Here is a 60948-nt window from a genome sequence, read left to right on the forward strand (position 1 = left end):
ACCTTAATCTAGGCTTCTCGCCAATCCATCATAGGACAACTCCGAAAATCTGATAATTCTTATTCAACACAACATCCCCAGCCATTCGGCTTCTACATATATTTATACTATAACTGACACCAACTTGCATTAAAGACTCTTTAGAACTAAAACTTCTGAAACTGAAACATAAAAAAAAACCTCATAAAAGAAATTTTTTAACTCCTAACTGAAACAGCAATCTGAAGAGACAACTGAGAGACCTGATAGGACACAAAGGTCAGAGACTTTTGAAATCAGGCTCAGCTTTCCCTCCAAAGAAATTAATCCGGCCCTATGGAAAGGGAATGATTAGGTGCTATCTCTTTCGCTCATCAACCTTAAAAGGTTTGGCTGTGATGTCCCCCCATCATCAATCTGCTGTATTTTATTATCTAATCAGTAATATGCTATTACTTGCATTTTCCCACACTTAGATGTGTATGGACTTGAAGTAAAAAAATTGATCTAAACCCTATTCAGACTTTTTCTATTCTCATGCATGGTGGCTAAAGAAGCTGCTGATTAGCTCCCTAGAACTGTTGGTCTCAAGCCAAGTATGATTTGCTTTCATTCACATTCTTCAGTTTCTTTGGATGAAGTTTGAGTGAAGTAGGTGGAGGTTGACTAGCACAATATCTTGGTTCTTGAGTAATCAATCAGATTAACCCAAATCTAAGCCTTCCAAACTTGGTAAAGAAAAGGATCATCATCCGAATATATGTGCATCAGTGCATGTGCATTGTACATGTACGCATTTTTAGATGTTATTAGGTGTTGTACAGTAGACTTATATTCTGTTTTGTTCAATGCTATTACAGAACCGTCAATTGGTGCGGATGCTGTTGGTCTTGTGTCCCCTGACACATTCGGAGTGAAAAAGGAATCAAGTCCAAGCACTGTAAGTGCTGTCACTCTGTATGACTTACAAAATATGGCTGTTTCCGTGGTGTCAAAGTGCAAGGGAGGGTAATTTACTTGTTGGTTTTCTTTACCTGGAATCTTCAAAGGAAATGCTTATTAACACTCATGGTATTGTTGATTTTTTCTTCTGTTCCAATTATGAGACCTTTTCCCTTCTTTTCATGGCCATGCAGAGATATGATTTATATAATTCCAAATTAAGTTCCGCGGGTATGTATACGTACCCGGAAAGTCGTGGTTTGATGCATGGGGTTGATATGGTGGATAGGAAATCTCGCAAGAAATTGAGGCAAAAGTCCACTTATCTTAAAGATTTCAATTCTTCTGCTGGACAAAACTCTTCCTTGGATATGTATGATAAATTCCCTGGAGGAATGTCAGGTTATAATGGCAATAGGAAGAACAGAATGAGCTCTAAGCATGGCCACCGTGGTAGGAAAATCACTAGTGAAATAACAGAGCCATGGCCAAAGGAGTCCGATAAAGTTTGTAGCCCCAACGTTAGAGCCAAGTCAAAGGCCTCAAATTCTATAGCTAAGCATTCCGAAACTCATGACACAGAGAGAGGACTCTTTACAATGATCCCACGGGTACTACTCTATGCCTTACGAGTCTATAGTCCTCGGGTTTTGATGAATTGTGGCTATTTTTCTAATCTCGATATATGCTAGGAGGAGAAAGTTGATGGAGAATGTAAGGCGGTAAAAGACTACCACAATCCACTTAGAGTAACGAAGATAAATGAAATGGCGGTGAGTTTGAATTTGATGGGACAATGTTTATTTCTTAATGTGTATGCATGGCATATCTACATACTTTTCACTAATACGTCTGTAAATACATGGATGCCGACCATTACGTGTGTGTGTGGTGGTTTTGCTTTTTACTGACAGCCTTTTATTTTGATGGAAGGTTTCAAGACAAGGCAGAGTTAATTTTCCTCAACAAGACTATGTGACAAATGTGTCGTATTCTCAAATTCCAGAGCGTCAAAATTATATTAAAGGGTGGGTAAATACATATGTCATCCTATGGATTACATGTTTGCAATTTGAATATATTTGCTGTTCTTTTTTTTTTTAGAAATCAATAGTGACTTTATGTTTTTTCTATTTAATTGTTCAGTGGTCTGCAAAATGGCCATACTTTCCCACAACACATATAAAATATGTCACCTGTTATTTGTCTTGCTACTGATTTTGACTCTCGGATGTCAAAGTTATAGAAAGATGTCATAGATGGACAGACTAATAATAAGAATAAAATCACGGTATTTCATACTTAAAACATGAAAGAAACTCTTTACAAGGTTTTGACCTTGCTGACTTGATCTTATTCCCCTTGGTTTCTCTATAAAGGAATCTGTCACATATTAGAATATTCATCATTGAGTTTTTGAAAGCTGCTACAGCATTTAGATTTTTGGTTTCTGTTATTTTTTTGGGACTATTACACAAAGATGCTAGAGAGGATGGTGTCCTACGTCCTCAATACTATCCCAGTTTTAATAACTTGTATTGTCTTTTGATTCTCTTTCCTTTTGAGATCAAGCAGAAATTTATTCTGTGGTGTGAGCATCTTTTTTTTTTGTTCTTTTCGGTGTCAACTGTTGAATAGTTAATATTATATCCAGCATTAATATGTATTATTCAATTTGGCTATTCGCTTTCTGACGCGTTGTGCATATTAGAATCATGGATATGCCATCTAGCTTCAGTGAGGATGAAACTGCAGAAACAAACTCTTCAGTTGATTGAGGATCCCACAATTGAAGGATGACTGGCTTGAAGGGCTCACAGGTCTATAGAGATGTACAGTTGAGTAGATGTATTAAATTAAAATTTTAAATACATCGGAAATGCTATATGTGGCAGTATTCATTATGATATGTGTAGCAATATATATTTTTTCTACTTCAATTTATACTTCATTCAAGAGAAGATAAATGGTGACAGTACAATTGTAATTCTGATCAGTCTGGATCTGCTAAGAGTAGGGTATTAAAATTAAAGCGGATCCAAGTTTCAACAATGCTATTCTTTTTGCTGTTAAAAACTAAGATTTTGAGCTTTTGATTTTGTGATTGGAATTTGGAAGCAAGTACTTCGTTTTGGTTTTGTTTGGTTTTCGTCTAAGAAAGAGAACGGAACAGGCTACAGCTACCTTATTCTAGGAAGTCGAAGTACATGGTATAATAAGCGCTTTCAAAAGCCGAGGAATTAGGCCAAGGGGACATGTCTTGATCGAGGCCTGTCAATGAGTTTGCGGACCTCCAAATGTGCTTGGATCAATTAAAGAACAAATTTTTTAACGTGAACTATAAGCAGAATTTTTAATGGCAGAAAGTTGAGCAGTATGAGGATTTGTTTCTCTTCTTTTGTCAGTGTCATGAACCTGCAGCAGTCCATGGATTTGAGTCTCCTGATTCTGGCTTTTGTTGTTGTTGTAAACTTCCGACCTGCCTATGTGAAAATATGTCGACAAACTTGGCAAAAATTGCCACATTACACACCATCTCAAATTAGATCTCTCTTCCAAATTTCACGTCCCTTGCACATTTCATTTCTATTAATAACAAATATATATACTGTACACAAGAAAAATTATTCAGGGGCCTCAATATTATGAACCTTATGGTCAAAGCTTTGTATGTAAATCCGGGATTATTGAACGATCAAACATGGAATTTTGTTTGGATAGGACCAAGGCTAAAACATATTCAAGGAACGTGGGATGTCTTGCTTCAATATCTTTCTATTCTCCCCCCTTTCTCTTTTCTCTTTTCCTAACCAGAAAAGAATATCATGCTTCACATATCTGCCACAAACCTAGTATGTCCAAGAAAAAAGATCAAGGGCTTAGCGAATTTCATTGTCCAAAAACAAAATTAATTTCGTAGCTAAAAAAATTATTAATTTCGATAGTTTTGGTCATTTGGTTTTTCCTTCACCAATGTGCGCGTTTACCTCTGAATCTCTGATAATTTCACATTTTCACTTTAGGAATATATGTCATTTACAGTGCCCTGTCTTGAACTTGAACTCATAAAGATTGAAGCTGATGCCGGAATAGGAGACTTCATGCTTTTACAGCTTAGTGAAAACTTGCATTTAGCTATGAATGAAGTTGGTTAGTTTGAGGAGATAGCGAGTTAAAGTCGGGACATATGAAAAATTGAAAATTGAGTAACATGATTCAATGGCTTGGTGTCGATCGAGGCCCACCATATTTAGATATGGATTCGCAAAAGCTTAAAAAAGCATAACGACTTGTGTGTTTGGTGCTGCTAGAATGATCGAGGTCCTAAATTAGCTAGGGGTGGAGCTATGGATTTTTATAAGGAACCATGATGCAACCCTTGATAACGACAGCATCCCACTAATGCAATGCATGAGACTATCTCCATACAAAGGTGAAGTTAGGACCAGTGGTGACTTTTGTTAAAGCTCACAAATCTCATGGTCATGCTGGCATCAATCAATAAGCAAGCGTGGAATTGACAAGGGCATCATGAATCAGACATCCCTTGAAATCTTACACAAATAATACATGAAACCTAATCTAGAAGGTGAACGAACTAATACACTGTTATGGCTAACTCACAATTATTCATATTCGTTCTTATTAATGGCCATCTTTAAGCTGTTTTTCACACAATAATCTGTTGTTGAGCCTTCTGGAATAAAGCACTATCGATACTGTTTTTGTTTAAATAAAATTTTAGTCAAAATAAGACGCTATCGCAGTTGTCATAGAGGCAGAGAAAGGTCAGTTGGTGCACATCATGTAAGTCCTCAATACATATTGTAAGCGCTTAATAGTAGCCATTGCGAGACCATTTAGGTATGTCCATGGACATGATGCTGATTGCTGAACATTGATTCCCACAAACATGTAGTGTTCATCAAATTACTTTATGTAAACTCTCCAGCATTACTAAGCTAGCTTGATATAGATTTAATGGGATGTTCTTGGTGGTAAGCCTGCATGCGAATTATTTAGGCGAGAAGTTTAGGATAGTAGCGCGATATGTGATGAATGTATCGGCGTTGTAGACACATGAAATTTAATGAAGTAAATTATTTTCGTTAAATGATTAAATCGACCAAGAACCCGAAAAAATCGCATACGTGGCCCAAAAGTCAACAAAGTTGGTGTGGATCCGAATAAAACTCGTGTCAGCACATAAATGGATGATCGTAATCAAAGTTACGTAATTCCGACTTAAATCGAAAATTAAATGTCGTTGACGATTCGAAATGGTAATCGGACATTTGATTAAATTAATAAATTTTGTAACGGCTATAATTAAATCAATTATTTTCTGTTTAATTTGGTTATGAGAATAACTAATTTTAAATTAATCAGAAAATATATATTGATTTAATTATACAATTAAAGAAATTTATTATTTTAGTGTCATTAAAATATTCTATAAAATAGAAGGCTTGACACTATAAATACCCCTTCCAACATGAAGAGAAGGAGACTGGAGAATAAGAGAGAAAATCACTTGAGCAAAATCACTCTCGAGAAATCCCGAAGTCTCTCAAGTCCACGAAGATCATCAAGTCCACGAAGAATCATCAAGCCACCAAATCGCTTGTTCTTCATCAAATCCAAATCCAAACTCAAGTCCACGAAGAATCATCAAGTTACCAAATCGCTCGTTCTTCATCAAATCCAAATCCAAACTCAAGTCCACGAAGAATCATCAAGCTGCCAAATTGCTCGTGCTTCATTAAATCCAAACTCAAATTCTCAAGATCAAGTGCACGTCACCCTTGAGCCAAGTCATATACGGAGATAGAATTAGAGGAGTTCACAAAGATTGTAACCCCGCGCTTGATTATAAATAAATCACATTTTTATTTGTACATGTGTCTGCACTCTTGTTTGTTTTCAGATTCTCGTTCTACAAATTGGCACGCCCAGTGGGACATTTTTGGCCTCTCATCTCCTTCTCCGAAGAAACCTTCAAATTCGTTTGTGCGATGACTTCCAAGAACAACCAAGTCGTTCCATCGACGAAATCCAAGTCAATAACCGCAAGGTTAAGCGGAGAGGCCGAGCCGGTCAAGAAATCCAAACAAGCATTCTCCAAATCAAAGAGTGAACCGCTTGCCCTTGTCACCCGGAGCGTGGCTAGAGCTCAACCCATGACATTTATGGCACTTGTTAGTAAGCCTCGTCAACCAATCATCACCTTGGAGAGCTTGGGAGCAATAGAGCACGCCTCTCAAAGTGGAAAGAAGCAAGTGTCAAAAGAGAAGGAGCCAAAAGAGCAATATCCTCTATCCGTTCATGGTGATGGCCCTATTCTGGAAGATGTTTTTTCTGATGACGAATCAAGCATGGCATCATACCATGGAAGTCCCAAAGATGGCGATAACTTTCATCCTATGCTGCATGAATCCTCTTCTGACAATGTGCAGATCTTGGTGACGGGGGCATCTACAATCGAGGAGCAACTCTCCAATCTGTTGGAGATGGTTGAAAAGCTCAACCGAACGGTTGAAGAAAAGGATGTGCAAATCGTTGAGCTCTATAGCAAGTTGGAAGATCACAATAATGAGAACTCCACCAAAGGGTCGCCTGGCAGGAGCAAAGTAAATGAAAAGAGAGAAACATCCAAGAACAATGGCGACTCGCTTGGTCCTTATCACTCCAGCAATTGCAGGACATTATCACCAACTCAATTCGGGCTCAATATGGAGGTCCTTTTCGTGACTCCCTCACTTACTCAAACCTTACACGAAGAGGATCGACAGCTTAAGGATGTCGCTAGGGTATCAGCCACCAAATTTCTAACAATTTGAAGGTAAAGTGAACCCAAAGCAACACGTCGCCCACTTTGTGGAGACTTGCAGTAATGCCGGGACAGAAGGCGATCACCTTGTCAAGCAGTTTGTTCGCTCGTTGAAAGGAAATGCCTTAGAGTGGTATACAGACTTAGAGCCGGAGTATGTTGACAGTTGGGTCCAAATGGAGCGCGAGTTCCTTAATCGATTCTATAGTACAAGGCGGACGGTGAGCATGATGGAGCTAACTAACATGAAGCAACGGAAGGATGAACCCGCGATCGGCTACATCGATAGATGGCGCTCACTTTGCCTTGATTACAAGGACCGACTGTCAGAAGTGTCAGCCGTTGAAATGTGCATCCAAGGCATGCACTTTGATTTGCTATACATATTGCAAGGAATCAAGCCTCATTCTTTCGAAGAGTTGGCTACTCGAGCCCACGACATTGAGCTAAGCTTGGCAAGTCACAAGGAAAAGAATGACTCCCTGGTTAACCAACGAAAAGACAAAGTCTTTGGAAGCAGGTTTGACAAAGTTGTGAAGAAGCCTTCCAAAGAATCAATGGTCATCAATACTGCACCGGTTAAGATCTCTACGCGGAATAAGAAATAGTTCAATAAGGTGGAACCTCCTCGAACCTACGATATGAGTAAACGCACGTTGAAGGAGATGGAGCGAAAGACGTACCATTTCCCAGACTCTGATGTGGCGGGCATGTTAGAGAATCTGCTCGAAAATAAGATAATAGATCTTTCGGAGTGCAAGCGTCCAGAAGAAATGCATCGTGTCAATGATCCGAAGTATTGCAAATATCATCGCCTCGTTAGTCACTCTATAGAGAAGTGCTTTGATCTCAAGGATTTGATAATGAACCTCGCCAAGCAAGGGAAGATTGAGTTGGACATCGACGATGTTGCTGAAGTCAATGCACTACCGTATGATAGGAACACAAAGTGTGACGTTCTTAATGTATATATGCCATATTCTTATGCTTTGTTACTTCTTATTTAGTTGTTTTAGGTTCATATTTGTCATTTCTATGTTTTTAGTAGAGCTATGCCGAAATTGAATGACTTGATGATGAAATTGTGCTAAGTGTTAGAACTCCTTATTGAGCTAGGATTCCTTACTCGATTAGGACTCTACTTTCCTATTTTCATTCTTTCCTATTCCTTAATCGTCGAATTCTTTTCAAGAAAGACAAATCATACTTGAAAAGGAAGTAGTGATGTCGTGATGCATTCCTAGCGAGACAAGGAAATCATATCCGAGTTGAAGAAGGAGAAGAAGAGGCCGGCCTAGCTATTCCTAGTTGAACATGGAGAGATGCCGTGCAGCCATATATGTTCTCCCTATTGGATTTGGTTTCCTACATCAAATTGGATTTGGAGTACATGAATCAAATTCCATAACAAAGAAGATTTTCAGCTTCCCAATTGGATTCTATCTCCTACAAGGGACGGAAAAGAGGGTTTATTTTCTCCTATAAATAAAGGCTCGGCCTACCCATTCATTCATCATCAACCTTGCACACAAGCACAAGCCTAGCTCTGCCGAATCAATCCTTCAACCTTCCAAGAAATCCTAAAACTGATTCCACCATTCTCCACCAATCTATAGCCTTCAAGCACGCTTGTGAAGATGTTCCATCCCCTTAGAAGTCACGGCTACACCTTGTAGAATTGCTTGATTGATAAAGTGTAACCATGATTCTCTCTTTGATTAATTCGGTTTTGGTTTTCTTGTTCTTGGATTGAGCATGCGATTTGTGTAGTGTAATCATGTTTCGATTTTGTCTATGAAATAGCTACTTGATTCAATTTATATAAAGATTCGAATTCATGTTTTGGTTTTATGAATTTTCTGTTTTGGTTTCTTCCGTGTACTATCTATGAACAAATTCGATTCCTAACTGTTATGATTATGATTGTAGCATGATATTTAGGTTGTTGGATTAAAGACTTATGCTAAGAACATATTTACTCTTTTATATGTGATTTTTGAATTGCATGGTTGTTGGTTAAGTACGGGACATGCTTAATGAATTCAATGTGCATGGCTTTGGAATTACATGCTGAAGATGAACATGTTTAGATTTCGATTATGATGCTTGGTATTAATCGAATGTGTTAAGTGTCTATGTGTTTAGGTTACTGCTTAGAACTCTAATTGCATGATCCAACCTTAAGTGTTCATAATGAGTCTCGGCATGATTCTAAAAGGAGACATAGAACTTGTTTCGATTTCTTTATGTGAATTGTTTTGGTGATTGCTTATATGTTAGTTGGTTGATCACATGTATATATTAGTTTAGGTTTTATTTTCTGTTTTCATATCTCAATCTGATCCTATATATCAAACTATTTTATATCTTTATGAATTTGTGTTAAGTGTTGTAATCCTAAGCCCTGGCTGGATCTCCGGTTTGTGAACGATACCCTCTTGCTTTATTCTACTAATGATGCGTACAAAGTTAAATATTGATGTCGAGTAATCGAGTAACCTTCACCGTAACATTCGGGTCGTTCGAGCCAGTTCCATTCCATTTTCACCCGATGAAAACACCGTTCTATTTCACAAAGGAAGCACGCGAACATAAGAAGACCAAAGAAGTTAAGGAATGTTATGGTTCCACGCCTATCCCCAAGTTTCCTCTAACGCCGATGATGAAGGATGGATATTGGTCACCCGGAGAAGAACTCGCAAAGGTATGATGTCAAATTCACCGATTGCCCGACCAAGCCATAAGAAATCACCTCCACGACGGGAGGAGAACGGACGAGGACGTTTTGAGACGAAAGTCGTTCTATATTTGTGGAAGCCTCTTCGCCGGAACTTGTCAAAAGAACACTTACCTACAAAACAACCGAATGTCACTTCAATGGCCACAAGTTGTGAAGTCAACCTCAAAGAAGACGAGAAGCCTGAAGCATGAGAAATAGGTGATATTCAAGTGTTAAAGAAAAATGAGGTGTTGAAACAATTGGAGAGTCTACCTTTCCAACTTAGCCTCTCTGACTTGATGCAATTGTCAAAATCAACGAGATGCGCACTTGTGGAGTTGCTCATTGACATAAGAAAACACTCCACAAGCATGAAAGAATGTGGCGCCTGTGATGCATATTGTGATACCATTCACTTCACAGATGATGACCTCCAATTGGGCTCTAAGCCACATAATCGGCCTCTTTTTGTGACAGGGTACATGCGAGAACGGAAGTTGAATCGCATGCTCATAGATGGAGGGTCAGCAGTAAATATCATGCCCAAGTCAACTATGTCTCAACTCGGCATCAACGTTGTTGAGTTATCAAGGAGTCATCTCATGATCCAAGGTTTCAACCAAGGAGGACAAAGAGCGATAGGGATTATCAGACTAGACATGGACATTGGAGAGCTAAAATCAAACAACTTGTTCCATGTCATCGATGCGAAGACCTCGTACAACTTTTTGTTGGGACGACCATGGGTACATGAAAATGGCATCGTGCCATCCACTTTGCACCAATGCTTCAAGTTCTATCGCGGAGGTGTGAAAACCGTGGTAGGAGATACCAAACCATTCACATAAGTTACATTTTCAAGTAAGACAACTAGAATATTATTGGCCCGCCATGGTCAAGGATTGTATGGAGTACACAAAAAAATGCCAAGCTTGTCAGTTTCATGTCAACTTCGTTTATCAGCCACCTGGGCCGTTGCATCCGACAATTGCTTCGCACCCATTCGGCGTTTGGGGAATGGATGCAATCGGACCCATCACTCCAAAATCATCGGCTGGTCATATGTATATTCTGGCAACCACAGATTCCTTCTCAACGTGGGCAGAGGCGATACCACTCAAAGAAATAAAGAAAGAAAATATTGTGGACTTCATTACGGGAAGCATTATACAACGCTATGGTATACCGCGATGCATCATCACAGACAATGCCAAGTATTTCTCGAATACCGTAACAGAAAAGTTGAGCAAGAAATTCCACTTTAAGCTTCATTTCTCTTCGATGTACAACACCCCGGCAAATGGTTTGGCAGAAGCATTTAATAAAACGCTTTGTAACATTCTGAAGAAAACTGTCAGCAAGAAGCAGAGGGATTGGCATGAGAAACTGGACGAAGCTCTCTGGGCTTATAGAACGACCTATCGGACAACCACAAATGCTACACCTTATTCTCTCGTCTATGGTGTCGAAGCTGTGTTACCATTAGAGAAAGAAATTCCGTCATTGAGAATCGCTTTGCAAGAAGGTCTCACAAATGAGGAAAATGTCAAGTTGCGCCTTCAAGAGTTAGAAGCTTTGGACGAGAAGAGGCTTGATACACAACAACACCTGGAATGCTACCAAGCTCGGATGTCACACGCCTTCAACAAAGGTGTTCGAGCACGGTCATTTCAAGTTTATGATTTAGTTCTTGTTGTTCGAAGACCCATCATTATGACGCACAAGACTGGCCCCAAATTCAAGTCAAAGTGGGATGGTCCTTACATCGTCAGAGATGTATATACCAATGGAGCTTACAAAATTGTGGCAGAAGACGGTTTGAGGATCAGTCCCATCAATGGAAAATTCTTGAAGAAGTACCATGGTTGAAAACGTCAAAGTATGCTCCAAGTCTACACGAGCCTAAACTGCATAAGACAAGAAAAAAACAAAAAAAAACGCTCCACGCCTGCATGAGCTTAAACTGCACAAAGCACATAAAAACAAAAAAAAACCCTTGAACTACGTGATGACTTGATTCCTTCTTTAAAAGGATACGTAGACAGCTTGAGAATAACAATGTTAAGTTCAGTCACACCAAAATAAAAATAAGGGTTTGTCCATCAAATAATAAAGCATATTCTTATTTCACTGATAGTAAGTTGAATTTCAAAATCAACTTATTACAAGATGATTGAAAAAAACATAACAAAAAAACAGAGAGCAAGTCTTGATCATTCAAGTCAGCTATCATATCCAGGTCAAACCCTTGAAGCTACTACGATGTTCTTCAAAACTAGCTCGCAACTTCTTTGCCTCTTCAATCTCTACTGCAGTCAATTCTGGAATCTCTCGAATTTGGCATTTCTTCTGTTTGAGATCAACAAGTCTAACATCATGAAGAAAAAGGTCTGCACCTAGCGATTCCAATGTCTGCTCTAGCTTATATCGTTCTTCCTTCAAGTTCTCAAGGGACTCAAGCATAGACTAACGCTAATCAAAAGTATTTTGTCGAATTTCTTGGGCTGTCGTGATCAAGCGAAGTTCTACAAACGTCCGAACTTAGCACCTCGTTGCCTAACCTGGGCATTTGGAAGCTGGCTACTTGGCAATTCATTGTACTGCAAGACGGGAGTTCAGCTGCTATAGAATGGAGCTTTAAAAACGAATGGCCGGTAAGAGAGGGATATACGGTTAAGGTGGTGCCATCATTTTGCTAATCTTCAACATCGTTGAGGATAGGTCGTTTACGTTCTTCAAACTCTTGAAAGCCGCCATGGTGAACGTGATATGTAAAGCCTAACACGCTTTTGTTGACTGATGTCACGTCTATGAAATGAAAGCAGTCAAGCGATTAGGTCGTTTACGTTCTTCAAACTCTTGAAAGCCTCCATGGTGAACGTGATGCGTAAAGCCTAACACGCTTTTGTTGACTGCTGTCAAGTCTATGAAATGAAAACAGTCAAGCGATTAGGTCGTTTACGTTATTCAAACTCTTAAAAAGCTGTCATGCTGAATGTGATGCGTAAAGCCTAAAACACTTTTATTGAGTGATGTCAAGTCTTCGAAATAAAAGCAGTCAAGCGATTAGGACATTTAAGTTCTTCAAATCCGCCAAAAATCAACATGTTCCCCTCTCTCACAATTATCCACCACATATTCCCTTTCTCTCTCTCCCTCGGCATCTTCTTCTTCTTCTCTCTTTCTCCCTCAGCATCTTCTTCTTTTTTTCTCTTTCTCTCTCTCCCTCGGCAAAATCCATCATTTTGTTTTCAAAATCTATGAATGCTTCCAAAAGCAGAGACGATGTTCTTTGGTCCGCCCATTTTTGTCACACCAATCACTCTTCTTAATACTACAAAACCCAGCACCTGGAATCCATACCTCCTCTCTCTCCTCCATAACCAAACAAAGCTAGCTTCACTCTTCTTCTACCTCTCTCGGTGTTGATTGCTTTGTTTTGCTTGTACTGACTGGGCTGAAATGGAGAGAAGCTTCGGGAAGGTTGTCAATGCCAACGACAGAGACGAAGAGCTTGCTCTGTTTCTGGAGATGTGACGCCGCGACAAGGACAAGGAGAAAGAATGGCAATTTTCTGCTCCTTCCGACCAAGACCGCCGGCGACGAGTTTGATGCTGCTCCTCGTAGATCTGCAACACCAATTGGACAGTCCTCAACTCCTTCTAGACGCACTGTGCATTCTTCTACACCAACTGGCAGAGCTGATGTCCCGGCTTCTAAGACAACATCAAGATCGGCAACACCAACCCGGCTGCCAAGTTCATCAAGTATACCTACACCTGCTGCTCCAGAAGAAGGTCTGGTAGTTACACCAGCTAGTGAAGAAACCAGTGAAGTCAGTCCTACTGTTGCTGAAACAGAAACAACACCTGCCTCTGAAAACAGCAGTGAAGCAGCTCCCAAAGAAACAAGTGATAATATTGAAACCTCAGAGGTGCAAGAGGCAATTGAAGAGACACCTAAAAACAACAACAACACCAGAGACGTTAGTACGTGGCTGCGGAATAGAAGTTTCAAGTCACGGGAGGCTACCTTTTTTTCTTCTGTGTGTTGAATTAGTAGATTGTAGGAGATTAAATAGGAGATTACAAAGAACTTTATAGGACATAATGAAGGAAAATAGCCCTGTTCGCACTTACAATATGTTGATGAGTGGTCTTTACCAGAAATGGAAGATTTGTGCTGCCAGACTGTTGTTTGGTGAGATGCTTGGCTGCATTTGTTTATGCTTGGCCAAAATAGAAACTAAAAAGATGATGGGCATGTGATGATGCATTTGTTTATGCTTGGCCAAAACAGGAACAGAAAAGATGATGGACATGTGATTTTGTTCATGGGCATCAATGATAACATTGGCCTCATTCTATGTACCATCATGAACAAGATGAGTATTACTGTGGACCATGAATTCCGGTACTTTTCAGTATTATTGTCGCGAGGGCATAGACGTTTTCGGTGGTGGATGGAAAGATTTTCAAAATTAAATTCATCTGACTAAAATATATGATGGAAAGATTACCACAAATTTTTCAAATTTTTCAAATCAAAGTGCATACTTCAAGCTGCGCTTTCGGCACGTGATGACGACATGCCTGCAGCACGACTTGAAGTGAGGGCATTTGTAGACACATGAAATTTAATGAAGTAAATTATCTTCGTTAAATGATAAAATCGACCAAGAACCCGAAAAAATCGCACAAGTGGCCCAAAAGTCAACAAAGTTGGTGCGGATCCGAATAAAACTCGTGTCAGCACATAAATGGATGATCGTAATCAAAGTTACGTAATTCCGACTTAAATCGAAAATTAAATGTCGTTGACGATTCGAAATAGTAATCGGACATTTGATTAAATTAATAAATTCTTTCACGGCTATAATTAAATTAATTATTTTCTGTTTAATTTGGTTATGAGAATAACTAATTTTAAATTAATCAGAAAATATATATTGATTTAATTATACAATTAAAGAAATTTATTATTTTAGTGTCATTAAAATATTCTATAAATAGAAGGCTTGACACTATAAATACCCCTTCCAACATGAAGAGAAGGGGACTGGAGAAGAATAGAGAAAATCACTTGAGCAAAATCACTCTCGAGAAATCCTGAAGTCTCTGAAGTCCACGAAGAATCATCAAGCCACCAAATCGCTGGTTCTTCATCAAATTAAAATCCAAACTCAAGTCTACGAAGAATCATCAAGTTACCAAATCGCTCGTTCTTCATCAAATCTAAATCCAAACTCAAGTCCACGAAGAATCATCAAGCTGCCAAATTTCTCGTTCTTCATCAAATCCAAACTCAAATTCTCAAGATCAAGTGCACGTCACCCATGAGCCAAGTCATATACAAAGAATCATCAAGTCCAGAATAATCATCAAGCCACCAAATTACTTGTTCTTCATCAAATCCAAATTCAAACTCAAGTCCACGAAGAATCATTAAGTTACCAAATCGCTCGTTCTTCATCAAATCCAAATCCAAACTCAAGTCCACGAAGAATCATCAAGCTGCCAAATTGCTCGTTCTTCATCAAATCCAAACTCAAATTCTCAAGATCAAGTGCACGTCACCCTTGAGGCAAGTCATATACAGAGATAGAATCAGAGGAGTTCACAAAGATTGTAACCCCGCGTTTGATTATAAATAAATTATATTTTTATTTGTACACGTGTCTGCACTATTGTTTGTTTTCAGATTCTCATTCTACAGGTGTGTCAACCAAAACCAAAAAAATACTTATATGGCTGCTACTCACTACCGGTCCTGGGGCAAGAGCAAGTAGGCCCAAGTCTAGGGCCCAACAAATAGGGTTTTTTGTTTTTTAAATTTACATATAAAGTTTCAATAAAAACTAATAAAAAATAATATATAATTAATTATTAGGTCCAAAATTATGATTTTTTCCTTCTTTGTAAATCTAATATGATATTTAACTTTTAAAACCATAAATTTAGTATGAACATTTTACATTACATTGCATTATAAATATGAGAGTCTTAAATTTTATTTAATTAGTTAATAAATGTTTTTAAATTAATAAATTTTTTATTTTTTGTCTAGGGCCTTGATAAATACAGGGCCGCCCTACTGCATGGTTGCATAGGTCGACATATATCCTCTAGGATTCTATGTAAAAGTATGAGCAATACTTTCAAATATTTTCATATGACAATCTCAACCTTACTTGAAAAATACTCAGCATAGGAGATAACCTTGCTACTTCACCATGATGATGACTTGATTGTCTTTGGGGAATTATATATGGGGCCGTGATGATGCACTTGAGCTCTAATTTTCCTAGAGCAATGGACGCACTTGTATGAAGCTGCATGCGTTCTTTGCTCCCTAATTTGGCATCGGTGTGGCCTTGCCTTGTGGCAATTCAACAGCATCTAGTGGCGGCGGAGGCTACACATTATGAATCATGCCTACAACACTCTTTTCATCTCTTTTAAATTAGTCCATGATTCTTGCTTTTATTCACTCGAATTAATGGATGATCATGTGAGGTTTTCAAGAGACGCATCATCATACTACAGTAAGTATGGATGACCCAAATGGTCAAGCCAAAGACCTACCCATTCGGCTGCCACACTTGGTCCATGCGGCGCTTCATTCTCATGGAACCAGCCTTATCCAACGGGGCAATGCATTGGTTTCGCCATGCCTTGGACTTATCAGGGGATCGGCTCCGGACCCCGACCAGTGTGTAGGGCAGCCTACTCCCTTCTTCGACGTTAACTCCCCGACTAGCAACAAGCTTCCCGAACTTAATCGGGTTGGCCTGCCTGAACCCTTAGGAAGGAGCAGCCATATATCTCCCACACTTCTGATCTTGGAGCAATCCCACATGTGCATGAAGCTCATATAACCAGTGACGCCCACGATAGACACTCCCAACAACGGGGCGTGACATCCTCCCCCACCAAACTTGGTGTACGTCCTTGTAGACGGCATCCCCACTGCGGCACGCGTAACCCTTGTACGCGCGCGATGCCTGAGCGACGAAAAGAGTTCCCAAATATCGCCCAACAATGCTTCGCGTTGGATCTCTCGTCTGGTCCTCCCCTGGAGGCGATCCTGCCAACTCGACTACCCTGCAGAGCCCTCCGTATCTTGGGGACACGGCGACACGTGTGAGTGCTTGGCGACACAACGACAGCGATGTCAAGGCGGCTCTGATACCACTTGTGACGAACCTAGCCATTCGGCTGCCACACTTTGTCCATGCGGCGCTCCATTCCCATGGAGCCAGCCTTATCTAATGGGGTAATGCACTGGTTTCGCTCTGCCTTGGGCTCATCAGGGAATTGGCTCCAAAAACCAACCAGTGTGTAGGGTAGCCTACTCTGTTCTTTGACATTAAGTCTCCAACTAGCGAGAAACTCCTCAAACTTAACTGGGTCGGCCTGCCTGAACCCATAGGAAGGAGCAGCCATATATTTCTCACACTTTTGATCTTGAAGCAATCCCACATGTGCATGAAGCTCATATAACCAGCGACGCCCACGATAAACACTCCCGAAAACGGGACGTGACACAAACCTAACATAGGTCTATGTTAATAAGATCCTCCCTTAAGGCCTTGTTGCTTTCAACCGCTTGGATAGTACGTGGCGATGTACAATCTAGTTGACAGCCCCATAAGTTTGCCTAGGATGCACTGCACGCTGTAATCACTAGTTATATGTACTATCAATATATTCTCCACCATTCTTTTCATCATGCATTTTAGCATGGAACTTATTGGCTCTTATATCTTTCAAGTTCATAAGATTTTAATTAGATCTTGTAGCATAGAGAGCATTATATTGATGACATCTAGTTTCGCGCATTCCATTGGGCAAGATGAATTGATTAGGTCTTCTTCCATGAGCTATATTCAATGGTTCTCCTATGTTGGATGGCATTAGATTTGAACTCATAGACCAACTTTTGTCTATTAGCAAAGGTCGTACAGATTAGCCAAGACGTTGAGGTTGACACTATTCAGTAGAGGATGGAAGATCTCCTACTTAAGCCCAAGTTGGCGAGGAAACTGATTCTTGGATTATACCTCATAACTAGACTATATTGTTAGTTGCATCACTTAAGTATGATTATGTGTATTTGTGTGTGAAGCTATATACTTCCAAGTATAGGAGGTCAAGTTTTAGTAAGGGAAAGTGTAGAGTATCGTACCCAAGGGATTAGGGGAAACTCAATTCTAACTAGATTTCCACAAAAAAAAACTAGAAAAACATGCATTCTAACTTTTTACAAGTTCACAACCTTAGCCCTTTGGAAGCTAAGAGTCATGGAGATGGTATTAACAAGTGGTAGTGAATCGACTTGGTTGATTTTAGAATTAAGCTAAGCAAACTAATTCTTGCACACAAAAAAAAAGTAAATATAAAGATAAAATCAAAAGAGGAGTAGAGACTTAAGCATTGGACCTAGCCTTACTCATGCACAAATGTAACTCAAGATTAATGCATAAACATGTTTCACAAACTTCTCCCTAGTGTTTCAGTGAAGCTACCAAGAAACCAACTAATCATGCAATTTAACAAAGTCTTTTGGAGCTAAATTAAATCACACAACCTTAGTCCCAATTATATTAACTTATAATACAAGTGGGCTATGTACCACAAGCATAACACCCCTTAGAGTAATTACACTCATGACACAAACATTAAGTTCAAGGTAAGAAATTCAAACAACTTAATATTTCCCGTAAGAAACACTAAGACACCACCTAAAGGCAACACATGCTCACGGATTCAAGAAGTTGTCAAGTTCAAGTTCCGATTCATTAATTACCTAAACATTTTTCTAGGTGACAAAACTAGCAACACTTTTAGTAAACATTTTTAAGCGTAGAAGCCCATAGATTCAACATGCATCAACATCAATTAAGAGTAAAATGAATTAATTAGCACATGAGTTTGGCTAGGGCTAGCCTAGCCTCAATCCAACTACGCACAACTCATTAAATACAACAAACCCTTAAAAATGAAATACATCAAAATAGAAGTAGAGTAAAGAGAGAAGAGATTACCAAGGGTTTGGTACAAATGATATCAAACCGTACCTCTAAAGGTTCACTACCCACAAAAGATGTAATAAGAAAAAAAAATGCTTCTAAGTATAGTATTAATGGGTTCTAACAAAGGAAGAACTCCATGAACACCATACTTTATCCACACAATCTAGGAACAAAGAACAATGGTTGAGGATGACTATGAGTAGAGGATGAAGAGAGTGAAGTGAGTACAACTTTGGTAAAACCCCCCACACTATCACAACTCTTTACTCCAACCCAAATCTATGAAACAAGTTTGTGATTGATCAAAGGTGTAAAAGATTTTTAGTTTTTGGTGAAAACCCAAGACACTTTACACTTCTCTCTACACAACTTGATATCTATGACTTAGGCCTAAGAAAACTATGTTAAAACTATGAAAAAGATGAAGTTTTGATGGAGTTTTGGTGTGGTAAAGGAGGTTGCACGAATTTAGGAAGAAGTATGGTATTTAAAGACCTTAGGGTCACAAATGAATGGTGGAGATGTAAGAGGATGAATGGCTAGATATAGTGGACAAATGTAGAAGCAAAAATTGTGGATCTTGTTCTTGAAATGGTCTCCTTCATTTGTCTTCTTCTATTTTGAATTTTTAAATTTAAATCCTCAATTCATGGAGCACAAATTGTAGATCTTGTTATTGAAATGGTCCATTTAATTTGTGTTCTTCTATTTTGAATTTGAATTGTAAATTAAAATCAACAATTCATGATTCACCAATATGCTTCATTGACTTATTGACTTTAGTCCCACCATTTCTGACAACCAGCTTCTCTTCGCCGGAGTTTAACCAGCATTTTCCGGCGTTGACTTTTGTTTTCTTGTGAAATCTCCACATTTGCTCTTTTTGGCTTGAAACTTTACTTAAATCCAGAATGCGCTAAATCCACTCCTTTTAACATGTTTCCGAGCATTTACACATTTTCCTAGCATGAGTATGAAAAGTAATAAGAAATAGATAAATATACAAAAAGATAAAGCAAAAGAATAAGAATAAGGCAGACATTACTAGGTTAATATTAACCTAACATCTACATCTAAAACACATAATTCAGTACATGAGATGTATTCGATGTATAAATGCTTATCGTAAAATAGTGTTGAGGGAAACCGTCTAAGCCCTTCATTTATGTGAGGAGGGAGATTACTTTCCGAGATTACATCTGATCCAGATAAATTAAGGCAAAAGCATATGGATTGAGAAATCTTCGAGGCATTCAATTTATGAAGGGTACTCAAAAGATTTGAAGCATATGCAACTCGTTTCTTGACAACTTTTTCCTACAGTTGTTGGCCATATAGGCTAGGTTTCATCATGTACATTTTGGCGGATATTGAGGCAGAGATAGGATTTCAAATGTATCTTAGAATAAGAAGCACATATGTACACGATTGTCCACACTGGACATAATACAATACGTGGACATGTCAAAAATGTAAAAACATAATCTATACTCTTATAACGAGAACTCACTTTGTCAACTAAAATGAGTGTGAAATTACAATCTAACCCTTACACCATAGACTATATTAAAATAAATTTTAATAAACAAAGGATAATGTAGTAATAAACAAAAAAAATGTAAAAATCAATTTTAAATTTTTTTCCCTGAAATCTCGCCATACCTTCTCACTCCCACCCAATGGTCTAAATATCGCTTATTGGAATTGTATCGGTCAAGGGGTAAAAAGATATATTTGGGATATATCCGATTATATCAAATTTATCGTATTTGTTATATTATATCGGATATATCGGATTATGAATTTTGCTACAACCAAATACCAAATAAAAATACACAAAAAATTTCAAATAATAAAAAGAATCGTCTAAATAAGGATTTGTTGAATTTGAGGCAGATAGGCAGTGGTTTGGCTTCACATATGAAGTTGGAGGTTTCGCCTGATAATGTTTTCGGCCTCCCTGATTAAGATATTGGTGTTCAAAATAACTTTAAATATAAATATGAAGTTTTTGCGTTCGAAAAATATGAAAATTCACTTATTTGAGGCGCATCACATTTCAATTGTAGATTTAGTCTTTTTTTCTTTTTTTCGTAAAAGTAAAACAATGAGATTTTATTTGAAATAAAAAAAAGTCCGATATATCAGATTTTCACCATGAAGTTAGTCCTAATATCAAAGATATATCAGAATATTTAGAACAAATGCTCCCACCTTTCCCTTTAATACCCATGTTCTTTCTCCAATAATATTTGTTCAAAAACTTTAGGCATAAATGCCGATTTGCACCCTAAATTTGGCTGAAATTGTCAATTTGCACCCTGAACTTGCATTTGAGTCAATTTACCTCCTAAACTTGGTAAAAATTACTGATTTACACCCCGAACTTGTATTTGAGTCAATTTACCTCCTAAACTTGGTAAAAATTACCGATTTGCACCACATCCGTTAAATTTAATTGTTTTTATCCAATTTTGCGTCACATGTCATGCACATGAGGGGTAATATTGTCATTTTCTATTTATATTTTTCTTAACAACAAATAAAAATATTTTTTTAAATGAGGATTATTTTGTTAATCAAATTATTTATTTACATCTTTTTTTCTACCTACTTAACCCTACTTTGAATTATATATTCAATATACCCACCCATTCAAATATAATGTGTTGTGTATAAATATATTTTTATATGTACACATTGTTGGAGGATGAACAAAACGAGAATAATAACGACGTAATAGAACAGAACGTAACCGTTTATTAATTGATAATGAGGCCAATATATAGGCATTACATAATCACAATCCCGTAGGATTCAGAGTCCTAATCTATTACAGAGATGCGAATCTATCTCTAACAGGAAACCTAATAAGGCTAAGACACACACAATGGTAGAATAGTAATTCTCTCGGAACACACATTTATTTTTAATTTTCAATGTATTTATTTATTTATATTTTTTCTAATATCTTTTAACATACCATATCACATAAAATAATAAATATATAAATCAATAACATGTTTCGACAAAACAAACATTGTAGCAAGTGTTCCTCTTAAGTAATTTTATTAATTTATTTCATTATTCAATACGAATAAATATATAATGACAATATTACCCTTTAAATGCATGACATGTGACGCAAAATTGGATAGAAACAGTTAAATTTAACGGATGGCGTGCAAATCGGCAATTTTTACCAAGTTTAGGAGGTAAATTGACTCAAATTCAAGTTCGGGGTGTAAATCGGCAATTTTTACCAAGTTTAGGAGGAAAATTGACTCAAATGCAAGTTCGGAGTGCAAATTGACAATTTCAGCCAAATTTGGGGTGCAAATCGGCATTTATGCCAAAACTTTATTACACACATCGTGTGTGTTTTGTTTATAGTTTATATCATGATAAAACTCGGCAACACCACCTTCCTCATCACCCTAGGTCCCTACACTCAAAATATACAATCCTCACAACCAAACAAGACGCGAATACCTAGAATCACAAAGCCTCTAAACTCTAGCCTACACAAGTCCTTAAAACCCAGCAACTTAAATTACATTCCATAGCAAGATTCAGTTCCATGAGATCGAAGAAGAAGAATGTATAAGTACAATATTGAAGAACATAGAAGAATAAGAGTAGAGAAGAATATATCATATCCAAGCTTTGAAGCCAACTTTCCACCCAATTGAAATAAAGAGGAGAAAAGAGAACTAGCAAATTGTTTCCCTTTCTTTATTTTTTATTTTTAAGTTTTAGAGATATAGATTTTATTGTGTAGGGTATAAATGAGCCAAGCGAGCCGAATACTAGGTTGTTCATGTTTGAGTCGTTTTCATTCGATCGAGCTCGAGCCGGACAAAAATTTAATTTTTGTGCTTCATGTTCAAGCTCGGCTCGGCTTGAAAAATCTCGAGCTGGGCTCGGGCCAACTCATTTTATTAGATGAGGTCGAACTTGAATTAAGTCACCTTAAATCATATGAAAAAAAAATTTAAATATTAGAAATTCAAAAGAAAATTTAAAATCTAATGTCATAGCATCACACAAATTCTCTTTTATTTGTAATAAACTAAAATAATAAATCAAACTCGTTATTAAACTTAAAGTCTTTAACTAATTACTCTAGAAAGAAGTCTTTCAGCTATTTCAAACTAATATTATATTTTATATAAAAATTATACTTTATATATACTATAAAAGCTAATAAGTCAAACTTAATTAATAAACGAGCCGAGCTTTCCACATGTCTGAGCTAGCTCGTGAGCTAAACGAGTCGAACGAGCTGAATACTTATTGTTCAAGCTTGACTCATTTTCAAGGTTGGGCTTAATATTGAGCTCAAACTCGGCTCATTTAACTTTACGAGCTCGAGTCGAACTGACTAAAAATGAGCTAAACACGAGTGACTTAAGCATACTTACAACCATAATATTGTGTATCCAAGATATTTGTGTGTCTGTGTAGAACACGTGTCCAAGCCGTGTCTTAAAAAAATACGCATGTGCACACGTGTCCATGTCGTGTCCGACACAAGACACGCGACCAAAGCTTCATAGATATTAGAGGAATTTTCTTATCCTTCTTATATTTTAAAAACTCTAAAATACTGAAAATAATTCAAATACAATAATTAATTGATCATGAGTCGAACTCACAAACTCTAAGCGGACCGTGGCGTATGATTTGTAAGTTCCACAGTAAACCCATACGTACAAATTTGCCTTGTGTTTTGCATTGATTTCTTGTGCTTTGGTTGTAGGCTTGTAGGTTCTCTAAATAAGTAGACTGTACCAGAATGCTTTGGTTAAAAATAAATAAATTGCTCGCATAAAAACCAGAAAGCAGAAAAAGAAAAAAATTTCCACCACTCTCTCTCTCTCTCTCTCTCCTGCAACTCATAATTAGATCGTACTAATTCACCTGGATTTCTCTCACCTTTTTCTTCGCCAGATTCTCCTTCACTGAGTCGACTCGCTAACTCGGTGCTCGCCAACTCACCCCCTTCCGCAGTTGCCGGAATATCACTAAATTCTGGTTCACACTGTGACAGTCTTAGACTGCAAGACTCTTAACGCCCTCAAGAAACTTGAGGCAGCAGCTGAAGAAGAAGAAGAAGCTCAAGTAAGGTGGCGGCAATGATAGATTCAAGCGGTGGTGGTGGAGATTCGAAGCGGTTTGGCACCGGCTATATGTGGCTGGATTTGGAGGCGGAGTCAAGAATCGGCAATGCGAATTAGGGTTTCGTAATGTCGCGGACGGATAGGATGGCTTCTGATCTTAGCAGGAGCGGCCCGGTTGAAAGAGACATCGAGCAGGTACAGTATTCTACTCCGGTTTAGGTTTAATCGAGCTGTTGTTTAGCTGAAAGTGCTGGGTTAATAGTTGCTGTGATTAATTAGCTGCAAAAAGTGTTGTTTGTTGTAACTTGTAATGTTCTATTGTGGTGATTAGCAACAATCATACTTACATTTTTGCTGCTTTGGTGGAAATGTTGTGAGGCTTAGTTATTGAAATTAGCTACTATTAGTTTAGGGAAACTGACACTCACTGTGTGGTTTCTGTTACTTTGATCAGCGGGCCTAGTTACTCATTATTGTCTTTTCGCCGTGATTGTTTATGTGCTGATTTTATTTTGTAAGTAACAATGGATATCAGTTTGCGGTTTAATTGTGGAAAGAGTGAGATAGAACAATAATTGGGGGTGGTAGAATAAGATAACTCATATCATTCTCCATGGCAGTACTTGGATATAAGAGTTTTTTCCCTTTTCAGCACCTTCCGTTGCCAATACTGTTTTACTAATCTTGTAGGGTAACTTACATCTCCGCTGACAAAAACAATTGTCTGCCTGATTTGTGAAATCACCTAATCACCTGATAAGCTGCTAGCTACTTCAGATAAGTAGCTGAAATCGCACTTACAAATGTGCTGAAAGTGCTTATGTGATTCTTGGTTAATCTTAACAACAGGCCATTACTGCTTTGAAGAAAGGAGCATACTTGCTCAAGTACGGAAGAAGGGGAAAGCCCAAGTTCTGCCCTTTCCGCCTTTCTAATGTAAGTTTACTCCTAATCATCTTGTTACAGTATTACAATATTGTATTTGTGTCTGTCCAGTTTTCTTTTCTTTTTCCTTTTTTTTTATTACACAGGAAGCATCCTTCATGTCTGCCTATTTCATCATTTTATCATATAAAGCAAGAATGGAATATTTACAGATAGTGAGTGAAAATTCTTGAGCCTTGAAATTTTACCTGGAACCAACATCAGAACCACCTGTCTAGGCCATTACAACTCAACAGCTGTCCAGTCCAACTAAATTAAGAAACAGATTATTTCAAAGTAGATAATTATAAGGATATTGAAAAGAACCCTTTCCCATTAGTGCAGCCATTATTTACACACTTACACCTATGCCACATTCCTCTGCAACAGTTTCATTAAATCACTTTTATTACACACACACACACACACACACTCACACAAATATATATGGTTTTCACAAGGCATGAACTGCGATCACCAATTGTGCAATCTTCACAACAGTAGTTTTATATCAATCCAGCTACTCTTCCAACAAATGTTTTGCTAGTAGATATTAATTGTAATTGAATTCTTACCTCAGGATGAGTCCGTTCTGATATGGTTCTCAGGGAAGGAAGAAAAACACCTAAAACTAAGCCATGTTTCCAGAATTATTTCCGGGCAGCGCACTGTAAGTCTCTTTGTAAATGCAACGTCTACATTATCTATACTGTACTTGCATTGTTGTCACCATATTGTTCTGTGGTCATTGCATGACGAATAAAATTTGTTGTTTTATTCATTGCTCTTGCTCCTCAAGTTTGTTTGAGCTTCTTACAAACAGTGCATTACGTTTTCAAGTATCTTGATTGTAGTGGTAGTTGTATCTCTGACAATTTCATCACTATCATACATGTCAATGTCAGTTGCCATGCTTTTAATTTCTTTTCTTTTTTTGTATTATCTGCAAACGCTTCATGTCTTTTTGAACCTGCAAAAACCAGCTTGTATGTCCTTTGCTGTTGTATTATGTCCTGATCAACCATTTGCTTTTCTTCCAGCCAATCTTTCAGCGATATCCTTGGCCTGAGAAGGAGTATCAGTCATTTTCTCTTATATATAATGACAGATCACTGGATTTGGTAAGGAACTGCTCTGTTGTTTTATATAAGGTTTATCCTGTGGCATATTAAATTTTCTTACAATAGGTGTCTTCAAGTTCAATCTAATCTAATCACTTTCTTATTTACTAGATTTGCAAGGATAAAGATGAAGCTGAGGTATGGTTTAGTGGTTTAAAAGCATTGATATCTCGCAGCCATCATCGAAAATGGAGAACAGAGTCAAGGAGTGATGGCATTCCATCTGAAGCAAACAGTCCGAGAACATATACAGGGAGAAGTTCTCCTCTGAATTCTCCATTTGGGAGTAATGATAGTTTACAAAAGGTACAGTTCATTTGTATATATTTATTACTTATGTGAAGAAACAGATGTTTTATTCTTCTTTTTGGTAAATTCAGGATGGTGCAGATCACCTTCGCCTTCATAGTCCGTTTGAAAGTCCTCCTAAAAATGGTCTTGATAAGGCACTATCAGATGTGATACTATATGCTGTCCCTCCCAAGGGTTTTTTCCCTTCAGAGTCAGCTAGTGGTTCAGTACATTCTGTCTCATCAGGAGGGTCGGAGAGTATACATGGTCAGATGAAGGCAATGGCAATGGATGCATATAGAGTTAGCCTATCCAGTGCCGTTAGCTCATCAAGTCAAGGGTCTGGTCATGATGATGGTGATGCCATGGGAGATGTTTTCATTTGGGGGGAGGGCACAGGAGATGGTGTTGTTGGTGGTGGTTCTAATAGAGTTGGAAGTAATTCTGCTGCCAAAATGGATTCTTTGTTGCCTAAACCCTTAGAATCTGCAGTAGTACTTGATGTCCAAAACATTGCCTGTGGTGGACGACATGCAGCTCTAGTAACCAAGCAGGGAGAGATTTTTTCCTGGGGAGAGGAATCTGGGGGCAGGCTTGGGCATGGTGTAGATGTTGATGTTTTGCATCCAAAGCTTCTCGATTCCCTTAGTAATGTGAACATTGATTTTGTTGCCTGTGGTGAGTACCATACTAGTGCTGTTACCCTTTCCGGTGATCTATATACATGGGGTGATGGCACTTACAATTTTGGTCTACTTGGGCACGGAAATGAAGTGAGTCATTGGGTTCCCAAAAGAGTAAATGGGCCCTTGGAGGGTATACATGTCTCATCTATATCTTGTGGGCCCTGGCACACAGCTGTTGTAACCTCTGCCGGACAATTGTTTACATTTGGTGATGGGACATTTGGTGTTCTGGGACATGGAGATAGGAAAAGTAATTCAATTCCCAGAGAAGTGGAATCCCTTAAGGGTCTTCGCACTGTGCGAGCAGCTTGTGGGGTATGGCATACTGCTGCTGTTGTAGAAGTCATGGTTGGCAATTCAAGTTCGAGCAACTGTTCTTTAGGGAAGTTGTTCACCTGGGGAGATGGCGATAAAGGCCGGCTTGGGCATGGTGACAAGGAAGCAAAACTTGTGCCTACCTGTGTTGCAGCTCTTGTTGATCCCAACTTTTGTCAAGTTGCTTGTGGACATAGTATGACAGTTGCACTTACTACATGTGGCCATGTATATACAATGGGAAGTCCTGTTTACGGCCAATTAGGAAACCCTCAAGCTGATGGAAAGCTCCCCAGTCGGGTTGAGGGAAAGCTCTTGAAGAGTTTAGTAGAAGAAATTGCTTGTGGTGCGTATCATGTTGCAGTATTAACTTCAAGAACCGAGGTTTATACATGGGGAAAAGGAGCAAATGGTCGTTTAGGTCATGGGAACATTGATGATCGTAACTCTCCCACATTAGTCGAAGCTCTGAAAGATAAGCAAGTCAAAAGTATTGCTTGTGGTGCTAATTTTACTGCAGCTATCTGCCTCCATAAATGGGTTTCAGGACTTGATCAATCAATGTGTTCAGGCTGCCGTCTTCCATTCAATTTTAAAAGAAAGCGCCATAATTGTTATAATTGTGGTCTTGTTTTCTGCCATTCTTGCAGCAGTAAGAAGTCACTCAAGGCTTCTATGGCACCAAATCCCAATAAACCGTATCGTGTCTGTGACAATTGTTTTAGTAAACTGAGAAAAGCTATTGAAACTAACTATGCATCTCAGTCTTCTGTGAGCAGAAGAGGAAGTATCAATCAGGGGTCAAGTGACAGCATTGATAAAGACGAAAAATTGGATTCCAGATCCCGTGTCCAACTTGCTAGATTTTCTTCTATGGAATCTCTGAAGAATGTGGAAACACGTTCATCAAAGAAAAATAAGAAACTAGAATTTAACAGTAGCCGAGTCTCGCCTGTTCCAAATGGAGGTTCGCAGTGGGGGGCACTTAATATTTCCAAATCATTTAATCCAGTATTTGGGTCATCCAAGAAGTTCTTCTCAGCTTCTGTTCCTGGATCGAGGATTGTCTCTAGAGCAACATCCCCCATTTCAAGGCGCGCTAGCCCACCTCGCTCTACAACACCCACTCCAACTCTGGGAGGACTTACATCACCAAAGATTGCTGTAGATGATAGTGCTAAAAGGACCAATGAAGGCCTTAGCCAGGAGGTCATCAAGCTAAGGGCACAGGTAACCGTCCATTGTTTTTTTTTTTTTTTTATATTCCTTTAACAATTACAGCACTGATGTAGGGTCTATTGTAAATTACTTGTTTATCTTGTCTGATTCCCTTCACCGGTTGATTTGATGAAGTAAAGTTTAATTTGTGCGCCTAAATATAGAAATCAAATACATTTGCTATTTATTTTTGGAAAATTATTTCTGTTTTGGCATTTGAACTAATTATCCAAAATTTGAGCGTATTGGTCTCATGGAATTGATACGTACATATCCTTAGCCAAAGCTTACAGGTTCTCAGTGACATGCTATTTGACTTTTAAGATTGACTATTAGAAATAACATGGCATAATCGACCCTCTTAGTCCTGCAACAATAGAAACAAACCAATCAAGTGGTTGATTTATTGTTGTGAATTTCTGATCTGTAAATACGTACAATGCATGTTATTTAATATAAGAGAAGGACCATGGCAGTGAAGACTTCGTTTTAGGTTCATTATGGGTTAGCCATGGTGTTCTTGGAGGTTACATGGTGCATCCAAAATTGCCATTGATCCACAGCTACTTCCATTGTAATATGTATTTCGTAAGCTTGACTAATTTCTGAGTCGATAGGAATTTTGAACAGTTTGTGTTGGCTTTTGGTCAACTTGAGAACTGTGAATACCTGTTGTTCAGCTTACTATTGCATTGGCTTGGTTTATTGCATGTTCTTGTAATCTCTCAAGTCACAATAGTAATGAACTATTTAATATTATGCCTCCCACGCTATATTTTCACATGGAAAAATAAAAATTTCAACGTTGTTTTGACTATAATAAATTCAAGTGAAGCGAGTGTTTGCAGATGATGAAGAAAACAACTAGGCATAATGTTTTGGATAATTCTTAGATTGTGGTAGAATAAAGTTCATTGTATACAAAAGAGTGCCAGTAACTCCATGAGTTCATTTCTTTTGTAACAGGTATTATAAACATTAAAACAGCCATGTTGCTTTCTCAATATTTAGCCAGATGAGTGTTTCGATATATGCTTTTTTTTTTCTTTTGAGGTGTGGATTACACTGTTACACCCTTTACTTTCCGTTTCCAGCAAGGACTTTTATATTAGACATCTCTATTTTTTTTTCTTTCTGCATATAAATTGACAAATTTTAACCTTAGGTTGAAAGTCTTGCTCGAAAAGCCCAACTACAAGAATTAGAGCTGGAAAGAACAAATAAACAGCTGAAAGAAGCAATAGCAATTGCTGGTGCAGAGACTGCAAAATGCAAAGCTGCAAAGGAAGTAATCCAGTCACTGACTGCACAAGTAAGATGATATTATTTGCCTGTTATTCTGATTGATTGGATACCCTGTGAACTTGACAAGCTTGTTTAATCAATGACAACCTTTTTGCCCTAGTTATGTGTCTTCAGAGATATTCCTGTCTTCTCCAGAGAAGAGAAATCCTCGGAAACAAACTTCAAAATGAAAAATGAAATTTGAAAATAATAAATAAACAACACAGTTTCAAAATTTTATTTTTATGCTTTCAATTGTGAAAACACTTTCTTAATTCATAATAGCTAATTTTATCACTGTTGTTTTGGCTCCATTAGTACATAGGTGGAATGAGACTAATTTAGTTTTCTTGGAGTGAAATACTGCCATACCAGTTTAATCCTAAGTCTGACTTCAAGTTCATCAGTAAACATCAACAACTGTGACAAACCTTAGTTCAGATTGATATTAGTTGGGTCTGTTTGCTGCAAATTCTATTAGCCCTTGAAAAATTGTAACTTTATTGTATCTAGATTCTAGAATGTTGAGTAAATGTGCATCTCAATCAGATTCATAATTTGCATTTACATTGGATGTTACTCTTTGTGATGGGGACATCACAGCCAAACCTTTTTTAAGCTGATGAGCAGAAGAGATATCACCCAATCATTCTCTTTCCAAAGAGCGTGGTTAATTTCTTTGGAGGAAAGTTGAGCCCGATTCTAGAAGTCACTAAACCTTTGTATCCTTTCAAGTTTATGCGTGGTGTCTTTTCAAATTCTTGTTTCAGTTTAGGAGTTATAGTGTTCCCTTAGTATGTCTTTAATGTTTCAGTTTCAGTTTAGTGCTAGTTAATGTCAGTTATAAACTCTAGTATAAATATATGTAAGAGCCGAATGGCTGAGGGGGTGATGTTGAATAAGAATTATCAGATTTTCTGAGTTGTCCTGTGATGGGATTGGTGAGAAGCCTAGATCAAGGCGAGAAGCCTGGGAGAGATTCCTAAATTTATAGTGTTTTGGGTGTGAAGCCTATATAAGGGTGAGAAACCTGGGAGAGATTCCTAAATTATAGTGTTTTGGGTGTGAAGCCTAGACTAGGGTGTGAATCCTAAAATCAGTGTGTTTAACCTACAGTACTTAGAGCTTGTGATCCAGGTTCCTAAGCAGCTACTGTGCTGCATCACTTTGCTAAAGATCAAACTCTTGCTGTGACTTGCACCAAGTGGTATTACAGTTACTATAAAACGTAGTAGCCTATTACTTGTGAGCTGCTTGACCGTACTAGTTGTAATTGTACCTTTGAAGGAAACTTTAGTTTCTTATCAAATATAAGTCAAGCTCACCATGTATGTTGCACGTGCTCTATTTCTCTCATGTGTGATTGTTTGTGTCTTGTATTTGTTTATCAGTTGAAGGACATGGCTGAAAGGCTGCCTGTGGGAGCAGTGCGGAATATCAAATCACCCTCTCTTGCTTCTTTGGGTTCCGAACCTTTCAATGAAGTTTCTGGTGCTTCAATTGACCAACTGAATGGTCAAGGAACATTCCAAGGACCAGATTCCAATGGATCTAACAGCCAGTTGCTTTCTAATGGGCCCAGTATAGCCAATAACCGCAGTCACAACAAACAAGGGAATTCGGACGTAGCGAGTAGAAATGGGAACAGAACCAAAGAAAGTGAATCTTCTAATGAGACTGAATGGGTTGAGCAAGATGAGCCTGGTGTATATATTACACTTACTTCCCTACAAGGAGGTGTCAAGGATCTCAAGAGAGTTCGGTTCAGGTATGTCATGCATGCCTGCAGTAGGGAATTGTTGTGCACACACATATGTGTATGTATATGTATGTGTCTGGGCGTGCACGTGTATCAAACAATCATAAACAAAAGTAACATGCATTTTAAAAGGAGAGGATTATATCTTAGGACATGGATCAGATTATGTTTGTCTTAATGAACCTTGTCTTATTTTGCACACGACCTTGGTAAATAAATGTCCTAATCTGTAAATTTCACGTATTCTTTGTCTGTTTGCATGCATGGAATGTCTGTTGACTAATATAAAGATGGATTATGTATAATATACATTTGAAATTTATATCATAGGGTTTATAAAGAATTTGAAAAAGTGTGGTGACTTGAGGTTTGTAGTTGTAGCAACAGCTAAAAAAATCATGAGTATTTACTTGCATTATAGAAATTGAGCTTTCCTCATTAAATGGAACAATGTATTGTTGATGAATGCAGTCGCAAGCGATTTAGTGAGAAACAGGCAGAACAATGGTGGGCGGAAAACCGGGCAAGAGTATATGAACAATACAATGTGCGTATGGGAGACAAGTCTAGTGTAGGTGTTGGCAGTGTAGACTTGGCTCACTGACATGTGGATACATACAATCATCTGTACATGATATTGTATTTCAGATCTAGCTTGGGTTATCGAGGTTGAATTGGTTATTTAGAATTTCCTTTCATTCCTAAAGAGGAGTGAGGAGCCAAGGCTTGTTATAGGAGAGAATTTAGAAGGCTTTGATTGTTTGCTTTTTCAATTTTTCACTGTCTTATAATTTTTCTTTCTTGTTGAGTTTGTATTCCATTTTTTCCCATATGCTACATGAGTGGGGGTTTGAGGGTGAGAAATGTAAATTTGTAGTAGGTCGCCGGTTCTTGTGGAAAGCAGCTGCCATGTAAATTCGACAAGTGAATGCATTTGCAGATTTTTTTTGTCTTCTCCTTTTCTGCACCAGTTATAAATGTGTTCAGGCAACTAGAGTTTGAAGATCATGCTAGTCTTGATTAGTCTTATGTTTTCGACATAAGCTCTCTGCACTGTATGTCAAATAGTAGATGAGAAAACAAAAGGAAACTTAATATAAAAGTCGTGAAATCATACTTGATTATTTGTCGAAATACCGCATAGACCCTTGAAGGCTCGTTTGTCCTTTAATTTGAAGTGGTGCGATTGTGCAATCGTGATAATCCCTGCGTAAAAAGCAAGTGGAGCAACTCTCATACGAAGCGTTTGTCTTGCCTTGCATAGGTTACTGTTTTCCTGATATTGGGCATAAGTATAGGACTATGTAACTGCTGCTGATGGAGATAACAGAAAAACAATCAAGAGATTTTCAAATAACTTTTTCAGTTGCTTCAATTTCTACTCCAGGTAAAACCACCTTGCTTCCCCATGTAATAATGCTAGAAGTAATAAATGGCATCGATGACTCGAAACTTGTTCATTAGAAAACAATGGAGTCCGCCAAACTTGCATCCCTCTTACGAGCCTGCAGCATCACTTCCAAGTCTCTCAGAACCGCCAAGCTCATCCACCAAAAGATACTCACCCAAGGCCTCCTAAACAACACCCACACCCACACCCTCCTCCTCTCCAAAACCCTCGTAGAATGCTACCTCTCTTTCCACTTGTACCCTTGCGCAAAGCTCGTCTTCCAATCCATCCAAAACCCTTGCACCATTTCCCTGTGGAACTCCCTCCTCACCGCCTACACCAAGAACCACATGTACGCCGACGCCCTCGAGCTCTACGGGAGGCTACTCCGCTACCCTCATCTGGGTCCCGACACTTACACCTACCCAAGTGTTCTCAAGGCCTGCGGTGCGTTGGGTGCACTCCGTATCGGGAGGATGATCCATAACCATCTCCTCAAGGCGGGTTTCGTATCCGATGTCGTCGTCGCGAGCTCTCTTGTGCCCATGTACGCGAAATGCAGTGCGTTTGGTTGTGCGGTCCAGGTGTTCGATGAAATGCCTGAGAGAGATGTGGCGTGTTGGAATGCTGTTATTTCGTGTTATTATCAAGACGGGCAGGCTGGGAAGGCCATGGAGATGTATGACAAGATGAGGGGTTCCGGGTTTGAGCCCAATGTAGTAACGATCACTACTGTTGTTTCTTCATGCGCCAGGCTCTTGGATTTGGAGAGAGGTAGGCACATTCATGAGGAGTTGATACGAAATCGAGTCGTTTTGGATTCCTTTGTTACTTGTGCTCTGGTGGACATGTATGGGAAATGTGGCTGTTTGGATATGGCCAAAGAGGTTTTTGAACAAGTCCCGAGAAAGAATGTCATTGCTTGGAATTCCATGATGGCAGCCTATAGTGTAACAGGTGACAGTAAATCTTGTATTGTTCTTTTAAGAAGGATGATTGATGATGGAACTAGTCCCTCTTTGATTACTTTTAGCAGCATTTTGTTGGCTTGTTCAAGATCGGTCCAACTTCAACATGGAAAATTCATCCATGCATATATGATAAGAAACTGTGTAGAGGCTGATATTTATATTTACAGTTTCCTTGCCGATCTCTACTTTGTGTGTGGAAGTACTTGGTCTGCTGAAAAAGTATTTGGAAAGATGCCCAAGGCGAATGTGGTTTCGTGGAATGTTATGATTTCTGGATATGTGAAAGTAGGCAATTATTTTGAGGCTCTAGGTATATTTGAAGAGATGAAAGAAGCTGGTGTAAGGCCAAACGCAATCACAGTAACTAGTATCTTATCGGCTTGTTCACAGCTGACAGCACTGGAAAAGGGTAAGGAGATTCACAGAACTGTTGTTGATAGTGAATTGGAAACCAATGAAATAGTCATGGGGTCTCTCCTTGACATGTATGCTAAATGTGGTGCGGTGGATGAAGCGCGTAGTGTTTTCAATAAATTACCTAGTAGAGATCTTGTGTCATGGACCTCTATGATCACAGCTTATGGGTCTCATGGTCAGGCTAAAGAGGCTTTAAAGGTATTTAAAGAAATGCAACAATCGAATGCAAAACCAGATGGAGTTACTCTTCTTGCAGTGCTATCCGCTTGTAGCCATGCTGGACTAGTCGATGAAGGTCATCGATATTTCAATAAAATGATCAGTATATATGGAATTGAACCGAGAATAGAACATTACTCTTGCTTAATAGATCTTCTTGGGCGTGCTGGCAGGTTGAACGAAGCTTACCAAATCATCCAAAGAACTCCACAAACTATGGAGGATGTTGACTTGTTAAGTACACTACTGTCTGCATGTCTTTTGCACAGAGATCAAGATTTGGGTCTAAACATTGCAAAATTGCTAATTGAGAAGAACCCTGATGATCCTTCAACATATATTATGCTATCACATAGTCTTGCTTCTGGAAACAAGTGGAATGAGATGGGGAAGGTGAGACTAAAGATGAAAGAAATGGGATTAAGAAAAAATCCTGGGTGTAGCTGGATTGAGATTAACAAGAAGATACAGTCTTTTTTTGTTCAAGACAAATCCCACCCAGAATCTGAAATTATATATCAGTGCCTCAAACTTCTTAAGACTCACATGGATGGAGATGTGGTAATTTCGCATTAAGGATCTGAAATAATTCATTCTATATAGAATTATTTACTTAAATTTGAGCTCCGGGTAGGATTTGGAGATGACAATTGGTAAAGAAAGTTGATGGTTATGAGATTGTGCATATTGGGATGTCTCAAATGGATAGGATGGCTTCTGATGTTAGCATGACCGCCTGATGGAAAAATACATCAAAGTAGGTAATATATACTATGATCAAGATTCCATTTGTTCTGCGTTTAGTCTAATTACATGTGTTGTTTTATGGTTTTGCTTCTTCAATTGTTTATGCTTAGGTTATAATGATTTCTTTGATTATTTAGAAGATAGTTATAACTTTTGATTGAGTTGTATTGTTTGCTTAGGTTATAATGATTCTGATTATTCGTAACCTTGTATTGCAATCGATTAACCATTGATAGAACTTTCCATGCCTGATCTATGAAGTTACCTGATTACATGATAATTTGGTAAAGCTATAAGATTCTGTGTTCTAGGAAGTAGTGAAAGTTAGTGTGAAACTGTTAAACAGGTTCTTGATACCATAACACAATTTAAATACATAATTCTATGTCTGATGTCCTTCCTTTCTCATCTTTGAAATCTGTTCTTATTCATGTTCTTAACTTACTAGATTGGGGATTTGTTAATTGTCTTGCATTGTTCTTTTCATTACTTGTCTCCTCACTGACTGAAAGTGCTGAAGTTGGATTCTTGAATTTTAAACCAGGCCATTACTACTTTGCAGAAAGGAACTTACTTTCTCATCTACAGACATGTTCTCCCCTTCCACCTGTCTACTGTAAGTTTACTCCTGAATATTATATTTCAAAATCGTCTGTGTGCCTTCTTCATCTTACTTTTTTTGATAATCCAACACCTTACACCTTATGATGACTCCGTTCTTGTTTGGCTCTCAGTAGTGGAGGAAGAACACCTTAAACAAGCCTAGAATCATGTCTGAATCACACACTGTAAGTGTTTCTAAGAGTAGTGAGTACACACACCATCCATATATCTGTACCATTGGTGTCACTGTAGTATGAAGTTGTTATGTTGTGAGTACACAAAGAATTGCATATCATTGCTACTATGTCATTGCTCTTGCTCATTAAGTTTGTTTATTAAGCTTCTTACTATGATTATTTACCTATTTAAATATTCTGAATCTAGTGATAATGCAACACTGGCTCTTTCGTTATAACTACCATTAGATGTAGGCCTCATCATTTAGCATGCGGATCCGAAAAGCCCGCGGAGGCCCAGGTGTCATTGCAGCCTTCTAAAATTGAGAGGAGTGCTCTCCCAACCTCCGATTGTTGTGGAGGCTCGGATCGAGGCGATTGCGATAACTTTTGTTTTGCTGTTGGGGATGGAGGACCTCGTTGATCTCCCAAGAGGAACAGGAATCAGACTGTACTAGAAGGATTGGCCACCGTCCACCAGGGAGAACGGAGATGGTGGCTGGGAAGAGGATGAACTCCCTTTCGACTGAGACCAGATTCGGGATTCTAGGGTCTGAAATACCAATGCCATAGGACAGTTCGAATTTCAGCGGAGTTCGGCGGCGTACATCAGCTACGTGCTGGAGATAGTATTGTCTAAAGGAGTTTGGGCACTAAAGGCAGAGCCAGCGAGCTTAGCCGGGTAGAGCAAAGGAAGAAAGCCGGAGCGAAAGGGTTTGATTTTTGTTTTTGGATCTGAATTTGTACTCATACTTGCATGGGCTTGAACTCTGATCAGTGAGTCTTGAACGGGAGTTCTGTTCTGTCTTTGAGTAGCTTGCAATAGGCAATAGAAAGAGGTAGGACACTACGACTTCTTTGCCTGAGCAATAGTGTTAAGTTTGTTCACATACTTGATTTTGAATTATTTGTCCGTACACCAATTGAGGTCCCAAGGCAAATGTGTAATACGTTATTATGGGATTAGGTAACATGTTATTTAGCTTCTATTAATGCAAGCTCTCAATGAACTTATACGCAATCAGTAAAGGTACCAGTCATGATTGTCATGGTGCTTGAAACCTCTGCTCAACATATTGTGAAGCTCCACACATGATGCAACGTGTCTTTTGGCAATTGTTCTTAGCAATACAAGTTATCTCAATTTCGAAAAAAAAACCATGAATCCTAAAACAAGCATATATTTACGTTCAATTTATCGAAACTTCAATTCCATTATAATTTCCATATATTTTCTTTACCTCTAACTAAGAAAACACAAGCAAAAACAAAAAAGATGAGCTATGCAGGCAGGGTTGTGGCCATATGAGACACTGAAACCTGGCTAAATATTATGCCACTTTCAATATATAGCCTTTTTTGTGAATAAGAATATGAGATTTGTTTGAGTGAGACATGACATGAGACGGAATGAGATGAAATTGTGCTAATCTCGCGTTCGGTCCCACTAATTGAACTCCATACGGGATCGGGACAAGACTTGCTCAATCCCGCCATCCCCGAATTTGAATAAAAATTTATAATTTTCAATTTCTCATAAAAAATCAATATTTTATGATAAATTTTGAATAAAATAATTGCATAGGATGTTTTGAAGTATTATCAATTACCGTTATTTTATAAAATATTTCAAAGTTTAAAGTTCTCAAAAACATAAATAACTTTCATTTCGGCATAATGATATAGCAATTTCAAGTTTTTATTTCGAATTGGGATGGAACGGACCTAAACGAGACTTGAGGTATTAGTCTCGCATTTCATCGCACCGTAATTAAACAGAACAGGACCATGACCGGGCTAACCTGTCTACAATTCAGTCTCGTCCCATCATGCTGAATTTCGAGACTAGATCGAGATTACAGGTTTCTATGTCCCCCTAAGTTTGAGAAACTATGATTGTCAACATGATTTAGGAGGCATTGTGTAAATGTTAAGGTGTCAAGAAAAAGTATTCCGAAAGAAGTAAATATATGACGACTCTTTCTAACCCAACATAAAACCAATAAAACCCCTCAGTCCTCACACTCAGACACTAGTCCTTCTTTCGCCGCACCTATTTGAGAGATGGCCAAGGACAGCTGTTTGAGTCGCATGGCCGCCGGCGCAGCTGTCGGCGGCGCTGTTGGTTGTGCCGTCGGTAAGTCTCTTTCACCTCCTCTGCCTTACTTCAGTTATGTTTGCTTTTGTTGTCTTTCCCTATTTGGGTATGTCAAATTTTAGTCGATTTGGTTAGTTTCTGATGTTCATCTTGAATATTTTGTGGGCTTTGGATTTTCGGTATGAACTGGAGTTATTTTTGTGTTTCGGGTTTTGAGTAATTTGGTTGAATGAGGCACATCATACCCTCAATTGGTGAGGGAGTAACGAAGAGGGGTCAACATTAAGGATGACAAGATGTCTTCCTTATTGTTCTCTATACGCAGAAGTATTCCTTTCTTAGTGGAGATCGTCAAACTTTCGATTCAGCATAATCTCTGAGTTGTGATTTCCTATTACAATGTAACACTCTTTAACATTTGAGTCAAGTTAAAGCTCGAACAAGTTGGGTTCATAACTGGTTATTGCCTGTTATTAGTAGAATGGGTTGGTGATCTTAGCGCACCACTTCTGTCATAAGTTTCTCGTCATGACCGGACTTCTTGGATTGAATTTTTGTTCACACATGAAAACTGGGATGGATATTGTTTGTTGTAAGTGAAGCAACTAGTTCCAAAAGCAGTTATGAATGTGAACCTCGAACCAGAATGATGTTTTATCTGACTATGTTTTTGTATCCAGGTGTGATGTATGGGTCATTTGAGGCTATACGGTGTAAGGTACACTCTTAAATCTCAAGACTGAATAACTCATCTCTTATCTTTTTTTCAGTATACTTTACATGCCTTATGCTTGTCACATAGTTACGTAACCTGAATTTTTAATTTATTCACTAGCTTATTTTTATTTTAATATTACTTTTACCATAGGCATTTCTGAATACCGAATGATAATATAAGAGTGTTCCTGTAGATGGTAATAGTATTGGTATTGTGATAACATGAATGTAAAAAGTATCTGTTTTGTTTTTGTGTTAAATAGTTCCTAGTCATGTAAAAGGCTTGCAGTTTGTCTCCAGTCACCACTCACCACCCCTTTCTGTCTGTCTTTAAACTTATCCTTACATATCACCCATGCCAACGAGCCGTTAACAATTCAAATAAGCTTGTCATTGATCAGCAACCTCCAAAACGACTCAAAAAGGTTGCGCACAACTTCCTTGCAATTAAGTACTGCAAAACTGATGCATATGGACCTAGGATGAATGACTTGTGTTCCTTTTTCTTAAACTACAAATACGATTTATTCTTTCATTTTCACAAGCGTGAAAAATGTCGTTTGGCATACAGATTTTGTAATTACCCAATATTCTATATCGTGTGCTTTGAACAAAAATATTAGAAGTAAAGAAGTGATGGAAACTGATGTCACTTAGTCAATTGATGGACAATACTAATTCATATTGTCCATATCTTCAGTAGGTTTTAAATTTCAGTACTGTTGTGTGTCTAGTTGGATACTCCAACTCTCCGAGTAGCTCCAGGCCTCCAGTACTCATCCAGCAGTGGTTCTGGGGTAATTTAGATATACCCTAGGGCTCATGAATTGAGTCAATAGACTGAGCTGATAGGTTTTGGAAAAGATTAGTTCTTATGGGGACGTTTGTTACATGGGAGTGGACTGCTGTAGCCCACTTTGCTTACTCCAATTTAAACAAACCCATGTTTGGTAACACTTGGGACTCTGTTAGGTTGGCTTGAGGAATCCCAAAGACCTCAAAAACTTGTCTTACACAGCGACCCCTAAAACCATGGGATTGTGCAAGACCAAATCTCATTCTTCTTTTTGTTCTCAATTCTGGGTATCTCTTCTCCTCTCTCTCTCTCTCTCTCTCTCTCTCTCTCTCTGTATATTTCAAATCTCAAGCTCCCGAAAAAAAAAAAAGGATTTCTGGAATTGGGCAATTGGGCTTGTGGTTCTATTGGCTATTTGTTCTGTTTCTTAATAATTGAGAGTAAAACTAAAGTCTCATTGAGTTTTACACGTCTTTGTTTGATTAATTCTGGGCTAATAGCAAAACGATGAGTTAGCTATTTGGTGTTGTGATTTATGGGCTTGGAATTGCTATCAATTTTGGGATTAAATTTCTGGGTTTGATACTTGTGTGTCTTCTCTTCTGTTGGCATCGTTCTCACTGATAATTCTGATTCTTCTGGTCAAGTTTTTAGTCCAAAATCCAAAGTGCCAAACACGAGTCAGGTCTAAGGCAAAGATAAGTAAGGCTTGAGGAATGCAGGCTTCCAATAGAAATTAAGCCCGGGTATGATAGTACCAAGTAACAAACGCCCCCTATGTATCCTTGGTAATACCTTAATTAGAACCTCATCTACTTTGGCAGTTATACGCCATCACTTACATGCAAAAGCAAAGTGGTAATTAGAGTGACATGCTTGAAAAGTGAAATGATATGCATGTACATTTTATATATATCTACTGGCTGATACAGGTGCCAGGGGTAGAAAAGATCAGGTTCGTTGGCCAGAGGACAGTTGGCACTGCAGCTCTTTTTGGTATATTCTTAAGTGCTGGATCATTGATACATTGTGGGAAGTCCTATTAAGCTCGTTTGCTGCCTTGTAGAATAAAATGAAAATCTTGTTCTATATACAATGACGTGTTGAATGTTGAGTTATACAGTATGGAGTTGAGGGTGATTAGTATTTATGTTTTCTTGTTTATCCTCTTATTGTTATTTCGGCCAGCAAGTCAGATATTGTTTTCCAGTTTATCAATATTTCTGGTGGCAATGATTTGAGTTCTTAATCTGTTTGACTCAGAAGCTTCCTTGATTACATTATTCCACAGGCAATGATAGAGCACAGCATTGTCATTCATCTTTGTTTATTATGATGATTAGTGATCCATACTGATGGCAAAAATTTACGGACCTTTGTCCAAGTGTACTAGGCAAGCATGCTCCCTCTGCTAAGAACAATTAAATTGCGAGTTTCATAGGATCCTTCTTATGGGTGAAGTATTAAATTCTCTTAATAAGTTGAGGGTCAAGATATTTCCTCATATGAATACTAGACCTGGAATTCGTTTGAAATGCAATCTTGCCTTTCCCCTGATTTATCCACCCTCTATTGTTGTCTCAGAACTCGACGATAATGACTTGTACTAGCGAGAGCGTTTTGGCCCCCGTGAAGGATTTTTGTTCCTTCGAAACAGAAATTCTAAGACTTCCGCCTTTTGCTAACAGAAGATTCTGAAGCCATAGAAAAGAAATAGTCTGTACTCACGAAAGGGGGAAACTTTCATTTGAACAAATAATAAAAATGCACAAACCAAATTATGTGTACGAGTTTCCCTTGTGACGAATGGAACAAACAAGTATATCATAAGAAATTTGGGATTTCCCTTACAGATGACAAACCAGTTTAGTTCTGGGAAAACACTGGAAGGATTAATCAACAGAGAACGTAAACAACATTTTTACAAATATTTTCAGCATGGTTTTATAAATTACAAGAACGCATATCTATAAAACCCATTAATTTCATCCCATCTTTGTGAGGCATCATCTGTCCCAACTCCCAACTACGTACGCCAATGAATTTTCTTCTTATCATCTAAACTACTGATAGAGCGTTGGTTAGAACATCTATAAAATATCCTGAAAAACATCATCGTTAGTATAGAATAAGCAAATATCGTTCAGTCCGGGGAATTAAAATGACCTCAAAACGTATCATATTATTGGGGGATTTGATTTGGATTCTAAAACTACTACTTAAAATAAATCATAAATTACTTATATACAATTGATTTACCACTCATCACATAACCAAAACACGAATTCTACTCATGAAACACGTATGACATGCACAAAACAACCAATAGGCAGCATTAATTTTTGATTCCTTCTTAGTCCATTTTAATTCCAATTCTAATTAGAGCCCGGAGCGGTTCATCAAATCGTTAAGACTTCTTAATTATTTAGAATCAACGAAGCGTTCAATCCTAAACATATGCTAAAAAGAGTTCAACATAACGAAGCGTACTAGTTAAACACAAAGAAGCACATAAGCACATTAAGTCGAATTGGAGACATGTAGGCAAACATGGCGTCACTCATCTTGATTAAGCATGCAAATTCCTAGAACTATCACAACCCTATACAAGTACCAATTATTGAAAACACGAAGCGCATAACTCAATTAAAGATTACTTTGGTGAATGAAATTGCAACCTTATGAGAGCCATGGTCGTGGCTTCCTCAAGCATTGATTTAGATGTACAAGTTCATGGAATTAATCAAAATAAAACCTAAATTAATTCGAAAATCCTACTGCCCTTAGTCATAACACACGGCATATATACACATTCATGAGTTTATACAATCAAAACATAAAACCAAATAAGTCTGAAAATATGTTCTTCATATATAAAACCAAAAAGATCATCCAATAATTCATACAATGAAATAGAAAATTTCAGAATACCAAAATAAAAATTACAAGCCATGGATGAATCACACATTAGAAACCTTGAAGGATTCGGCAAGAATGAGTTCGGTATGGAGGAGGAGGAAGGGTAGCACGGCTATGGTGGTGATGGATGAAGTTTGTGGCTTGAATTGTCTGGATGTATTTTGGCAGAGGTTCGGCTTAGCTTTGTGAATGAGAGGTGATGCCTTTTTTGTAGTGAAGCCGTGCCTTATATAGAGGAAGGAGGGGAAGAGAGGCTGCATGGCATATGGGCTGATCCAAGTGAATGCACAGTTGTGATCTCTCTTCAATGAATGCATCGAATGGTTATCTTGTTTCCTTGATAATTTCAGCCTTTATCTCCTTGTTTTGCTCTAGATAGATCACGGCTGAACTCCTCAATTTTCTGATTTGAATAGGCACGGCATCTCTTGATCACATGAGAGGATAGCACTGCATCTTATCCCTTTAGCTGATTGCAAGGCACGGCTTAGACTCCTATTTTCTCTCAAGAGCTTCACACGGCATGGACTCCTTATTTATCTCATGAATTTACTGAATTGTCCCATGCATTATCCTATATAATTTCTGAATAGGTGGCACATCATCTCCTTTTTATCCTCATGTGTAGATAGCACGGCTAGGACTCCTTCTCCTTGGCTGAATGGATTACACGGCTCCCCTCCTATAAATTCTCAAGAGTCTTGCATGACAAGAACTTCTTCTCCCTTTTGGATTTGGACTTAAGCCGTGAGGAGCTCTCCTTGTATCACATGGATTCCTTGTTTTCCTCTAGCCGTGAGTAGCTTCTTCTTCAAGCACCTTGCACACGGCATAGGCTTCCTAATATTCCTTGAATTATCTCTTAGTACAATCTGAAAATAAGAAAATAAAAACATAAGTAAGAGATAATGTATTTCGAAACTTATATCTTAATCTAGACATTTGTTGTCTTACAAAGACACATGTAATAGATGAGCTCACCTAGATTAGAAAAGTTTCTAATTTGCAAAAAGGAAACTTACTAGAACAAGTAAGTTACTAGAACATGAAAGTTCATTTAGGAAAGTTTTGTAATAAGAGTTTGAGTTCAAGTATGACTCTCCTAAATGGTACGTTTCCTAGTCTAACAATGATTCCTAGTGCAAACAAGACTCTCAAGATATCGCCAATGCAACCAAAACGTAGAAAGATGAAGACTCCTAATCCAACTAGGTTTCCTAGTCCTATAAGAATTCCTACTCAAACTAGGATTCTAGACCAATTCTTCGTTTTAAACTCGTTTAAGCACAAAGACACATCCAATACCGTCCAAGACTCCTATTATGACTCAATGGCTCGATATTACAACAATAAGGGCTCAGGAAAGTACAAATAGAGGTAAAAACATATTAAGAACGTCGCACAAAGTGCTCCTATCAACTACCATTGTTCTGGAGGCACACAACATATATTTGTGGTTGTTTGGGACACAGATTTTTGAGAAGCAAGTAGCTTGCAATTCATTGCTCACTACATATTGTTATCCAATGCATAACTTCTTTGTAAGCTTTTCCTTAATGCATGTACTCGATCAAAGACTGCTGCTTTAGAAAAGCCCCAAAGCATGGCTGATGTTATTTTATACTTTGAACGTTAGGGATTGTTGTTAGGGATTTTTGTAAGACTTAGTTTGAACATGAATACAATTCATCTACATATGACAACTTGTTATTGCTCACAGAATGAGTAGTCGAGATAAAGTATGACTCCTTATCCATGTTAATTATGTTTGTGATAGAATTTCACTAACATGACAGGAAATCTATTTACTTAACAACTAAGAATAAACATGTAATAAAGATATAGTGAACCAGTTGTAATTGGTTCATCAACCTCTTATGCGGAGGGCTCTATTACTTCTGCTCTCTACAGGGCCCAAAATTCCAATTTTTTTTTCTGTTTGTTTGTTTATTGATAATAAATTTAATATAACTAATAAAGTAAAACCACAAACCACACAATCGTGTTCTCCAACTGACCCTTGTTGATCAGTCTTCTTCTCTCTTTTTTTCTACAGCCTTCAATTCACAATCTTTGTTCCAACTTCCAAGAATCTTTTTTTTTTCTACAACCTTCAATTCACCCTTTTTTTTTATAAGGGCCCTTTTTTTTTCTTCACACCGGGCCTCAAATCCCTTAGGATCGGCCCTGGCTCTCTATATATACGTGATCCATGTAACCTCTCTAATACACGAGCTATTCATAATCTTGCCCCATAGATAGAAGCTTTAGAGAGAATCACAGAAGATCAGATATGCAACAATAATTGTTCTCTTATAATATTAATTGTTTTTGTTATATGTTTATTGAATGTGCAATCGTATGATTTTATTTGATAGTCTGTGTACTTATAACAATTGTGGCCAACTCATTTGATGTTTCATACTATTAATTGTGTGAAACAATAATTGTTCTCTTATAATATTAATCATTTTTGTTATGTGTTTATTGAATGTGCAATCATATGATTTTATTTGATAGTTTGTGTACTTACAACAATTGTGGCCAACTCATTTGATGTTTCATACTATTAATTGTGTGAAACAATAATTGTTCTCTTATAATATTAATTATTTTTGTTATGTGTTTATTGAATGTGCAATCGTATGATTTTATTTGATAGCCTGTGTACTTAAAACAATTGTGGCCAACTCATTTGATGTTTCATACTCACAAAGAATTTTTTTTATAAATGGTACACGAAATAAGACTATTAATAAGGTACATCAAATTCTAAAATATGGATATTAGTACACCCAATTACCAGTTACCGCTCACCATTTGTACACTACGTTGATAACGGTGTTAACTTGATGTAATTAATTCACTCATTGAGGGTATTTTAGTACCTAGAGTTTCATCTCTCTTTCTCTCATGCCACAATCTGAACCCTTTCTCTCATTCCTAAAAACACAGAATCTTCCTCTCAATCTCTGCCAGCTGCTTCCATCACATATACTCCCAAATATACTCCACATCCAAAATCACATGATTCACATATACTAGACTTAACCAGTTATAATCCTTACCAAAATCTTAATTCGCATACCAACCACATTCCCACAATGATCACCACAGCCCTGCGCACCTTACCAAATGTTGTTTTACTCAGAGGAATTGGTGATGACTGTGGCAATGTTGGTGGCGGAGTCGAAGCGGCGCTCGTAGCGTGCATCGTCCTCAATTTCTTGTTGGGCCTAGTGGCGAGGACTTTGTCAGTGAAGGTGATAAGATGAGGACGGGTCATGGCAACCTTGGCAGGGGTGAGGTATTGATGTTGATGTTTATAATCGGAGGTGGAGGAAGAGATCTAGTAGAAGGCAATGATTATGAAGTACGTGGGAGGGGTGTGGAGTGTTAATTCCGACATCAATACCAACCATAGCTTCAGTCATTTTCTTTCAACAAGAAGCTGCAACGACGTCGCCTGATTATTGAGATCTTCAATTGTGAGCGTAGAAATTCTTGAATATATATTTAAGCTTAGCAGCCACACGCGAAAGCCAGAAGAAGAAGTGAAGGGAAGCGCGGAGACAATGTTGTTTTGAGGGTGGTTGTACTAAATTGTAATACGCAGGATAGATTGAGGACACCAAAATACCCTTCAAAATATGCAAGGTGTTACTCAAACTAACGGCGTCATTGACGTCATGTATGGTTATTGGGTCTGTGTTATGAATTCGTGTACTAATTAAAGTTTATATTTTGTAAATTAATGTACGGGAATTCGTAGTCGGCTCAATTGTAAAATTTACAACAGTGACAACACTATGAAAATTTACATTTGATTTGGCCAAGCCATCAGACGGCGGGCTTGTGGGGAACGCACATGGTGACTGGTATTTGTAGGAGCTGCATTGTCGACTGAGAGATTAGAGGAGATAAAACCCTGCCTGCATAAGATAGAGAACAGTAAATGTAAAAATGAAAAGAGTAGAATGTGTGCGTTCAATCGTTTTTATTTCAACCTTTTTTTAAACTACTTACTCAGCTAGTTGATTTTCCTTATAAGACATGCACCTCAGTGCTAAACTTGTCCGGCCGTCGATATACTAAATGTCACCATCTTGCTCGTTTGCATTTGATTTTCAAATTTTGCCTTGCAAAGTTGCAATACCTTACCTCAATGCTAAATGTATCTCATCATGAACCTCTTGATATAATTATTAGGGGTTCAAGGCAAAGGCATCCGCAGCACTTTGTTGTTGAATGACCTTCTTTATATATAAAATCTAACGTTTAGAGTTTGCTATTTTCTGTTGTACGTTAACATGGCAAGAAAATCGAGCTGCCAACATATATCTAAGCAGTTAAATTAATTAAGCATGGCAATTGTTCTCTTTGAAAAACTAATAAACTAAATTCAGTTTATCCCTCAGGGGTAGGAGGGAACATCATGTTAATCAGTACCTATACTAGCTTTCAATTTCATCATGTTGGAATCAGGAATGGGAGGACCAATATTGCCTCAGAATATTTGTCAAAGAAAAAAGAGGAAAATCACCTCACACATGCTTCTGGGTGGAGTAAAAACAATAGAATTAAAGATACGATATGGGTTTAATGCTTTAATATATTTTTCTCTAGTATAAGAGGTATATATAGAGATACAAATATTATCCTAATAGGAAATCTATACATACAAGGAAAGTAAATATTTACATAATATTTTAGATTCTCCGTCAAGTTTGCACATAAATGTCAATCATGCCCAAATTGTCAATTGAATCGTCAAATACTTTCTTTGATACTCATTTTGTAAGAACATCCGCCAATTGATCCTCGGTATACACAAAAGGGATTTTGATGACTTTATTGTCCAAGTTTTCTTTGACAAAAAACCGATTGACCTCCACATGCTTAGTTCGATCATGCTGAACTAGATTGTAAGCAATTTCAATTGCTAATGTATTATCACAATGTAGGTCTATAGGCTTCTTGAGTTTGATACCTAAGTCCTTTAACACATTTCGTATCCATAACAATTCACACACTCCATGAGCCATACCTCAAAACTTTACTTCACCATTTGACCTAGCAACAACCTTTTGTTTATTATTACGCCATCTAACTAGATTTCCTCCAACAAAAATGAAATATCCGGAAGTAGATCATATGTCACTCTTATCACTTGCCTAATCAACAACTGTGTATCCCACAACTTCGAATTTGCTCTACTTTTTCAAACAACAAACATTTCTCAGGTGTCTTCTTGAGATAGTATACAATACACTGTATCCATATGCTCTTCACTTGGACAATGCATAAATTGACTAACCATACTCACAACATAAGCAATATCAAGTCTAGTATGAGAAAGATAAATAAGTCTCCTTACAAGACGTTGGTACATTCCCTTATCTGTTGGAGTTTGATCCGGAAAGATGGCGAGGTTATGATTCATCTCAATCAATATCTTAGCATGCCTACAATCAAGCATCTCATGCGCAGCTAACAAATCAAGTACATACTTATGTTGAGATAAAGAAATTTCCTTCTTCAAACTTGCTACTTCAATTTCCCAAGGTCCTTCATCTCAAACTCCTTCATCTCAAACTCCTTAATTTCAGAGATGATTTTGTAAAGCCTCCATCTCTTTTAGATCATCTCATGTGATAACCATATCATCCACATACACTATCAGAGTGGTATTACCCTGATTATGCTTAATGAACAAAGTATGATCATAATTACTTTGTCTGTATCCAAACGCCTTCATTGCTTTAGAAAATCTCTCAAACCACGCTCTATGAGACTGTTTTAGTCCATATAAAGACTTCTTCAATTTACAAACCTTGCCAATATCACAAGGCTTATGTTTGACTCCTAACGACATGTTCATATATACTTCTTCTAAGTTTCCATTGATGAATACATTCTTCACATCAAATCGGCGAAGAGACCAATCTCTAGCTGCTGCAAGTGATATCAGAACTATGACAATATTGATTTTTGTTACAGAGGAAAACATCTCTTTATAGTCAACTCCATAACGCTAGGTGTATCATTTGGCGACCAATCTTGCTTTGTACCTATCAATGTTTCCATCAGCTTTTCAGTTTCACTGTAAACACCCAACGACATCTGATAGTCTTTTTTTCCAGTTAGTTTAGTCACAACATCTCAAGTTGAGTTTTTCTAGAGTGTTTCAAGTTCTTCATTCAATGCTTGTTTCCAGTTGAGATCTGTTAACGCATCATGTATACTAAGAATATATTCATTGGATAATTAATCAACAACAAGAGCATGTGACTCTGACAACTTATGTTTAGATATATAATTGGTTATTGGATATTTTGCTCTAGTTTTGATATCTGGTTAATAATGCTTCTTTAGTCATCCTGTGTGATTTTGTAAGTGCAATATTATCTATACCAGAAGAACTGTTGGAATTTAAAACAACCTGACGAACATTCGAGGCAGATTCTTCACTTTATGGTGTTAAGGACAAGGGAAACACGGAAGATTGTACCGCAGAGAGATCATGTGGTGTAGGGAGTAGGGCTGCTCCTTCATGCATTTGTTGGTCACTTGGGGACCACTACCCTTTTCAGTTTCAATGTCACAACCATCACGTGAAGGGCAAGGAGAGATGACACAGCTCAAATCTTCTTGTTGGCTCGGCTCAGAGGCTCGTAGTTGGCTCGGCTCACATGCACCTTTATGTGCACATGCATCTTGTGGCTCGTCTTGTGTCTGAGAGAGAGACTCAGCTCCAATATGTGATGCGTCATTATCAGCAACGCAGGGCTCATTAGGTCCACTATGTGGTTCAAATGCTTTCGTATTAGTTAGTAGAAAAAAGTTCACTATCGATACCCAAACTATTGTGGTAAGGTCAATGTAGTACCTCAACTCTGAGTTGTACCAATGTAGTACCCAAACTTATAATTCGCTATCAACGAAGGGTCTGAGCCCAATTTCTGTTATGGCTCCGTTATCTCGGTCACGTGTCATGCACGTGACCATACAAAAAATTCAACAGCGGTACCCAAACTCTTGTGACAAGGTCAATGTAGTACCCAAATTCTGAGTTGTACCAATGTAGTACCCAGACTCATTTTTCGCTATCAATGAGGGGCCTGAGGCCAATTTACGTCACGGTTTCGTCATATGGATCAAAATAAAAAAGGGTATTTACCTAAATAACTCTATGTGGGTTCTAAGGTCCTAAATAAGAAACTCTTACATTAAATATATAGAATTAAGAAACAACTTACAAATTGGGCAAAACACTAACTCATTCTCATTATGCTCCAGACACCTCACCACCACAATGTGGCATAGAGGAGCTCCACCTCCTCTCATCCCCACCGCCTCCTCCTTCACCACCAACACCATCTTCGAGCTCCTCTACCTCTCCTTGAAACCCCCGATCCATCGACACGTCATGATCGCAAACATTCACTCTGAGATTCTCGACCGCCGACTGCACCGCTTTACATGCCTCGAATGTCGTAGGTGGAGGGAGAGAAGGTCGTAGGTGGAGGATGTGAGGGAGACGATGTTGTGGCTCAAAGCGGAGCTGCCGAGCTGGGAGAAGTTGTCATCGTGATTGAAGAGTTTGGAAAAAAACACAACCCATAGTGTTGCTTTGCCTCGAAATCTGAGCTCAGAAATACAGTGTGGAAAGAGTGAGAGTGAAGGAGAATGAGAAGAAAATGAGAAAAGACAATAAGTTATGACACGTGACCCAGAAGATGGAGTTATAATAGAAATTGGCTTCAGACCCCTCGTGGATAGAGAATAACAAGTTTGGGTACTACATTGGTACAACTCAAAGTTGGGGTACTACATTGATCTTGCCACAAGAGTTTGGGTACCGATGTTGAAATTTTTTGTGTGGTCACGTGCGGGACACGTGACCGAAATAACGAAGCCGTAATAGAAATTGGACTCAGACCTTTCGTTAATAGCGAATTACAAGTTTGGGTACTACATTGGTACAACTCAGAGTTGGGGTACTACATTGACCTTGCCACAATAGTTTGGGTACCGATGGCGAAATTAACTCTAGTTAGTAATAGTTACAGGTACATGTACAGGCACCCAAACCAAACATTTGTTCCAGCGCCTCTACTTCCTCAAATTCTTCAAATTTGAATAAATGTCAAGAATTCCCTTCACTAATTCTATTCCCCACTCCGATACTCCGTTAGAAAAATATCGTTTTGATTCCCAGAATGAGACATTAAGGGACATATAAATTGTATCCGTAACCGCGTCATAACTGTAATATCTCGAAATTTAATATTTATTATTTATTATTTTAAGATTATATTAATTTAGAATTAATTCAATTCTTTTCTAATATTTCTCTTTATATACCAATGATGCTAAGTTTCATACTTTCAAAAATAGAAAAAAAAATTTGTAAGTATTCGACCACAATTTACGTTAGTCCATATTTCTTGCGTATACTCGATACTTTGTAATCGAGTTTAAGACTAATACTAATAGTATTATATTTTATGCATTATATTAGTGTTAAATAGTACAAATATATTAATAACCTTATGAAATGAATATAATATATTTATTTACTTTTTAGAATAACATATATAAATGTATTTGTTATATCTACATATAAATATATATACATATAATCTTTATGCTAATATATTTTGAACCTAGCTGATTTATTTTTAAATTTTACCCCATCACACTATTGTTTTTTCTTTACCAACAACCACACTAACTAGCTAGGTCATCACTTAATATTAATTATTGAGAACGGTATGTGAGAATTGAACTTTTGTGTTTTTTTTTGTCAATAACTTTTGTGTTCCTTCTTGGCCTATTTATAGTTGTGAGCTGCCTCAAGTTTTCTTCACACTTCAAAATCAGAAATCATGCAAGTCTAGAGTTCCCCTAGTTGATAGAAAACTCAATCATCCAATGTTTCTCAAGCTAAAATTCTAGCATTCACGTTTTCTCTCTTAAACAAGTTTCTTCTTCACTAAAGTAATCCAACTTTGGATCCACATCAAATCTTTCATTTCACCCCTAAAACTTCAAGGCGAGTACATCTTACATCCATATAATCTTTTGTCTTTTAAGATTTATCAAAGTGCATAGCTAAGGATAAAATGGAAAAGACCATGTTTTGGTAAGAGTTATATTTTCGTATTTTATAACATCTGGCTTTGTCCAAGGTAACAATAGCATTACATTCCTCATGAAAAATGCTTCAATTTATGCTTTTAATCACTCAAAAATGTTTAGAAATGGAGAAGTTATAGCTAACCAAAGTTAGTGTTAATAAACTCGCTGAAAATCTTTTGTAACACTTACAACTTTAAAAACTCATATCTCACTTATTTCTTAACCATTTTCCACAAACTTTATATTAAATTAAAGTATAAGACCTCTACTTTTAATCTAGAAAGTTTCAGAAGAAATAATAAAAAATTTGTTACAAGTAGAATATGTAGATATCTAAGATGATAACTTGATGATCGGTTTATGCACGGTTACTGTGTTTGAACTTTTTGGATTCAATGACTTTGAACTGAACTGCATGACTTATCCTATTTGATTCCTTACCAAAAAATCTTGAACATAGACTCCTCACTTGCCTAATTTGAACGTTTATTGATTGATTTATCGATACGGAAAGTTGACGGATTTTGACACTATTATTTGAATGACAATTGCTACTTTGGACAAAGACTTTCCTTATTATGGGAGAAATGACTACTAATCATTTGACTACTGATCGGTTCGATTACTCGAGATCAATATTAACCCTGTAAGCATCGTTAGTAGTATAAAGCAAGAGGGTATCGTTCACAAACCGGGGATCCATCCAGGGTAAGAATCACAAATATTTAACAACGAATTCATAAGAGTTTGAGGATTTTGGGATATATTTCGGATTAAACATAAAATAAACCTAAACTAATATATACATGTGATCAACCAACCAACACATAAGCAATTACCAAACAAATAACATAAGAACAAAGGTAACGAAATCTAATCTCAATTAAGTTCATGCCGTAAGGTTCATTATACATCCTAGAATCGGTTATGCAGTTAAGTTCCTCCCAAGGTTCCTAACTTAATGACACTTTAACACATTCGAACTCAGTCCCAACCTCATTCGAAATCTAACATACTTATCCTACCATGCAACTTCAAAGCCACGCATATTGAATTCATTAAGCATGTCACCTACTTAACCAACAATCATGCAATTCCAAAAATCACATAGAAAAGATAAACATATTCAAATGCACAAGTCTAACCGAACCTAGGCAATAATCGGTGAAGGTGACAAAGAACAAACAATTAATTAACTCCCAAGTATCAAAATCGTTTATAACTTTGGATTATTACACATGCGACGTCAATTTCCGGGTATCAAACACACACGTAAGTAAGAACACACCGAAAATCATTTGAATAAATAAACAGAAATTCATGGCATAAAACCTAAAATCATTGAATTAAAAATCGAAAACCTTAATTCATGAAGTCATTCAAAAGTTACAAATATCACATAGACAAGAATAAAAATAACTTTAACAAAACCTAAACATAAATCATCCAAGAACAAGAACATAAAAACCCGAAAACTTAACATGAAGATCATAGAGTTACACTTTATAATTTCCTCCCAAGGTACCTTACAGATGTAGCAAGAGATCTTCAAGAGTATGGTATCCTAGGCTCCCAAGCTTTGGACAGAAAATATGGTGAAGGGTGGTGAATTCGGATTCTATGGTTCTTGGTGAATGAAAGTGTTTGGGCAGAGCTTTGGCAAGTCTTGTGAGCAAGGTTGATGATCATTTTATGTGGAAATGAGGTGCTATATATAGAGGAAGAAACCCAAGAGAGGATGGCCACAAAGTCCACAAAGTTGAAACCAAATTGGTTGAGGTTTCCTAGATTCGGCAGATCTGACATTTGTCCCTTGTTGTGGCCATAACTTTCTCTAGAAAATAGATATTGAGATGATTCCAACTGGTAATTTCAACTAGACTTCCGTGGCTTTGCATCCATATATCATGCACTTTCTCAATCATTCTGAGCTGTCCAGCGAAGCTCGTCAAAGTTGGATGATCTGCAGTGCCAGAATTCTGATTTCTATAAGGATTGCATATCTTTTGCATTAATTGCATATCTTCTTCCTCCTTTAATGCTGATTTCTTTTGCACAAATTTCTTCCTTTGAATTAGGGAGGCAGAAAAAGTCTTAATTGTTGCAGTCATGTTTGATTTTTCTTAGCTCTCCTCATTAAATTTGCTGCATGCCTTCTTTGACTTTCTTGCATCTTCTCATTTAATTTGCTGCATGTCTTCTTTGACATTCTTTGGTGCAGGGATTTATGGAGATTCTGATCATATTTGTGCTCTATATGCAGGACAAACAAGGTCCCAAGTTTCCCTCATAACCCTTGGATCAAAAGCAAATCAATGGCTGAGATAATTCCGCCGAGCTCACCTGACCTCCGAGAAATGATTTGGTCATATCTCCGTGTAGGAATAAGATATTGATTTGATTCCAAATCCTACAGAAACTAGACTCAAAATCCTTTTTATCCATATAAGGTACGTCTTCTAACGCAATCGGAGCTATCCAGGGGAGCCCGTTGAAGTTGGACTACGAATCTTGACAGCATTTTCATTCTTGCATTGATTGGGCTTTTAAGTGCAAATCTTCTCTTTCCTTGTGGAACTAGGATTGCTTTCCTTCTCCAACATGAATTTGTATTTCCTAATAAGAATAAGTATGTTAGAAACAAAGAAATGTGAAATGATGAATCCTACTCGAACAAGGAATCATATCTCAACAAGGATTATTAACACTTAGCACGATTTCATCATCAATTCACTCATAATTGATATAAGCTCTACCTAGACTCTTATTCTTACAAAAGAAACTAAAACATACTAAATAAGAGGTAACAAAGAGTAAGAATAGGGCATAATCACATTAAGAACGTCACACTTTGTGCTCCTATCAACAACCCCACACTTGAAGTTTGCTAGTCCCTTAGCAAATAATAGAAAAGGGAAACAAAAACATAAAACAAAAATCAAAACAACTAAACTAATGACTCAACTATAATGCCTTCAACATTTTGTCTCAGCGATCTTCAAACTCATAGCATCAAGAATAACACTTAATCGAAATAGATAGAATGAATTTAATGGTTAATAAACATGTGATCTCGCAGAACAAGTAAGACAAGGTAGAAAACATAGGTGATATTAAGCTCAACATGTTCAAAACAAGTTCAAATTCAACTCACAAGGGATATGCACTCCGAATATTTTCTCTCAAGAACATGTCACATGCTTAAAAGCTTTTCACACATAAGAGTTATGAACACATAGTGAATTCGAAAACCTCATGAAAGATACCAATCATATGCACAAATGAACCCTAACCATATGCTTACTTATGAAACAAACTCCATAGATCAAGAGCTACTCATTTTAAGAATCATGCAGATCTTTATAAAAGGTAGGCTTAGGCTCGGTAAGGATATCATTTTTCAGGTAAAAGGAATCACAAAGGTCATCCTCAAGACTTAGCAGAGCAATAATCATCCACCTTATGTCGTCATACTCCATAAAACAAGGGCCAATTTTCATCATGTTGAACCCATTCTTCACTCTAAACGTTGTGAAAATGGACAAAGGCTAAAGTACAACATTATTGAGCCTTCAACAAATACATCACAACTCCAAATTCACATCAAAACATAGTTATGCCGTAACTTCTTTGTATATATATATATATTTTTTCTTTCAAGCCGTGTTCATGTATTTCTTTTTTTTTCTTTTTACGGCATCTTTCTATTTTTTTAATTTTTTTTCCATTTTCATACGGCACAAATACATACATAGCATAACCCCACACTTGAATCGAATCATCACTCCATATTAACATCCAACAATCGGCTCGGCCAAGCCTTAAAGACAAGGGTAGAGATACAACTATACTAAGCAAGGATATTAACATGTTGGTAATGAAATAAAAGGCTTAACATAGGCTCAAAGGGGTTCATACTAAGGTGTCCCAACCAGGGCACAAATAAGGCATACGGCTTTTTGGTATAAGTGGTGGAATTCCTAAAAAGATCCAACAATCATTTTCAAAATCAGAGTATATTATGATAAAAGTTTTGAAAGTTCCACAAAGTAAGTTCTAGCATTCTCTAGTTCATTGCAATTCTATGGCATATGAATTGATTGATGAATGCTCGATTACTCGACATCAATATTTAACCCTGAACACATCATAGTAGTATAAAGCAAGAGGGTATCGTTCACAAACCGGAGATCCAGCCAGGGCTTAGGATCATAACACTTACACGAATTCATAAAGGGTTTAAGGTTTGATATAGATTTTGGATTGAGTCATAAAAACAGTAAATAAAACCTAAACTAATATATACATGTGATCAACCAACCAATACATAAACAATCACCAAAACAACTCACATAGAAGGAATCGAACAAGTTCTATGTCCATTCTTAGAATCATGCCGAGACATATATTGAGCAACCATGGATGGATCATGCATTTAGGGTTCTAAGCAGTAACCTAAACACATAGACACTTAACACATTCGATCAAAACCAAGCAGCCATAATCGAAATCTAACATGCTCATCTTAATCATGTAATCCCAAAGCCATGCACATTGAATTCATCAAGTATGTCACTTACTTAACCAACAACCATGCAAATCGAAAATCACATAACCAAGAATAAACATGTTCTTAGCATAAGTCTTTAATCCAACAACCTAAATATCATGCTACAAGCATAGTCATAACACTTAGAAATCGAAAATTGATCATAGATAGGTTCGGCAGAAACCAAAAACAGAAATTCATAAAACCAAAACAATTTTCGAATCCTCTATATAAATTGAATCAAGTAGCTATTTCATAGACAAAATTGATACAAGACTACACTACACAAATCGCAAGCTTCATCCAAGAACAAGAACAAAACCAAAACCGAATTTAAACAAGAGTGAATCATGGTTACACTTTATAAATCAAGCAATCCACAAGTGTAGCCGAGACTTCTATGGATGAAACCTTCTTCACAAGCGTGCTTGAAGGCTATTGATAGGTGGGGAATGATGGAATCGGTTTTAGGATTTCTTGGAATGGTGAAGGATGAATTCGGGAGAGCTATGGCTGTGTTTGTGTATAGGGTTGATGATGATGCTGAATGGAGAGGCCGGCCTCTATATATAGAGGCTTAGAAAGCCTTCCTGCCATGCCATAAGGAGATAGAAACCAATTGGGAAACTAAAATCTTCTTTGTTATGGATTTGATTTATGTACTCCATATCCAACTTGATGTAGGAAACCAAGTCCAATAGGGAGATCACTTTAAGGGCTGTACGGCAATCTCTTGGTCCAACTAGGAGTAGCTAGGCCGGCCTCCTCTTCTCCTTGTTCAACTCGAATATGATTTCCTTGTTCAACTAGGAATGCAACTCGGCAACTCTCCTTCCTTTCCAAATATGATTTGTCTTTCTTGAAAAGAAATCGTCGATTAAGAAATAGGAAAGAATGAAAATAGGAAAGTAGAGTCCTAGTCGAGTAAGGAATCCTAGCTCAATCAGGAGTTCTAACACTTAGCACAATTTCATCATCAAATCATCTCAATTCGAAATAGCTTTACCTAGAACATACATATGACAAATATGAACCTAAAACAACTAAATAGGAAGTAACAAGGCATAAGAATAGGGCATATAAACATTAAGAACGTCACACTTTGTGCTCCTATCAACAACCCCACACTTAGACTTTGCTAGTCCCTTAGAAAACACTAAAAAGAAAAATCAAAACATAAACGAAATCAAGACACTATAACTAACGACACAACATTCTAATGCCTTCAACATTTTGTCTCAGAGATCTTCAAACTCATAGAATCAAGAATAACACTCAATCGAAATAGATAAGATGAATTCAACGGTTAAGAAATATGAGATTTCGTTTAACAAGTAAGACATGGCAGAAACAAAGGTGAAGTTAAGCTCAACATGTTCAAAACAAGTTCAAATTCAACTCACATAGGATATGCACTCCAAATCTTTTCTCTCAAGAACATGGCATATGCTTAAAAGCTTTTCACACACAAGAGTTATGAACATAATGAAATCGAAAACCTCATGAAAGATACCAATCATATGCACAAATGAACCCAAACCATAAACTTACTCATGAAACAAACTCCACAGATCAAGAGCTACTCATTTTAAGAATCATGCGGATCTTTAGAAAAGGGTAGGTTAGGCTCGGCATTGATATATTTTCAAGGTAAAGGAATCACAAAGGTCATCATCAAGACTTAGCAGAGCAAAACATCCACCTTATGTCGCCATACTCCATAAAACAAGGGCCAAATACCATCATGTTGGACCCATTCTTCACTTTAAACATTGTGAAAACGAACAAAGGCTAAAGTATAACATTATTGAGCCTTCAACAAATACATCTCAACTCCAAATTCACCAAAAACAACATGTATGCCGAGATCATCATTCAATCTTTCTTCTTTTTCTTTTCTTTTCTTGCCGTGTATATATCTTTTTCTCTTCTCATATTCACACGGCATCAGACATTTTTCTTTCTTTTCATACTCTTTTCACGGCATAACATACATATAATAGCATAACCCCACACTTGAATCAAATCATCACTCCATATTTCATCCAAGAATCGGCTCTGCCAAGCCTCAAAGACAAGGTAGAGATATAACTATACTAAGCAAGGATATAACATGTTGGTAATGAAAGAAAAGGCTTAACGTAGGCTCAAAGGGGTTAACACTAAGGTGTCCCAAGCAGGGCTCAAATAGGGATGTACGGCATTTTGGCTTAAGTGGTGAAAATCCTAAAAAGATCCAACAATCCTTTTCAAAATCATAGTATATTATGACATAAAGTTTCGAAAGTTTCACAAAGTAAGTTCTAGCATTCTCTAGTTCATTGCAATTCTATGGCATATGAATTGATCAAAATAGATGTAATGAGGTTATAAAGCCAAGAAACGATAGAATAAACTCTCCAAAGAAAGGCACAAGTATATGGCTCGAATCTCACATAGGGTTACATGAATTCAAACAAGTAAGGAACATGCTCATTCTGTACCTAAGTTTCAAAATCCTCATCTACTACATGTTCGTACAAAATCTACACATCGATTAACCATCGAATAACAATGAAGTTCATTCCAATATCATGATCATCTATCAACCATAAATTCAAAGATCAACTCATCCTAGACAGTTAAAGGCATACCTATGACTCAAAACAAAAACAAAACAACTAAACAACTTAAAAATCGAAAAACATAACCAAAATGACACTCAAATTCGAAAATCAAAACATAAAATTGAAACACATAAGCATCAAACAATAGAATTCAACGAATGATGTATACCCCACCCCACACTTAAAACTTACATTGCCCTCAATGTACAATATGATAAGCAACGAAAATTAGGAAGAGTTAAGGGATAAGAAAATGCAAACACTCGTTGATGGCTCCTTCATTGGCTGAAGTTTAGAGTCTATAGCCTAGACTATCTTCAAAGCATCACTTGCTTGCCGTAGGATCAAGGAGAGACGTCTCCTCCACATTATGTTCCACGAAATTGTCATAGTACGGCTTCAAGCGATGTCCATTGACTGTGAATTCCTTTCCATGCACCATACTTTTGATCTGAATAGCACCAGAAGGAAAAATATTAGTAACAACAAACGGTCCAACCCACCTAGAACGGAGCTTGCCCGGAAACAATCTAAGTCGAGAATTAAACAAAAGAACTTTCTGCCCAACGACAAAGTGTTTCTTCCTAATCATGCGGTCATGGAATGTCTTAGTCTTCTCCTTGTAAACCATCGCCGAATCATAGGCCTCATTTCGAATCTCTTCAAGCTCATGCAATTGCAACTTCCTATGTAATCCGGCCTCATCAATGTCCATGTTAAAATTCTTCACCGCCCACCATGCACGATGTTCAAGCTCCACGGGAAGATGGCACGCCTTGCCATAGACTAATCGAAATGGTGACATGCCTAGGGGAGTCTTGTATGCCGTCCTATAGGCCCAAAGAGCATCATCCAATCGTTGAGACCAATCCTTGCGTGATGGTCCAACAGACTTCTCCAAAATTCTCTTGATCTCACGATTAGATAGCTCTACTTGTCCACTTGTTTGGGGGTGATAAGGCGTAGCAACCTTATGCTTAGTTCCATACTTCTTCAACAACGCCTCAATGGTCCGGTTGCAAAAGTGAGATCCTCCATCACTAATGATAACTCTCGGCATACCAAACCTAGAGAAAATGTTAGAACGAAGGAAATCTGCAACAACTCGAGAATCATTAGTCCGGGTGGCCTTAGCTTCCACCCATTTCGAAACATAGTCCACACAAACGAGTATGTATAAGTAACCATTTGAGCTAGGAAAAGGTCCCATGAAATCAATACCCCAACAATCAAAAATTTCGACATATATAATCGGTGTCATAGGCATTTGATCTCTAGATCCTAAGTTTCCCATACGTTGGCATCTATCACAAGTCATGCAAAAATGATATGCATCTTTGAAAATCGTAGGCCAAAAGAAACCACATTCTAACACCTTAAGAGCAGTCCTTCGTGAACCAAAATGTCCTCCACAAGATTCAGAATGGCAAAAAGTAAGTATAGAATGATGTTCATGTTCAGGGACACACCTCCTAATGATTTGATCAACACAATGTTTCCACAAGTATGGTTCATCCCAAACATAATACTTAGCTAATGCCTTGAGTCTATTCTTTTGAGCATGCGATAATGTATCAGGAAATTGCTTAGAAACAAGATAATTGACAATATCTGCATACCATGGCTCACTTACCTCAACTCGAAAGAGTTGCTCATCCGGAAAGCTCTCTTGGATGGCCAAGGGCTCGGCATCTCTTACCAAACGACTCAAATGATCCGCCACAACATTGTCACTTCCCTTCTTGTCCTTGATCTCGAGATCAAACTCTTGGAGTAGAAGAATCCATCGAATTAACCTCGGTTTGGCATCCTTCTTTGTCATTAAATACTTCAAAGCTGCATGGTCAGTGTAAACAATAACTTTAGATTGAAGTAAGTAGGAACGAAACTTATCTAGAGCAAAGATCACGGAAAGAAGTTCTTTTTCAGTTGTGGTGTAGTTTTGTGGAGCATCATTGAGTGTTCGTGAGGCATAGTAGATGGCGTAGGGCTGCTTGTCCTTCCTCTGCCCTAGCACGGCTCCAACTGCATAGTCGGAGGCATCACACATCAACTCAAATGGCAAGGACCAATCCGGCGGTGCCATGATCGGTGCTGAAGTTAGGAGCTTCTTCAAAGTCTCGAATGCATGCTTGCAATCATCATCAAAGTGAAATGGAACGTCCTTTTGAAGCAATGAACTCATTGGTCTCGCAATCTTGGAAAAATCCTTGATAAACCTACGATAGAAACCTGGGGCGTTGCACAAACCAAAAGGCATGCGACGATAAGCAAACGTACCAAAAGGGCATGTGAACGTAGTGTTCTCTTGATCTTCTTCCGCAACACTTATTTGGTTGTATCCACTATATCCATCAAGGAAACAATAGAA

General features: G+C 37.7%; 4 protein-coding genes across 11 annotated transcripts in view; all 4 read left to right on the forward strand.

Annotated features, from left to right (window-relative positions):
- LOC126787649 (uncharacterized) overlaps positions 1-2994 on the forward strand; it is a 12749-nt gene extending 9755 nt beyond the window's left edge. For both annotated transcript variants that reach the window (XM_050513537.1, XM_050513538.1), the window contains exons 4-8: positions 840-919; positions 1116-1532; positions 1614-1694; positions 1855-1949; positions 2633-2994. In XM_050513537.1, the coding sequence (XP_050369494.1) occupies positions 840-919; positions 1116-1532; positions 1614-1694; positions 1855-1949; positions 2633-2699 (740 nt within the window). In that variant the 3' untranslated portion in view covers positions 2700-2994. The remainder of the gene's footprint in view (positions 1-839; positions 920-1115; positions 1533-1613; positions 1695-1854; positions 1950-2632) is intronic.
- A 20381-nt stretch (positions 2995-23375) lies between these two features.
- Positions 23376-32172, forward strand: LOC126786078 (PH, RCC1 and FYVE domains-containing protein 1-like). Its single transcript, XM_050511786.1, has 9 exons — positions 23376-23822; positions 24477-24563; positions 25132-25221; positions 25592-25672; positions 25784-25978; positions 26053-28194; positions 29348-29494; positions 30858-31234; positions 31697-32172. The coding sequence occupies exons 1-9, from the start codon at positions 23754-23756 to the stop codon at positions 31827-31829; spliced, it is 3321 nt and encodes a 1106-aa protein (XP_050367743.1). The 5' UTR covers positions 23376-23753; the 3' UTR covers positions 31830-32172.
- A 494-nt stretch (positions 32173-32666) lies between these two features.
- LOC126787882 (pentatricopeptide repeat-containing protein At5g27110) lies at positions 32667-36678 on the forward strand. 7 transcript variants are annotated; one of them, XM_050513792.1, is made up of 4 exons: positions 32667-34979; positions 35514-35585; positions 35704-35757; positions 35957-36678. In XM_050513792.1, exon 1 carries the CDS (start codon positions 32696-32698, stop codon positions 34796-34798), a length of 2103 nt encoding a protein of 700 aa, XP_050369749.1. In that variant the 5' UTR covers positions 32667-32695; the 3' UTR covers positions 34799-34979; positions 35514-35585; positions 35704-35757; positions 35957-36678. The 7 variants fall into 7 exon arrangements, with proteins under 7 accessions (XP_050369749.1, XP_050369751.1, XP_050369752.1 ...); XM_050513794.1 differs by having other exon boundaries at positions 35998-36678; XM_050513795.1 differs by having other exon boundaries at positions 32667-34983; positions 35704-36678.
- A 1077-nt stretch (positions 36679-37755) lies between these two features.
- Positions 37756-40677, forward strand: LOC126787931 (uncharacterized). Its single transcript, XM_050513852.1, has 3 exons — positions 37756-37885; positions 38527-38564; positions 40292-40677. The coding sequence occupies exons 1-3, from the start codon at positions 37813-37815 to the stop codon at positions 40403-40405; spliced, it is 225 nt and encodes a 74-aa protein (XP_050369809.1). The 5' UTR covers positions 37756-37812; the 3' UTR covers positions 40406-40677.
- Positions 40678-60948: the final 20271 nt, after the last annotated feature.

Source organism: Argentina anserina, chromosome 3 (genome assembly GCF_933775445.1).
Source record: "Argentina anserina chromosome 3, drPotAnse1.1, whole genome shotgun sequence".
NCBI classification, from domain to species: domain Eukaryota; kingdom Viridiplantae; phylum Streptophyta; class Magnoliopsida; order Rosales; family Rosaceae; genus Argentina; species Argentina anserina.

What these genes read in the sequence shown, in the direction of transcription:
- LOC126786078 (XM_050511786.1), top strand. Translation starts at nt 23,754, where the DNA reads ATGTCGCGGACGGATAGGATGGCTTCTGATCTTAGCAGGAGCGGCCCG. An exon ending in TCATCAAGCTAAGGGCACAG is followed by an intron (nt 28,195 to 29,347) that starts GTAACCGTCCAT and finishes TTTTAACCTTAG; the next exon opens with GTTGAAAGTCTTGCTCGAAA. An exon ending in TCCAGTCACTGACTGCACAA is followed by an intron (nt 29,495 to 30,857) that starts GTAAGATGATAT and finishes TTTGTTTATCAG; the next exon opens with TTGAAGGACATGGCTGAAAG.
- LOC126787882 (XM_050513795.1), top strand. Translation starts at nt 32,696, where the DNA reads ATGGAGTCCGCCAAACTTGCATCCCTCTTACGAGCCTGCAGCATCACT.
- LOC126787931 (XM_050513852.1), top strand. Translation starts at nt 37,813, where the DNA reads ATGGCCAAGGACAGCTGTTTGAGTCGCATGGCCGCCGGCGCAGCTGTC. An exon ending in CGCTGTTGGTTGTGCCGTCG is followed by an intron (nt 37,886 to 38,526) that starts GTAAGTCTCTTT and finishes TTTTGTATCCAG; the next exon opens with GTGTGATGTATGGGTCATTT. An exon ending in TTGAGGCTATACGGTGTAAG is followed by an intron (nt 38,565 to 40,291) that starts GTACACTCTTAA and finishes TGGCTGATACAG; the next exon opens with GTGCCAGGGGTAGAAAAGAT.